This window comes from Daucus carota, chromosome 9, assembly GCF_001625215.2.
Source record: "Daucus carota subsp. sativus chromosome 9, DH1 v3.0, whole genome shotgun sequence".
Lineage (NCBI taxonomy): Eukaryota > Viridiplantae > Streptophyta > Magnoliopsida > Apiales > Apiaceae > Daucus > Daucus carota.
Genome location: NC_030389.2, coordinates 30,739,655 through 30,811,743, shown reverse-complemented (window position 1 = coordinate 30,811,743; position 72,089 = coordinate 30,739,655). Strand labels below are relative to the sequence as shown.

The window sequence follows — 72,089 nt, the reverse complement described above, 5'->3', positions numbered from 1 at the left end:
CAGAATGCGAAACAGCTATGGGATTATAAGTAGAAAATATGATCTCATCTATTCTTTTGCTTATAGGTGCCTAGGTGGCACTAAATACTTGTTTGAACAATCAAATTACATTGCAAGGTGATCAAAAAATCACCTTCCGATGTAATTTTGGACTACATAGTTGGTGATTGGAACAGTATACTATGCATGCCTGTATTCATAACCATCAGTAACTTAAAACTGAACTCTGTAATATGGTCTATTAACACCGCAAGCCTGGACCTTTTTTCTGTAATACACTAAGATATCATGTCCTATCTTGAGCAGAGAAAAAAAATTGGTATTCAACTAACCACACATTCTGTAAAAAAACAACAAAAAAAAAAACTCTAAACCCACCGTCTGACTCATTTCTCGGAATCTGAAAACCCAACTTCTTCTCCTTATTAGGTGCTTAGCAATAATTCCTTGATCATACACCCATGGCAACAATATAAGCGCTTTTCCAAACTGTATTGCCTTTACCACTGAATTAAAACTTGACGAATTCAACAATTCACTGACGGACTCATGATTTAGTATCTTAATCTGAGGCACCCAAATGGTGTAAATCATCCCACGCCAAGCTATATACCATCACCACCTGCAAGGCTGCAGCAACTTGGGAGCCCAAACTGTAGACCGAACAAACACCATCACCATGTCAAAACTTTATATATAAGAAGAAACATTGGCCTTATATCAAGTTCGGTATTTAGCACCACTGAACATGGGCAGAAAAGCAATGACACATACGCATATGCGAGTTTTTGTATCTTCTAAGCAAAATGCATACACTAACTAAAATTGTCTAAAAAAACTGAAGATCTACTTTACCAAGCTAACCGTTTATTTGAGCCGGTACTTGCTAAAAACTGATGCATGATGTCTAGCTTTTCCTCCCATTAAAAAATTGCAAATTAGAAATCAATTACTTAAAGTACCAAACGAAGACACCAATAATAATTTCAAAGTATCCTTAATCACATTGGACATCTGGGCTAGCTCTGTCTATCATAAAACTTTAGAAATTAACCGAGCACAATAAGATAAAACTTCAGTTGCGGTTCCTCTGATTCAGTTATAAAATTTTCTTACACGACTCGGTCAGAAAGAAAGCTTTCTGGGATTTCACTGCATTCTTGCGGAAGTATCTAAACTTCATTGTGGAAATATCAATGGCAAAATCTTTCTTCTTTCTTTTTTCCTTTTAAAAGGCTCTCACTTTATGGTTCTTTATAACTGATGGATGTTCAAAACCATGTCACACTTAAATTGATAAAATCTATTAGCCTATCAACTCAATAAGGCCTACAGTTAAAGAATAAAAGAAATAGCCATAAAAAGAATTAAATGTACCTGAGTGCAATCAATAGACATATACATTAACTAAGAAACAAACACGGAACTATATGCTCTACCATTCAAATCATTAGGAAGTAAGCAAATAATTTTCAAACATTCGAATGAACTTGCATAAATCATACGAAACATATCAAAATAACATACAATATTAAATATAAATGAAGACTAATATCTCAAACTCATTTAAATATAAAAAAGTAATGGAAAAGTTGTTTAAGCGCTTTCATTAAACACATGGACTGCAAAACTAAATCATAATATAACACTTTCAACAATCCAAATCAACATCGATCCAGAATTCCAGATGCTACTTAATTAGATGTCCCCGATATATTAGAATCATTTACATAATTTAGTAGCTCAGTTGAATAAATCTGCCAGGTGAATACAGTAACAGATCATAAGTCAAAGCCCAATTTATTTCCACTGTCTCCTCTCTTCTTTCATTTCTTTAAACCTCTCACATTTTCAAGTCTTTTATTTTGACAGTTACATCTTCAAAGTCCTGCTCTATCAGAAATGTATAGGAGAAAATTGTGCCAAATATAAGAAAAATACCTATGTCATTATAATTGGTTGCGGAACTATCTTCAACTGGACTCGAACTGTTAGGTCCAAAGTATCGTAGAAGGGGGGGTTGAATACGATACTCACTACAATTTAAAATTCTTTCGAATTTTGCGGATAAATAAATTGTAGTCCTGTAATGGGTTTCGTGTTCCGAATATATATCGGGTCAGTTTCTGAGGATATGAAAATATTAAACCAACACACAATATTTTCCAAGGTATATCTGTATATTGATAAATACCTCGAAGGTGCTATAAATCCAAACCCGAAGGTTGGCTGCAGAGACTACAATACACTCTACACACAAACGCCTATCAAAACAGATCTTCTATCTAAGCTCTCGTATGTGTGTAGTGTGTGCCCTTTACAAAATGTGTAATGTGGGTAGTTGTAGTTGTGTGTTCAAAATGAAACACAAAGCCTCTATTTATAGACTTGGGATTCAACACTCAGCTGGTGCTTGTTCTTGGCGCAAGGAAGGTTTCAACCAATCAGAACAAAGCTACCTCGTTCCATCCTTCCTCGTTCTTGCGCCAAAACAATTCAGAAGAATTGTTTAAATGATTTAAATGGCGCAAGGAAGAAATTGGAAACAATTTCCTTCCTCGTTCCATTCAAAACAATTCAAACGAATTGTTTAATTCTGGCGCAACCAAACCAGTGTCTTCCTTGTTCCAATTGGCGCAAGGAAGATAATTCCTTCCTTGTTCCAATTGGCGCAAGGAGGACAAATCCTTCCTTGTTCCAATTGGCGCAAGGAAGATAATTCCTTCCTTGTTCCAATTGGCGCAAGGAGGACAAATCCTTCCTTGTTCCAATTGGCGCAAGGAAGATAATTCCTTCCTTGTTCCAATTGGCGCAAGGAAGAATTGGCTGGTTAAGAGTTGGCGCAAGGAGGGAATTAAATAGTAATTTCTTCCTTGTTCCATTCTTGGCGCAAGGAGGAATTATATTTAAATTTCTTCCTTGCTCCTCTCTAGCTTGCTCCATTTCTTCCTTGTTCCTCTCTAGCTTGCTCCATTTCTTCCTTGTTCTAACTTGGAACAATCTAGCACACTTATATATATACATATATGTTACACATATATACATATAAGTGTTTACTAGTTAATTTGGAGGTCGCTTTGCCTTGACTTGATTAAGTTATTCTTGATTGAATCCTTCGAATCCAATTCACACGTACTGACGTCCTGTGCACTGGTCTGGTTCACGAACGACTAATACAGAATTGATTCTCCGTCTTCTTTTCTTGACAACGTACTTAATCAGTCACACCAGACTTGAGTATTGCTTCAATTTATTGATTATAAATAACCAACCGAGATATCCTGAAATATCTTGCTTCAGGGGTTGCACTGAAATCTTTCGAGTACTTAAACAACATCTTCATTGCTTCCACAATCTTGAATACTTCAATCTTTATTCTTCACTGAGGCATGAACATATTGATGAACTTCTTCCAGTGAACTTATTCCTTCAAGACTGTAGATGGCTTCTTCAACCTTTGTCTTCGTATCTTCCGATTTCGGTGCAGGCGTAGTGTTATTTACTTGTCCTGTTCTATTGTTGAGTTATCATCCCTATGTAACAGATAGGGTTGTCTTTACATTTAGACTTACAATCTCCCCCTATTTGTTTGTTAATCATAACAAGCAAATCCTCTGGAGGATAACTCAACTAACACTAGAAAAAGTAAAGTCCTGGACTAGTAAATAATGCTACAAAGTTTCTGGATCATATAATACATTTCCAGATTTCATGAACAGAAATAACAGATGTGCATATCACCTTTATTTCTCTGGTTCTTGCTTACCTGCTAGATAATCCTCATAGTCTGTCTTGAAGAGAATTCAAAACATTCCATTATGCAAAGAACAATCAGCAGCTTCTTTAAATTCTTCAGTGGTGATGAATAAGTTCTTGTGTACCACTTTCTGAAGAATAAATGTATCACCATGATTCCTCAAAAGTAAAGAAACAGGTCTTTGCTTATGCTTCTCCCTCTGACAAAGATAGTGGTGAACCAATACCACTACTTCCTAAAAATCATACCACGTACCACCTGAATAAGAATACAACACAGTGGTGAGGTGTACATGAGTTGTTATTACTTCTCCTCCCATTAACTTGATCAAGTACCCCTTGGTGATAAGTAGTTATCTCCCCTTAGATGAAAGATCAATCCTCCTCCTTAGTTGAAAGATGAATCTCCTCCTCCGTATTACACAGCTAAAGAGTAGTTTACTCCCCCTTAGTTGTAGACAACAGAAGAAAGCTAACTTACTTTTTCTTCCCCCTTTCATATATTCTCCCCCTAAATATATTCTCCCCTTAGTTGTGGAATCCTCCGAGGATATGTGGTATCAAATATGGTCAAGGAATGTGTACAATACTTCCTGTACCAAAAGATAATCTCCCCATAGAGAACTACACAACGCTAAAGCTGGGGTCGAAGAAAGAGTTCAGAAGAAGGGTTTACTTTGATTGGGTTGGTCCCTATGCTGAAAGAATAGGTTCCAAACGGAAAAGTAATGAGTAAAATCTGACAATCGTGTCCCTTTGGTGTTACCAAATGATAAAGCTTCCCGATATTGTTAGGTCGCAATACCAATTGTTAGATCCCTGGTAAGGTTTCGATAACATCTTCAACATGGCTCCAACGGCAGTCAGTCGAACATTTCAGTGAAAGTATCCACTTTGCCTTTAGGTATAAATTTGGTAATCAGTGGTTATCTCACTAAATGTTCTGCAGGTGTATCACTCGACACTCAATTTTCTCTCGGTTTTTGGGTAAGGGTGTCACTCACGAGTTCTGTAAGTGTATCCCTCCACACAAATACTGAGCTTCCAAAATGTTGAGTACCTGCAAGAAAATCACCTTAGCCACCCTTAAAGGGGGTCACCGGTGGTGCAATGGGAGTTCGTAATTCCCAGTCCCTGCAGACTCATCAGATAAATCTGAATCATGGTCCACAAGTTGCCAACCACTAAGTGGCTTATCCAATTAAGGATCCAGAGTTGTTTGCTCTGGGAGGTTAGACAAAGGCTTAATTATGGCAAAGGCCTAAGTCCTCCTCAATGTCTGTGAAGACACTTGATTCAAGAGAATCATCAACCATAAGTTCACACCGTGAAATGGAATGAACCGTAGTTGCTTCCGTCAATTCTTTCAACAACTTGTGAGCTTTCAATACCAATTATTATATGTACCTCACAAGTGTTTCACTCTTCTCAAAATCCTATGTGTTTGCACTCACTCATGCTCACATATTTCTCATTCTGATGTCTCACTAGTTCTTCTCAGAATCTCACCAAGTGTTTAACTCTCAGTGTTTGGCTCACAGTGTTTCTCTCAGCACTCAAAGTATGGTCTTCTGTACCTGCATGAGAAAATCACCATAGCCCCTTCAAGAGAGGTCACTGGCGGTGCAATGAGGTTTCGTAAATCCTCGATCCTCAACTGACTCATCAATAAATTGACTCATAGTCAGAGAGTTGCCGATCTCCTATAAATAGGAAATCCATTCCGATTGGATCCAGATCTGTTCTTATCTGGGGAGGGAGACGTGAATCCTGAAGATTTGGCAATTGAGATCCTCGTTTCCTCCTTACACCTGTAAAGGCATCAACCATCTTATTTACCGTAAAATGGTAAATGAAGAAGTTGCTTCTGGAGCAAAACCTTTAACCTTACTGTGCACTCTCTTGTATTGTGTCCATAAGATTTTCTGTTTAGGCTCTTCATCAGAGTGATTACTGATGATGTGCTTGACTCAATACAAGATGCTCTGGCTGACGAGCGAATTTCAATGGACTCATCCTGTTGAGAGAATGATTCCAGAGACTGTTTAATTGCCTTTTCAGCTCTATATTCTTTTGAGAAAATATAGATGAGCAACAGTTACCTCAAGTTCAAAAGCACCTTTTCTTCTTGAGAGGTAGAGCTGTGGGTACACTATCCCTCACATCCTTATTTGCTGCAACAAGTACAGTTTCTCCCTCATTGACCTCTAGTCTAATAAGTTCCTTATCACTCCGGGGGGAAAGTTGGGATGTGTTCTGAATTTGGTTTTATAGTCTGGGATAAAGATTGTTGGTTTTCAACCTTATGACTATCTAGGAAAGCCAAGAGGCTAATTAAGTTCCGAAGAACAGAATGAGATATAAATGCACTTAAGAAAATCTGTGATTTTGAATGAAAGCAATTGCATTTAATCTTTTGAGAAAAATGAATCAGTTGTGACTGTAAAATGATTTTCATAAAGAATGACAATCACAACCGATGAAAGAATCAAAATATTCCATTAAAAACTGGTTTGAGTACGAGAGTCTGAATCTATGCATAAAAGGTTTGAATGAACTTGTCTTTGAAAAAGACACAGACTCTTGTTTCTCACTACAATTTAAAAAGGAAACAAGAAGATTTATGCGCTACAGTGTATAAAGCACTCGCCACACTAATTAGTGTAAAGGCCTCATACTAGCACATCGTCAAAACAGACGCTGCAAGTGACAAAGATCACCAAGTACACAAATACAAGATAATCGATGTCTCGTCCTATGACGCTACATGTATAGATGCAAAATATGCTAAGAAATATTTATGAAATAGAGTAGTGGATACCAATTGTTGAAATCAATTGATAAGAGAATTTCTTTGAAGAAACTCACCACTCCAGAACATAAATATGAGACAGAATAAAGATTATGTTGTCTCCCTTGTACTCAGAATATTAAACACCTAAAATATATTAGCACTAGTGGTTTTAAGAAATATGCAACAATATTTCACCAGTGCCAATACATCACAATCAATTCACAAATAAAACATCAATAAAGCATCAAAAATAGATACCAATTAAATATTTCAAAAATGAATTAATTATGCTTCTATTATTCTATCAAAGTTAATCATGAAACAAATAGCATATAATTGTGGATCACAATTTAACTAAGATAAAATAATAATTACCTACGCAATATCATATAATTATCAGATCATCATATAACAACAAAAATCATGACAATCATACAAAGATATTCGCAAGCCCGAGGGAAAGTTGAGGAAAAGTTCACAAGTCCTTATACATGTAAGCATTAAGTACAAGTAAACTCACACAACTCCTCGCAGAAAATATTAACACTTAATATTAGTGATCTACATATAAGCATGCAAAAATATCACTAACACTAAAAGTATCACACCTATATGCAGTTAGATATGAAATAAAATACCAATTAATAAATCATCAAATATCTAACACAAATAGCTATGCTTCAAATATATATACTAATATAAATGGATTCAGCCTAGAGAGAATCTAAGTAACTCCACAAATACTAGTATATCATGACTAAATTCTAACTAGATTCTAACCACATACCAATTACTGATACAAGTTACAAGTCTAGAAACAAATAAGTCATGCTTCAGATTTTATACCTATAAAAATGAATTTAACCTAGAAAATAATCCTAAGTATGTTCACAAATACAGATATGTCACGACCAGATTATGACAAAGTTCTCTACTAGATACCAATTGTTAAAGAGGTATAGTTCAAGAAAAATAACATAATTAAGTCATGCTTCATGTCATCTCTAATTATTTAAATCATGAACAAATAAGTCACTTAATTGTCATGCAACACAATTTAAATAATTGAAATAACAAACACTCATGCTAAACCATATAATCACCATCTAAGCATGCAAGGCAATAAACATGGAAATCACATAGAATAGCAAAAAGCACGAGGTACTGGATTTTAAATAAATTCACAAGTCCTATGTATAGACAATTTAATACTCATGAATTCATTCAAGAAATACGATAAACATGCTCATGAAAGAAGTAATACCTTATGTCAACGAGCACTAGATCGAGCAGTAGGTCCCTAGGTTCCAATAGCAAGATCCTTAGGTTCCAGGGAGTAGAGAGTGCTTCACAGAGTTGCTGGAAATGGAGTTATTTTCTTGTTCTTGGCATCTTCTTATTATAACAAGAAATCAACCTCCTTCCACGAATGATAGCTTCATGAGAGAATAAATCCCATGTCTTTCTGACAATCTGTAAAACAATATCTATATAGTTGTACAGGTTAAGCACAGTATCTTTAGGGTACCACTCCAATAGATTAGGCAATCCCCAAAAATAACTATAAACCTCTTAACAACTAATTGGATAGGTTCTCCAAAATCCACTCAGAACCATGAACATTGACATAAAGAAAATATAACATGCGATCATTTTGCAGTTAAGTAAAGTGATGAGTTGAATACCTCTAAGACTTGACATTTCAGTTGATGTACCTTTCTTGTACTGATCAAGTTCAGTGGTTGTTGGCTTAAGTCTTGGCAGGTCTAGAATCTTCCAAAATGCGCATATTCAAAAGATCCTTGACTTCCTTTTATTGCCATCATTCTTTAGGCTAACTAGTAGACCATAAAGAATTGCAACTTTCCAACAAACTCATCATATCACTAATCTGCATTCACTTAGCAATTATCTTGCACAAGTGACGTTAGTCCACATATAATATAATCATGGTATCACAGCACAGATAGTTGTATTGTGTGTGCCTTGTATCATGAGAGGTAATAATTTGGATACCAAATATGACTCTAGCAAACAGATATTAAAATAATATGCTAGTCAGAAGTCATACCATGTCCGTGACGATCATCAGGAGTTGGATAACAACTCATAGAGAGCTGGTGAAGAATGAGAATACAAATTCCGTTGGATCTGCAACTGCAAAGTCCTTGAAATGTTGCATGAAGCTTCATCTTCTTGCTCACTGTAATATCCTGAACCCGAGTCTCGTCAATGGTGCTTTAGTTCAATCCTGAAGGTTGTTGAGTCCCCTAAGATGTAGAGTCCTGAACTTGAAGATTCTGTTTCCATCATCTTCATGACCTTCTCCTTTGAAGTAACTCTAAGCAACCAAATTTGGCTTGTCCCTCGTAACAGAGCCAAAAACATCCAATTGGAATCTAAATACCCGACAAATACTAAGTACTGAATTGTTATTAGGTCAGGGTATCAGACTCCGCATAATCTGCTTTCAAACTGACTGAGATCATCTTGCTGTGCAATCACTCAATCTGGATCCCATTAAGAGCTTTTGAATCTTCCCCAAGTTTCACTTCAGATTGAAACCCAAAGAAATAACATCCTTTCACCATAGCTCTCCTAGTCTTCACTTCACCATTAGGAACATTTAAGAACTAGAACCCGAGAATGATATTGATTTCAAACCCTTTGTCTAAGCAGATACGTTCTTGATATGTCCTGTTCATCTTCAATTTGGTGTTGAGTTTGACTAGTGGATCCACCAAATGCTCCCCCTAAGCTGTTGCTAGGATCTCCTTAATAATCCTTATCCTTGCAAAGAGATTCTGCTTGGATCTGAATCATTATTAAACCAATACTATCACCTTTAACAGCTTGGAGCAAAGTGTCGTTCAATGTCCTGTCTAGACTTACAATCACCATCTGTTGATCAATCATAATCACCCTGTAGACTGTAGACTCCATTGAGTAGCCGAGGAAAATATTCTTTGAGCTTTAGATGCAAGACTTGCAAAGAGGCATTTTCCTCCAAACACATACTATGAATTAGTGTTTGCTTCTGATTGGCCACTGACAAGAATGGTGTCTTTCTAGATTTATCAATGGTCAGGGTTCATCTTGATTAACCTTCATTTGTGACGTCTTGTCCTTCGAACACATACGAACAACACAAAAGAAACTAGAGTAGTCAACGATCATCGCAAAAAGAAATCTAGATTTGTTTGCAGACATGACATTAGCTGCTCCGTAGAAATCCATACGTATCATCTGAAGCGGCTCAGTAATGTTGATCATATCTTTGCTTCTGTGCGATGCTCCTTCGACTTCCCTATTGACATACCTCATAATCTTCATCCATAATGAATTCCAGATAAGGTAGTCCTCTCACCAATTCTCTTCTTACTAATAAAAAGAGCTCCTTGTTTTGACATACAAGTTTGAGAGCTTCAAGTGCCATAGCTAATACTCATCTGATGAAGCTTCACTATCAAAATAGCTCACTCCATCTTCAGTTGAAGTTCCATATTAGCTACGAGTAAAATTCACATCCTTCCTGATTTAAGATAAAACACTATTCCATGAACTGACATAATGTCCTTTTGTCGGAGAATCGTCTGATACTAGGAGTGTGTGTTTTGACTTCTTGCAAGAAAGATGTGCTTCCATGATGACATTCCAGGAAAACAGGCAAGTCCCGCAAGAGAATCTTTGTTGTCATATTTCAAAGATTATTGACGGAACTGCTCACATGATCACATTTGCTAACATGATACTTTTTGTGAATCATATGATTTCAGCTACTCAGCAAACAGAGTGCACCAAAAATCATATGAAACATATGTAACCTGCAATCACAAATGGAAAGAGTTCTATGGTCCCCAATCATAACTGGGTCCGGATGGATTAGAGATTTTTCTTTAACAGTGGTAACAACAGAATCAACCTTAACATGCTAATTCTTATTTAGACATTGCCCTAATGTGATTCTCAAACATGCTTTTCTAAAATCAATGCAAGTACAAAGACATGCATTCATGACATGAAAATAAGCAGACATGATGTTGAATACACATGGCAAACAATCAAGGATAAGACAAGAGCAAGATAGGCAGTTATGCAGTTCAGAAGATTCAGTACTCTCTACTTAAACCAATTAACACAAGTGCAACAGGTAGCAAGTAGAATTACATATATATTCAATAATCTTCGAAAAGCATATGGATCAGACACAAGAAATTAATAATCACATTATCATTTCATACTAATCCCAATCTGTTGTTATATGGCATTATACTATCTCTATTACCTAAGTCAGTTTTAGATCTAACATGAAGTTCTAATAGTTCTACTGACATAAGGTAGACATTCCATCATAGAACAAATAAATTCCTTAACAAACAATTCGGATAAATAAGCAAATCTAGTTGTATTAGGGAATCTGAAAGTAAGTGTTTTAACAAAGTTATACATGCTAGGATCATAACCCCTAAAACTAAGAGTCGTGTTCCAAAGGAAAGCTTCCAATCTCACCATTGCAAATAATCAAATCATAAATATTCATACACATGTTAAGAATCTGCTAAAGACACATGCACAATATTATCATCAAACCTAGTTACTAGAGAGGTCATCTAGCATACTAGTTTAACATTATCTATTGTGATGCTATCATGCTTGTGCTTGTGTGTTAAAACATTCTACTCAGAGATTTATAACATGCTTTGAATATAATGAAATAAGTATTGCAAAGTTAGAAAGAATTCGTACCTGAGATGTGCGAGTTGAGTCATCTTCAGAGAATGCTAGGGATAGCCAGATAACCATAATCATCCTTCTCATCAGCACCTGATCCATCTCACACCTTTCCTTATGTAGCATAAGAACTTGTTATGATGCTCAAAGCATCCACTTAGATTCCAGACAAACCTTATCATCCTTGTTTGTCGAGGCTTCAATATATATAGCAACCCTCCTTTGCTAAAGATACCAATCAATATTGTGTGTACTGACCAACTCAGTTTTCAAAAACAACCTCCTTGAACTGAACCCTGAAGAGTCACCACTTGAAACCAATGGATTCCATCTGAATCTGACATGACTAAACCTCTCAGACAGTGTTATGCTAATCCTTGAAGTTCTGTCCTCACATTCTTCAAAAGTGTTAACTTTCGTCGACTTGAGCTTCCTCAAATTCAGTAGTTACAAACTCTTCTGTTCAATCCTAAGGTTTTGAAATAAATGCACGAAACTGATTTGGTGCGGTAGTAACTCGATAATTATATCCTTAAACCTCCACAGTTCTCTGTCTTTGATCTCAGCTGATTCCAAATAGATTTAGCATTGGTACAATTCACTGAGTAATTGTATATCCCTGAATCACTGAGTTAGATTGAAATCCCTTGAAGATTCTTCTGCAAAAACTTCTCTTTTCCTACTACTAGTGGTGCCATTCAAAGTTGACATTCCGAGCCCTGGAAAGATGCTTCATTGAAGATGTAGCAAATTCCCATCCTGATCTGGTGATCTGATAATCAAGTCGGAGTAATTACTCAGATCAAGGCCTGAAGTATCTTCTTCAAAATCCACTGTTTGTAGTACCAAATTAGTCTTCAATATGATCTTCTTCGAATCACAATCATCTTTGTCGAACATAGAAAACTGCTTCTAATAATCCTTTGAGTAAATCAATTGGATTGGGTCATCAATGTACTTCCATTACCGGTTCTGAGAATCTGGTATTTGAAAGCCCGGTGTTTGTCTTGTAATTTGTCAGCATGATCTGTCTCAACTAAATGTCAATTGATTTGTCTTGGAGTAGAATAATTAAAAAGGTTACGGGACACTTGATTATTTAAACTAAGTTCAAATTATAAAGAAAATAAATTTAAAAATAAGTTTTAAAAGATAAAAGAAAATAAAGTATAAAATAAACTTAGTCAAATCTATAAAATAAATTTGATTATATTTAAAAAATAAATTCAAATAAATTCATAATAAACTGAATAAGTTTAGAATAAATTTATTTCAAATTCATTTAGTAAATATATTAAAATTTATTAGATAAATTTAATTTTTGAAAATATTCAAGTGTCTCGTCTCCAATTAAATCATTGTTTCCAGAACAAACTGAATTGAACCCTTGAACTTATATCCATAATCAGTTAAATCCTCTTAAATTTATATTTTATATTTTAACTTAAATTTAAATCATAAACTATACAAATTTAAATAATAAATTTATAAAAATTTATGATAAACTTGATAAAGTCTAAGAGTAAACTTTACAAGTCTAAAATAAATTTAAACAAATTTTATAATTGAATTTAGTAAAGTTTATAAAGTAAATTTAATTAAGTTTATAAGATAAATTTAATTAATTCATAATAAACTCAATTAATAAGTTTAAAATAAATTAAGTCAAATTTATAAAATAAACTTATTAAAATTTAAAGTATAAATTTATAAGTCCCGGTCCAAAGTTCAGTATCCAACAGATAATTCTTGCTTAGGCCTACGGACAAATTCAGCAACACAAACCGGAAGAACATTTCCCCTAATCAAATATCAAAAGCTAGGTTCTTGATTTTCCGTACGATAAGGATCCTGATTTGTATATCAATCAGCCTCGCTCTGATACCAATTGTTAGGTCCAAAGTATCGTAGAAGGGGGGGTTGAATACGATACTCACTACAATTTAAAATTCTTTCGAATTTTGCGGATAAATAAATTGTAGTCCTGTAATGGGTTTCGTGTTCCGAATATATATCGGGTCAGTTTCTGAGGATATGAAAATATTAAACCAACACACAATATTTTCCAAGGTATATCTGTATATTGATAAATACCTCGAAGGTGCTATAAATCCAAACCCGAAGGTTGGCTGCAGAGACTACAATACACTCTACACACAAACGCCTATCAAAACAGATCTTCTATCTAAGCTCTCGTATGTGTGTAGTGTGTGCCCTTTACAAAATGTGTAATGTGGGTAGTTGTAGTTGTGTGTTCAAAATGAAACACAAAGCCTCTATTTATAGACTTGGGATTCAACACTCAGCTGGTGCTTGTTCTTGGCGCAAGGAAGGTTTCAACCAATCAGAACAAAGCTACCTCGTTCCATCCTTCCTCGTTCTTGCGCCAAAACAATTCAGAAGAATTGTTTAAATGATTTAAATGGCGCAAGGAAGAAATTGGAAACAATTTCCTTCCTCGTTCCATTCAAAACAATTCAAACGAATTGTTTAATTCTGGCGCAACCAAACCAGTGTCTTCCTTGTTCCAATTGGCGCAAGGAAGATAATTCCTTCCTTGTTCCAATTGGCGCAAGGAGGACAAATCCTTCCTTGTTCCAATTGGCGCAAGGAAGATAATTCCTTCCTTGTTCCAATTGGCGCAAGGAGGACAAATCCTTCCTTGTTCCAATTGGCGCAAGGAAGATAATTCCTTCCTTGTTCCAATTGGCGCAAGGAAGAATTGGCTGGTTAAGAGTTGGCGCAAGGAGGGAATTAAATAGTAATTTCTTCCTTGTTCCATTCTTGGCGCAAGGAGGAATTATATTTAAATTTCTTCCTTGCTCCTCTCTAGCTTGCTCCATTTCTTCCTTGTTCCTCTCTAGCTTGCTCCATTTCTTCCTTGTTCTAACTTGGAACAATCTAGCACACTTATATATATACATATATGTTACACATATATACATATAAGTGTTTACTAGTTAATTTGGAGGTCGCTTTGCCTTGACTTGATTAAGTTATTCTTGATTGAATCCTTCGAATCCAATTCACACGTACTGACGTCCTGTGCACTGGTCTGGTTCACGAACGACTAATACAGAATTGATTCTCCGTCTTCTTTTCTTGACAACGTACTTAATCAGTCACACCAGACTTGAGTATTGCTTCAATTTGTTGATTATAAATAACCAACCGAGATATCCTGAAATATCTTGCTTCAGGGGTTGCACTGAAATCTTTCGAGTACTTAAACAACATCTTCATTGCTTCCACAATCTTGAATACTTCAATCTTTATTCTTCACTGAGGCATGAACATATTGATGAACTTCTTCCAGTGAACTTATTCCTTCAAGACTGTAGATGGCTTCTTCAACCTTTGTCTTCGTATCTTCCGATTTCGGTGCAGGCGTAGTGTTATTTACTTGTCCTGTTCTATTGTTGAGTTATCATCCCTATGTAACAGATAGGGTTGTCTTTACATTTAGACTTACACGAACTGAAATCCAGTGTTCTTCTTGGAATATTGTTCTGATTCCTAAATATAGAGGAGTCTCTAAATGGGGCATTCAGGCCTGTTGAGGGGATAGATGCCTCAGTTGTGTCAGGACAATGTAATTCATGAGCAAATGCCTTCTTCACTGCAATAACATCAGAATCAGTTCAAACATCCAATAAAACTAATGCCAAAAAAAAAAAGTAACATCAAATTTCATACCACTTTTTGAAGCAGGGACCTTTTTCTCAATAGTGCCTTCAACTGAAGGACACTTTGTGCGGCCAATATTGTTCAGGGGAGGCTTTGTATTATAAGTATGTTTTAAAGCACCCTTCTTTGTCCCAGAAGCTGTCAAAGGTGAGCATAGCTTGGTCTTATGTGATATATTAGCTATTGGACTGGAGGGGTCCGTGGAGAGAATGACATGTTCGATGGAACATGATTACTTGCCAAAACAGGAACACTGTTGTCTTATTAAAAACCTCATTTCCATTAGGAGACTCCCTTAAACCATTTGGAGACACCTCGTAAGAATATACAGAACTCCCTTGAGGCATCCCACAAGAACCTGAAAATCAACATATCAAACTGCATTTACAAAACTACAAAATTATAGCACATGCACATGAATTAAACTCTCTAGGTCAGGAATATGTACTAACAGTTGAAGTGATTGTTCAAAATTATATATTATAAAAACAATCACTTCATTTATGGTACCGAGATGGTTAACAGTTGAAGTGATTGTTCAAAATTAACCTAGGGCAAAATTCATATATCAGCTATAAGAAAGTGGAAAAAAATGTGATGTAAAAAGTACCATCGTTGCGGCGCTTGAAGACATAATGTTCTATTTGAAGACATAATGTGCCATCAAAAAAGTAAGATTGTAAAACAAAGAATAACAGATAATATTAAAACGCAGAAGTATATTCTCCATCGCGGATGACAAAATGACCTAGGGCTTTAAAATGCCATTAGCTAGCTGACGATACCTTAAACTAAAATTGACCACTCTCCCAATCTGAACAAAAAGTAAAAGCAGCAATCCATTCAAACTACTGGTGCTTATTCTGGATAATCGGAATTTCCATAAGCACAAATGATTAAATGCTAATTACTTAATAGAGAACTAATTATTCCAAGGATTAGACTGATTCAACCGGAAATAATAGTTATATCATAATCACACCTCATTTTTTGCTAAGCATAATCAAACTTTTTGATATCAACAAATCAATATTTGTCATTCCTGTTGCTCCTTAACTCCAATTTAGTCTTTTTTCTCCAGCTTCTTAATAAAACAAAAGCTTTATAGAAGAACACCCAAGATCGCATAAACTTCAAAGTAACTTAGATATGCTCTATAAATCAGCAAAAAAATAAAATTTCAATATTCTTTACATACTTTGTGCATATACAGAAATAATTTATGGTCTTTCACTACCCTAATAAAAAAGAATCTTATAGTTCACAAACTTTTTGAGGGAAAATTAAAAGTCTATTTTGTTCCCCAATTTAAATTCTTTTATGGCTGAAAAATTAAAAAGCAAATTTCACAATTCAAATCAAACAATTTTAATTGTAAAAGCATGCTATAGTTAGGCATTTTTCACATTTCACTACCATTTACCAAGTATAAAAGCAGAGAAATATTTCACAATATTGCGGATTCAACAACCTAACTAAACCATAAGTAAAATATGCATATAAATATACATGCCTGTATACGTGCCTATACTCCAGTTGCAACTGTGGAGAGTTATTCAAAGTATTTTAGCATTTCTCGTATATATAAAGAAAAAGACAATGTGCTAACAACACAATTATAACCAAAATATTAAAATATCAATAGAAAACAACAATGCAAGCTTAACTTGAAGGTCTAAAGGCAAGATCAAAAACCAAAACCAAACCAAATAATATTGGTGCGGTTTGGTTTTCTTAATTCGGTTTCGGTTTGAAATGGTTTGGTTTCGGTTTTAAAACCAAATAATAAAAGATGTTGGCAAATTAATATTTTTGTTGGAAAAAATCTTTTTTTACATCCCAAAAGAAAGCCTTCCCTGACTATGACACTGTGTCCTATGCTAGCAAATTAATCTACCACAAGTACATGCCTGTACAATCCATTTGCGGCTGTTATTCCTACTCAAGGATTTCTGGTAATCTTCTGCAGCCTGTAATAGAAGATACATCAGACCAAACTCAAATATTTTAGTTAAACAAGGTGGCAAGCAAAAAACAGATTACAGTAGTGAAGGAAATGAAGCAAAGAACATTCTGAACAAAAAGAAAATCTAACCTTCACAGTACAATCCAGAAGAGCAACAGCAATATGTTTACCATCCGGACTAACAAAGTGAACTTAACACAAATCCTGAAAAAATTGTGAAAAACAAAGTGGAAGGACGAATACAATATTTCAGGGTAAGTATTTTTTATAAGAAATCAAAACTTTCTAGTTCTTTGGTCTAATTTTAAAAGTAAACTACTCTCACACAGGATTCTCATTCATGTAGTGTCATGTAAGTCCAGAAATATCAGATAGATTCATATGCATAAAGATTAGAAAAATCACACTTCTGGGCAACTACAAGTGTAATTTGAGCTAAGATGGCATCGACAAAATCAACTTACTGGCTAATGTATGATTACGTACGTTCTACATACCTCTCCTATCCAGATCAAAATTTCCAGGTCTGAAGGCTTGGTGATGCGGCAGAATTTCTGGTAGCATTTGCTGGAATTCAAGATTCGATCCAGAACCTGCAGAAGACAAGGAAGGCTAACCTATAAACTAAAGATAAAAAAGCATCAGCATAGTCCCCAGGCTGTTAAATAGAATTTTGAATATAAGCCAAGCCAGGACAGTCAAGCACAGTGGTAGACTTGAAATCCAGGACAGTCAAGCAGTTAATAGAAATCTTCAAGATCAAAGCATATCAGTTAAATAGAAAAGAAACTGAATCAAAGTCTAGCAGTTAGATATAAATCAAACTGAAATCACAATGGCAGACTGGTATGCAAAATAGAATTCAGAATCCAATACAATACATAATACAATAACAAAAGAACCAGACATATCCTGATATGCAAACTAAACAGAACAGTCCTCAGGCAGTCAACAGTGATAAACTAAACTAATGGTAATACCTAAATATGACTACATATATAGCTGAAATATATATAGCGGTCTTCTATTATTGATGTCATATCTTAAGAGTGTAATTTCAGGTCTATGATTGTCGGAGGTGGGATTCTGAGAAAAAGGATAAGACTAGTTGAAAAAAGATGTTAAGCAAGTCTTTTCTATTGGATGGAGAAGATTGGTACCTTGGACTTCTTGTGAAGCGTAAGAAGTGAAAGGCTGACTATCAGATTTCTCTACATCTGCAGATGATCTTTTGGACCTTTTCTTCACTACAAAGAATGCAACCACGGCTCCAACAACTAAAATGGATATCACAATTCCTGCCACACCACCACCGCCTATACCTGATTTCTTGCTTCCACCACCATCTGATGAGTTTTTATTGTCATTTTGTTTTCTATTTCGGTTGCTACTTCTGGATGGAGGAGTTCCAGGTAGAGGAGGTGGTGCAGGACCGGAACTCCATGAGTTGCCCTCTCTCTTGTTAAAATAATCATGTATATACTGCTCAAAAAAAATATCCCCTACTTGATTAAGACCATTGTAAGACGATTGATGTGAGAATGTCTTACTGAATATTTATGTTTTTTAATCTTTCAGGAATCCAACCGCGGAAATGGTTATTTCCAATATTCCTGAGATTGTAGATACAATCAACTTATTAGTACAACAACTGAAAACACTTTTTAAGTAATAGACTTGTATCACTCACAAATTATGCAGGGGAAGATTAGAAAGGACCTAGGATGCTCGGACTCTTTTAGAAGGATCCGACACGGACACGGATCGGAGGATCGGGTTCTTCAAAGTCAAAATTTATAGACACGGGGATTCGTTTAATAAGGATCCGACTCGGGGATATGGACACTCCACTTTAATATTTTGACTTTTTTAAATATATATGTATATTTAAATTTAAAAAAAAATTGTGTAATTTAAAAAAAATGCAACTAAAATACAATTGTAAAATACATATCAAATTAATATATTACAGTATGTTTGAATGATATTAATGTTATCAATCAAGATCCATATTTCCAGCTAATAATAAATGTTTTAGTTGAAAATGTATGGTTACAGCTGGCCGTCCAAAGTAACAGCTTGGGATGACACAGTTAAAAGAAATGCGGTACAATATTTTAATAAATCACTTTATCGAGATCTGCGTCTGAGCATCTTCTCATCTTCTCCAACCTGCCTTCTCTTTCTTCTTCATTTGTGTTTTACTTCACAGAAAGAATCATACAAGCTCTCTCGTCTTCTCTCTTTTTCCGTGCTCTATCCTCCTTACAAACTGAAACGCTTGATTATGAATGAAACCGCGGAACTCAGATAGTCGCCGGAGTTCTCGCCGGAGTTGGCGAGTCGGCTTTGCACATAACGAATCCGATCCGGATTCCGTGTCCGTACCCGGGTCGTGTCGTGTCGACACGGGTATGGCAGGGTAAACAGGCGAGTCCGAGCATCCTAGGAAAGGACATCAATAGAGCCTGTAAACTGGTTGTTTTGCAAATACCTGCACAACAAATATCTTTGAACACAAAAAAATCTTATAAATTTAGATAATAAAACTATGACAATATACTTGCATATTGGCCATACTTGAAAGAGCGGTAAAACATTCAGGAAGATCACCTGTCATGGAATTAAAAGAGATACCCTGGTTCCAAGGAAGATTACATATGTCATTGTGTCTAGCAAAGCAAAGCAAAAATTTAACTCCTGGCAAGTGAGAAATTGAAATGTCCTTGCAATGTAGATCAACACAAAGCAAATTTCATGACAGAAAGGTGGCCAGTATGCTGCACTTTCGGTTCCCGGTATGAATGAATAAACAAAACTCAAATTTACAAAAAAGTAAATTCATCAAAAAAAATCTTAACAAAAGAACACTAACATGTATGAAACTGGACAGGAGCAATCTTACAAAGTAGAGAGAGCTGAAAGCGATCCAAACATGTCATTTAGTTGGCCCTGTAGTTGATTGCGACTAAGATATCTGCACAGGAAAATAGAAAGCTCTATTTTCAGGAAAACATGAAACACACAAGATTAGCACGATCATCTCTATCTTGTATATATTTCTAATAAATCCAACATTAAACATAGTAAAAGCGTAGAAAGTTTCTTCAACTATTAAAATCATAGTGATGATAGTAAAGTAGTATGAGGTGAAAAAAAGAAATTCAGGACATGAAAACAGGGGCGTATCAATCACCAAAAAAGCAAATTAACAAATTGCACTAAGAAATTCGAGCAAATAGATTAATAGATTATTAAAGGGGAGAGAGGGAGGAAGGAAGGGAGGGATAGAGAGAGGGAGGAATGGTGATCTAGAGGCAGTTATCAGCCAAGCCCTTCAACTTGGAGGCGGACCTAATGTGTGTGATGCATACAGCATCAATGGCTTCCCTAGACCATTGTACAATTGTTCTGCCAACGGTATATTTTTATTATTTACCTTATAAAGTTAATTAAGGGCTAAAAGAATCACTACTACTTTGCATAATATATAAGTAGTTTCCTGCTCGCGGTTATATGATGGTCTACTTGATTTTTGTTGGTGAATTCAGAAACATATAAGCTGAAGGTGAAGCCTTGGGAAACATATCTTCTTTGCATTATCAACTCTGCACTCAATGACCATCTCTTTTTCAGTATAGCTAATCACACCTTAACAGTAGTTGAAGCTGATGCAATTTACGTCAAGCCATTCCAGACTGATATCCTATTTATCACGCCAGGGCAAACGACTAATGTACTTCTGAAAATAGAGCCCCTTTCTAACAACTGCATTTCTCGAAGCATACTTCTTCGGAAAATCTAATGGTGTATACACTACTGATTTTCGTGTCGCTCCCCTCATGCCATTTAATTACACTGGCACTCCTAATAACAACATAGTGACTAATGGTACTAAGTTGGTTGTGCTGCCATATAACACTACTCTGGAGCTGGTGAGACTTGTTGCTTGGAAACAGAACTTAAACAAAATAACATTTGAAATTGAAGTAAGCAGCTAAAAACTACCTCCTGGTACTGAAATATACATTTAGGACAAAGATAACTCCTAAATTGGCCAAGTGTTTATTGTTGGGACTTTAAAGGCTTGGTCATAAGCCTGTTCATTTAATAGTATCATGATCGGGTTTCGGAGGAATACTTGATGGTGTCCCAGCGAGTTAATGTATTGTTAGATATAATTGATGATTACTAATATTCTTAAAGTCTGTTTTAGAACAGGAATCATCAGAGTTTAAACTGGAAGCTGATCAGAGTTTAGTAAAGTCTGACAGAGTTTAAATAAAGTCTGATCAGAGTTTACATAGTCAAGACTCGACAGAGTTTACACGTGGAAAGAGCTCAGAAGCGGATATACTTCAAGGAAGGATAGAAGCTGAGGAGTGATTTGCTGACTATGGAAACTAAACAGAAAACTGGAGCAATCTTTGATTGATAGAATTCATAGCAGATTTATAGGATATCAAATCAGAGATTGATTTTGTAACTGTGTCTATATAAACACAGATTAGGGTTACTCTATATGAGTTGAGTTATCGAGTACATTGTTAAGAACCCTAGCAGCTCTTAGTGATAATATATAAATCACTGAGAGAGTTTTTGTAACCTACTAAGCTTTGTGAATAAGAGTTTACTGCTTTCAATCTCTTATATTGTCCAATTGTGTTATTGATTGTGTTCACTATATCTGTTTATATAGTGAGTTTATAGGACCTAACAAGTGGTATCAGAGCCAGCTCTGTTAAGATTACTACAGTGAGATCTTAAACACAATCATGTCTGAAAAATCACAAGCTTCATCCTTTAGAGTCCCAACCCTTAAGGCATCTGAATATCCAGTCTGGAAAGAAAGAATGATCATATTCTTAGACTCTGTTGATCCAGAATACCTTGACCGGATTTATGATGGACCACATATGCCCACCAAGCTCTCTGTTGGGATTGCAGATGAACCTCAAAAGATGGTTCCAAAAGAAAAGAAAGATTATACTCCAGAGGACATCTCATCTATCAGTAAAGATGCAAAGGTGAAGCATCTGTTGCATAGTGCCCTTGATAATGCAATGTCTAATAGGGTGATTGGGTGCAAAACTGCTAAACAAATCTGGGATGCTCTGGAAACCAGATGTCAAGGAACTCAGGCCATTAAGAAAAACAGAAAAACAATCCTTACACAGGAGTATGAGCACTTTGACTCAAAATCTGGTGAGTCCCTGACAGATCTGTATGACAGATTTGTCAAACTGCTGAATGACTTATCTCTGGTGGACAAGGAATATGATCTTGAAGACTCAAACCTCAAATTCCTTCTAGCTCTTCCTGAAAAATGGGATTTGAAAGTCACTACAATAAGAGACAATCTTGATCTTGGAGAAATGTCTCTTGATGATGTTTATGGAAGACTGAAGACTCATGAACTTGAGATGGAACAGAGGAGCAAACGACATGGAGGAAAATCAAAGTCTGTTGCTCTGAAAGTTCAAGAGGAAGCTGCTAAGAGCAAGGGAAAAGCTCATGTCACAAAGTCTGACATTGAGACATCAAACTCTGATGACTCAAACTCTGATGTTCCCTCAGACTCTGAAGAAAGTGATGATGAGATGATGCAGTTAGCAGCATTGATGGTGAAGAGCTTCAAGAAGTTGGCCTACAAAAAGTTCAACAAAGGCAAAAGTTTTTCAAAGAAAGACAGAAACTCTGACAGAGTTTATGACAAGAAAAACTTTAAGAAGAATGAGGGCAAAGAAGGAAAAGCTGGAAAAGCTGACAAGTATACCTGTTTCAACTGTGGTGAAAAGGGACACTTTGCATCTGAATGCAAGAAAGCCAAGAAGGAAAAAGAAAAAGCCTTTATCACCAAGAAAGGAAACTGGACAGATACATCTGATTCAGAAGAAGAAGTCAATTATGCTCTAATGGCAAACACTGAATCTCCTGCTAAGGTACCTCACTCTACTCTTGCCTTTGATACTGAAGATATAACTGAGTTAAGATTGTTTCTTAAAACTTTACATATCAGTTTTAGAGATCAGACTTTAGAGAATGAAAGATTAAAATCTGAAACTCTGAGTGTAAAGAAAAGAAATGATTTTCTAGAAAAAGAATTAGTTCAAATGTTGGAAGTTCAAAAAGAAAGAGATGATGCTGTCATTGTCAAAGATGAATTATCAAAGAGGTATGCATCTCTTCAATCAGAACTTGCCAAGGAAAGAGAGATCATTAAAACATGGACTAATTCAGGCAAAACTACTCAGGATATCTTAGGTAGTGGAAACTGGAAGAGGGGACTAGGTTACACTGATAACTCAGAAGCTGAGTCATCAAAAACAGAGTTTGTTAAAACTCAAAAACCTAAGGTTAAACCTGTTAAATTTGTTGTTGAATCCTCTAAGCCTAAACAATGTAGACCAAAATCAGAGATTAACAACAATTTAAAATCTGAAAAGCCCAAACAGGTTAACATAGGACTGATGACTCAGAAACAGCTTAAACATAAGCTTAAAGAGGTAAAGTCTGATGACAGAAACAAGGAGCCTAGGAAAAATAGAAATGGCAAAATTGGCATAGACAAGAGTAATAACTACATGCCTGTTCCAAATGCACCTAGGAAGACATGCCATAACTGTGGTAATACTAATCATCTTGCTAATTTTTGCAGGAAGAACAAGGACATTAACTCTTTACCTACAAAGTCTGGAGTTAGAAAAAGTAGTATTAGATATAAACCACAAGATCCTTGTTTTCATTGTGGTAGTTTATGGCATTCTATTTATACTTGCAAAGAATATCATAGTTTGTATTATGATTATTATCAATTGAAACCTTCTTTAAAGGTTAATAAAAACTCTGCAAGTACAAACTCTGTTTCCAGTACAAACTCTGTTGCAAAGTCTGTTAGCTCAAACTCTGATAATAATACCGCTGCAAAAGCTAACAAACTTAATAAGGCCAAGGGATCCAAGCAAGTCTGGGTCCTTAAAACTAACAACTAGTGGTCTTTATGATTGCAGGGCAACAGGAAGAATATCCTAGTCTTGGACAGTGGATGTTCAGGACACATGACTGGAAATAAGACCCTGCTATCAGAGTTTGTGGAGAAGGCTGGCCCAAGTGTTTCTTATGGAGATGGCAACATAGGAAGGACTCTGGGATATGGCAACATCAATCTTGGAAATGTCATCATATCAAATGTAGCTCTTGTTCAAGGGCTGAAACACAATTTACTCTCTGTCAGTCAGATCTGTGACAGAGGATATCATGTTGATTTCTATGAAGAACACAGTGAGATAGTAAGCAAGTCAACAGGCAAAGTGGCAGTAACTGCTCACAGACATGGGAATATTTATGAAATCCACTTGCCTACAAACTCTGAAGAAAAAGCAATTTGCTTGTCTACAAGGATCTCTGCAGAAGAAAGCTGGAAATGGCACAAGAAGCTTTCACATCTAAATTTCAATTCCATAAATGAGCTTATAAAGAAAAAGCTTGTGAGAGGACTCCCTGAATCACTACTGACATCTGATGGATTGTGTGATTCATGTCAAAAAGCCAAGCAGAGAAAGACATCTTTCAAGAGTAAGACTGAATTCTCAATAAACAAACCATATCATCTTCTACATGTTGATCTATTTGGACCAGTCAATGTACCATCCATTGCAAGGAAGAAATATGCTCTTGTCATTGTTGATGAGTATACTAGATACACTTGGGTATATTTTCTTCACTCTAAAGATGAAACAGCCTTGCATCTGATGGATCATGTGACACAACTGGATCATGAATCTGAAGACAAAGTGAAAATCATTAGAAGTGATAATGGAACTGAGTTTAGAAATTCAACAATGGAAGAGTTCTGCAAAGAAAGAGGTGTAGTGCAACAGTTCTCTGCACCTGGTACACCACAGCAAAATGGTGTAGTTGAAAGGAAAAATAGAACTCTTATAGAAGCTGCCAGAACTATGCTTGATGAGGCTAAATTGCCCACTTATTTCTGGGCAGAAGCTGTTCAAACAGCTTGTTTCACTCAAAATGCAACCTTGATTAATAAGCTTGGCAAAACCCCATATGAGATGGTGAAGAAAAAGAAGCCAAATCTGAAGTATTTTCATATATTTGGGTGCAAATGCTTTGTATTGAAGACTCATCCAGAACAGCTTACCAAGTTTGATTTAAAAGCTGATGAAGGTATTTTTGTAGGTTATCCTCTGATAACAAAGGCCTTCAGAGTCTATAATCTGAGAACCAAGGTCATCATGGAATCCATACATGTGTCATTTGATGACAAAAGAATTATGGGCTTAGCAGATATGGATGATCATGAAGAACTGCATTTTGAAAATGAAGAAATATTCTCTGATTCAACAAACTCTGATGAACAGTCAAACTCTGACTGTGAACAAAATACAGCAAACTCTAGTAAAAATTCACAAGTTCATGATGATGAAGCAATTGCTGAGGGGGAGCATCAGAATGTTCCAGACTCTACCCAAGCCTCATCAGAGAATGCTGACTTAAACTCATCAGAGAATACTGATTCAAACTCTGATAGCACAGACTTAGGGGGAGCCACAGAGAATGATCAACAGAATCAGGAGAGCATGGATCAAGGGGGAGGATCCAATGATGAAAATGGTCAGCTTCCACATGCTAGGAAGTGGACAAAATCTCACACACCTGATTTAATAATTGGCAATCCAGAAGCAGGTGTGCAAACAAGGACAGCTACAGCAAATGAATGTTTACATCATTGCTTTCTGTCACAAACAGAACCCAAAAAGGTGGAGGAAGCTCTTCAAGATCCTGATTGGATTCAAGCAATGCAAGAAGAGTTAAATGAATTTGAAAGAAATAAAGTCTGGACCCTAGTACCAAGACCTAAAGACAGATCCATAGTTGGTGCAAAATGGGTGTTCAGAAACAAAACTGACAGTGAGGGTGTCATTACAAGGAATAAAGCAAGGCTTGTGGCAAAAGGGTATTCACAACAGGAAGGTATTGATTATGATGAGACATTTGCTCCAGTTGCAAGATTGGAGGCAATTAGAATCTTTCTGGCCTATGCTGCACACAAGAAATTCAAAGTATTTCAGATGGATGTCAAAAGTGCTTTTCTAAATGGAAAACTGGATGAAGAGGTATATGTTGAACAACCTCCAGGTTTTGTGGATCCAAAACATCCAGACTATGTCTACAGGTTGGACAAAGCACTTTATGGACTAAAGCAGGCTCCAAGGGCATGGTATGAAACTCTAGCTCAATTTCTTCTTGAAAGTGGATTTACTAGAGGTACCATAGATAAAACTCTGTTTTATTTGAATCATGGTAATGATCTGCTTTTAGTTCAAATCTATGTTGATGACATTATTTTTGGCTCCACTAATGCTAAACTCTGTCAAAGATTTGCCAAGCTCATGCAGTCTAGGTACCAAATGAGCATGATGGGGGAACTCAGTTATTTTCTGGGTTTACAAGTTGAACAGACTGAAGATGGGATTTTTATAAATCAAGCCAAGTATACCAGAAATCTTTTAAAGAAATTTGGTATGCAAGACAGTTCTGCTGCAACTACTCCTATGGCAACAGCAACAAAACTAGACAAAGATACTGGTGCATCAGTGGATATCACAAACTATAGAGGAATGATTGGATCATTGCTTTATCTGACTGCAAGTAGACCAGACATTATGTATGCCACATGTCTATGTGCAAGATTTCAGGCAGATCCAAGAGAACCTCATCTGATTGCAGTAAAGAGGATATTCAGATATCTCAAGGGAACCACATCATTGGGACTATGGTACCCTAGAGAATCAGATTTTAGTCTTATTGGATACTCTGATGCAGATTTTGCAGGTTGCAAAATTGACAGGAAAAGCACAAGTGGGAGTTGTCAATTTCTGGGTGGAAGACTAGTTTCTTGGTACAGTAAGAAGCAGAAGTCCATCTCAACATCAACAGCAGAATCAGAGTATATTGCTGCAGGCAGCTGTTGTGCTCAAATTCTTTGGATGAAGAATCAACTGTTGGACTATGGGTTATCCTTCTCTAAAATTCCTATTTATTGTGATAACCAAAGTGCTATTGCTATGACAGGAAATCCAGTTCAACATTCTCTGACAAAGCACATCAGTATAAGATATCATTTTATAAGGGAGCATGTGGAGGAAGGAACCATTGAACTTCACTTTGTTCCTACTGAACAGCAGCTAGCAGACATTTTCACCAAGCCATTAAGTGAAGCAACTTTTACTAGGCTGGTGAATGAGCTAGGAATGATATCAGGAACTGAGTAAACATATTGGTTAGATCTTTAAAATTTAACTTGTCAAATTTACCATATGTATTACTCACACATCTGCCATGATATACTCTGATTGATAAAATCTGATAACATTCTCTGATAATATACTCTGTTTGCTTTACTCTGATAACATTCTCTGATAATATTCTCTGATAATATTCTCTGATGCTTATAAAACTCTGAATCTTGATAAGTGATCTCATTTTTATCTTCTCTGAGACAAATCACCTATGAAGATACCATGAAGCATGTTCTGAATGAGTAATCATGAATCTCAGCTAAGTTCCTTAATCCTGATCTCAATTTTGTGCTACACTAGTTCACACTCTGCATGCTGATATCATTGAGACTCTACTACTTCACATATCTTAATTATAAGTGAGACTGATTAATTTAAATTTTCTCTCATCTACTAGACAGTGATTATAAACTCTGATGTTTTTTTTTACCTGAGACAAAACCCCCTGAAAAATAAGCATGGTACTCCTTTGAGATCTTAGATGTTAATATGACAGTGACTGGGAAGAACCAAACATTTGCTGGTATTAAGTAACTGCTAAGATTTTATAATCTATGGTGACCAGTCACAATCTCTGATTACTGGAGAAATACTAATGCAATAGTATATTTAAAGGTCGTGCCTCACTCACACTGAGAAGCGTCCTGAAAAAAAAAAAAAAAAAAAAAAAAAAAAAAAGGGGGTAGATTATTTTATTAATTATCTTCAGAGTATGTCCTAGTCTAAGTTTTGAGAGTTTGAATAAATTATTCAAAGCCTACCTTATAATTACGAAATTGTGAAATTTTATATTCTCTGATTTAACATGACCACACACGCATTTCACAAGCACATTATTGAGCTATGGATTTTAGAACAAACTCTGATTTATTGACGAATATTCTGAAAATTATGTCTTTATTCTGAGGTTCGCAGAAATTTATTTTCTTTGTCTTAAATCTCAGAGTTTAAAAATTTGATCTTGATTTTTTTTTCAAATATTCAGAGAATGTGAAGAGAATGTGTTTCAAACGGATGTATTATTAGTGGGTTTACATGCAAAACATTTTAATAGGAGAACGTGTAATCAGCATTTATTACTGCGCATGTTTTACTGCACTCATGATTATTACTCTCGTTTCTCCATCCCACTAACACTCATCTACCAGTTACATTTTGACAGGTGTCTGATTGAACAAAAAGCCCATGCGTGCTCAGTTCAACAAAATCTGAAGAGTTTTTCAGATCAGATTTTATTGCTTATTATTCAATTTTACACTTACTCTCTACATTCACCTTCTAAACAAAACTCTCACACTCTGTTCTCTGCAATTCAAATCTTCGTTTACACACTTCCTCAAACATCTTCTTTTCATAATCTCTGTTCTAATGGCCACTACAGCTTTTATCTTGGCAGGTGTTGAATTCGTTCCTAACAACTATGCAGCCATCCTTGACACTGCTGAAGCCCCAAGGGATTATCATCCCTTTCAGCGATTCTTGGCACAGAGTGTCATCGGTACCGCTCTCACCGCTCCTGCAAGACTTTCAGGAAGCCAAATCATCAGCTTTTGGAGGTCGGGTACATATGACAATGGTGGTGCAGATGGATCACCATCAATTGTATTTTCCTATGACGGGGAGGAGTATGCAGTTACTCCAGCAACAGTTCGTCAGGCACTCAACTTGCCAGAACATTCTGCGTACATTACCAATGGAGATGCAAATCTCAGAACAATGATGCTTGAATTGGGATACTACGAATCTCTGGATAAACTGGGTCAGTTGAAGCGTCCATGGCTCAATAAGGAGTGGAGTTTCTTCTTTGATTGCATTACCAGAGCTTTCCAGAAGAAATCTACAAACTGGGATGCTATTCCAATGGACATGCTACAGATCGGGTATTCTCTGATCTATTCTACTGCTTTTGATTTTGGTAGATTAGTTCTTAGAAATATTGGTGAAAGAATGCTTGAGAACAGGAACGTCATATATTTCTCAAGATTTTGTCAATTGTTGTTTAATGCCACTGTTGGAGAAGTGGATTTTGATGCTGCAGATGAGATCAAACCTTTTAAACTTCATAAAAGGGCTCTTAAGGATCTCATATCTAAAGATGAGAAGAGACCAGTTCTCAGGCCTCTGCAAATCCCAGCTCCATTCAGAGCAAGGCTGAACCTTCCTCAAGAACCACATCAACAGCCTCAACAACCTCAACCACAACATCCAACCTCTCCCATAGTCACCAGAAAACCAAGATCATCAACTACCAAACCATCCAAATCTACAAAGTCTGATGACCAACCCTCTACTACCAAAACCAGAACCTCTGTTGATACACAAGTTCTAAAGACAAAGTCTGATAAACCAGCAAACTCTGATGCTGCAAACTCTGATAATGTCCACAATGAAGCTGCTTCTCCTCCAAAGCAGAAGAAAAGAAGAAGACTTGTTGCAGCATATGAATATGATGATCTAGAAACTGCACAAGTTGCAAACTCTGAACCAGTTCACACAAGTCCTCAGAAGACAGCCAGATTCAAGTTACGGGCTCAAAAACCTGCAAAGGCCAAAATCCCAGAATCTGACATCACAGACTTCACTGTTGAGGAAGACCAAACACCATCTACCACATTACCAGAAACTTCCCAAGCTCTGATGGTGCTTCCTATTCAAGCTGTTCCTCTGACATCTCCCACAGTATCTCCTACAACATCTCCTAAAGCATCTCCTACAGCATCTGCAGTAGATGAAGAAATAGAGTGTGATGCACAAGCTACAACTGAAGCTGGAGCAAATTTGCCTAATTCTCAAACTCCACTATCTGATCATGGTCCAATTCCTCAATCTCCAATGAAAATTCCTGAGGATGCCATTGTTCATGATACAGCTCCAGAGAACTACAGGTCTGATATAGTTGAGGAAACTGACAAAGTAGCTGTGGAAGCTTTACAATCTCTTGCTCAGACTGGTGAAAAGCCCCTCAAGTCACAGTCTGAAGTTCAAGAAAAATCTGCTCCGGATAATGTGGAGAAAGTTGCTGATCCTGTTCATACAGATGAAAAAGTAAACTCTGATACTGAGGATGATTCCAGTTCAGATACTGCCAAGGATGAAAATGATGGAGTTCCTCTCACACAACAGAAGTGGGAGTCAACTAGCCAGTACAATGCCAGGATACAAACTCTGACCACAGACTCTGAGTCACTTCCCAGGGATCTTCAGGTTGATCCTCCAACTGAAGTATGGGATAAACTCTGGTTGAGTCACCAGCATTCCTTGGAAGCACCTAAAGCTGAAGAGTTCTTATCTATGGCAGAGAAGAAAATTACAAACTCTGATGTTATGTCAAGCCTCAAGGGCACAATTCTATATCTGAAGACATTTCATCCTGCTCATGCCCAGACATCTAAATCAATAGATGGTCTAAGAACAGAGATGGCAAAAGTCAAGGAGACAAATGAACTGGAAAAGAAAAGGACCATCAATCCTATGAAAGAGAGTGTACAGAAGCTGGTGACTGCAAATGAATCTCTGGACCAAAGGATGACCATGATTGAATCAAATCAAGAAAAGATGTCCAAACAGCTTGAAGCCATTCAAACTTCACTTTCTCTGATCACATCAATTCTGATACCTGATGAGGATGATGTCAAAAAGGGGGAGAGAGTAGCTAAAGTCAAATGCAAGTCTACTAATCAAACTCTGAAGAGAAAGAAGAAGGATGATGATGATGATGATGATGTGGATGACTTCACAAAGCACAAGAGATTTCAAGCAGGAACTGGTGGAAGAGTTTCAAACTCTGACAGTCAGAAACAATCTAAGCAAAGCACAAAGTCTGGTCCAACTCACAACATCACATCTGGATCTAAGCAAAGACCAGTGACTGGATCAGACAAACCCATGACTGATGAAGAGCTTGCTAGATTGGTTTTTGAACAAGAAAATCCAGAAGCAAATTTGGATTTGGAGTTGATTGCTGCATAGGAAGCTGAGCTGAAAAAGGAACATATTGAAGCCATAAACTCTGGAAAGATCCAAAAGCCTGCAAAGTCAACTACCAAGCCAAAAGAAAAAGGGATACTGATCAAGGAAGCTACTGTTGCTGATCAGAGTTTACCAGTCAAAAAGGTATACTCTGAAGATGAATACACCTCTAAGGGTAAAAGCAAAGTAGATGAAAATCTGGAGAAAGGCTGGGAAAAGAAGAAGCCTACAACCTCTGACAAGGATCAAGTTGTGAGGGAAAGGAAAACAGAAGCTGCAATCTCTGACAAAGCTCATGTTGCAGAACCTCAAGAAGAAAGATTGACCTCTGACACAGCTCAAGTCAATAAGGAAGCAAAGAAAGACACAGTCTCTGACAAAGCTCAAGCTGTGTTCAAACCAACAACTACTCCACTGGCTGGATTTGCAAAGCCTACTCTGATGACTGAAATAAGTTTTGAAAAAGGCTCAATTAAACCATTTTCTCATCAAAAGGTAGGAAGAGATAAAGGAGGGCTGGGATCCAAGTATGAAAAATTTGATCAGAGTATAGGATCAAGACCAGATGACCCCTCATCTCTCTGTGCTCCCAAGACTGGAGTATTGCAAGACAAAATGGAAAAACTTGATTCAGTTCAGTTGGCAAAGAATGACAGAGGAGATAATATTCTTATCTACTTCATGTCTGATGGAACAGTGTTTAGAGTACTTGAAGCAGATCTCTATGCTAAACACTGGGAGGAATTGAGATATGTATCACACATATTTCAAGTGAAAAACAAGTCAGGACAACACATCTCCAACCTGCTAAAGGATCAGATCAGAAGAAAGATGGGGATTACAGGAAACAAAAATGCTGGACCTTTCATTCCTAAATACCTCAATCATAAAGGACAGCTGGTGGAGATGAAGAAAAATTCAGCAAAGATTGAAACAATAGGTGGAATCAGAACTCTTGCATTTAATGAAGAGTCTGATAAAGCTTACAATATCAGGCTGGATAGGGACTTGAAGAAGAACAAGATTTATGATCTCAGAGCTGCAATTTATCAAACTGGAGTTTCAGATCCAGAGCTGAGAGAGATCAAGAGACAAATGATTACAGTGCTTGAAGAAGCTGAAAAAGAACTCCTCAGAGGGTATCTAAAGACAGCAAATGGTGTCTATGCAGCTAAGGAGTAAAGTATCTGTAAGTCTTAAAAGTTTTCTGTTATATAGTTAAACTCTGTTGCATTTGACTTAAATGTTTTGACATCATCAATTATCTGTTAACTTGCACATAACTTATTCATGCACAAGTTGGGGGAGATTGTTAGATATAATTGATGATTACTAATATTCTTAAAGTCTGTTTTAGAACAGGAATCATCAGAGTTTAAACTGGAAGCTGATCAGAGTTTAGTAAAGTCTGACAGAGTTTAAATAAAGTCTGATCAGAGTTTACATAGTCAAGACTCGACAGAGTTTACACGTGGAAAGAGCTCAGAAGCGGATATACTTCAAGGAAGGATAGAAGCTGAGGAGTGATTTGCTGACTATGGAAACTAAACAGAAAACTGGAGCAATCTTTGATTGATAGAATTCATAGCAGATTTATAGGATATCAAATCAGAGATTGATTTTGTAACTGTGTCTATATAAACACAGATTAGGGTTACTCTATATGAGTTGAGTTATCGAGTACATTGTTAAGAACCCTAGCAGCTCTTAGTGATAATATATAAATCACTGAGAGAGTTTTTGTAACCTACTAAGCTTTGTGAATAAGAGTTTACTGCTTTCAATCTCTTATATTGTCCAATTGTGTTATTGATTGTGTTCACTATATCTGTTTATATAGTGAGTTTATAGGACCTAACATGTATCAAACAACTTTCGGATCAAACACTTTACGTGCATCATTCATTCTTAGATTTTTCATGGTTTTGAGGCAGCTGAAACTACCAGGAACCAAAAAAGAGCACAACAGGGTTGTGCATAAATTAAGGGTCTTATCAATATACTAAGTGAATTACTTGAACATCAACACAACAAAGATGAAGTACGAACAAAACTTAGGACTACAAATTATACCCATGTTGGCTTTTTATAGTATAGTATAGATGATCACAATCGATGTTTCTTAATAAGCAAAACTCGTGAATCATGAAACTATCGAATATCAAAATATAAAATTTATTAACATCATATAACTTTTTTTTATTTAATAATAATTATTATTATAGCATTATGAAAGGCTATCTATCTATATTCACTAGGACAATTTCTTATTTAATACTAATAATTATTGTACTTCCATGAAAAGATTTTTATATTGACAAGGATTTCGTAATTTAAAGATTATTTTATGAACAGATTAAATCGCCAACAAAACTATTTGTTTTAGTTTTAAATTCAAACATTTTAATTTACGACACAATTCTATAAAATTTTCATCATATTTCAGAATTCAAATAAATAAGAAGTAAAATAAAGCATCAGAACTCGGTTATCATCATAAAATTCTTCTATTTAATAATAATAACTATTATTATACTACTGTGAAAAGATTTCTATATTGACTATAGTTTTGTAATATAAGATTATTCTAGTAAAAAAAATTACATCACTAATAAAATTAAGGCTTTTTCTAGAAATAACCAAGTAACAAAAAGAAATTTCAAAAATACTTTCAAGAGAAAAAATATTTTCAAATTAAAAATACAGTTTGCAACCATTGCAACTGATCAACCAAAATTAACTGCAAATGCAACTTTAAAATCAATATAATTGTGATAAAAAGTCACAACACGAAGTTGTCATCTTTTAACTGTTAGTGTAAAGATTACAAGTATTGTATAAGAAGTTGATATTCAATTGTCTCATATTATTGTCCTTCACAAGATTATGATAAAGAGCCACAAGTTGTTAGAAATTATCGTCATCTTTAGAATTTTATATTAATTTGTCAAACATTTTATTGAAACAACTACTGCAGCATTATTAGATCAACAAACACTCCAACTAGCGTTATACATAACAATTATCTATCAGGCGATAAAAATGTTATGAATTAGATTTTTAAAATTTGATTAAAGAGGCACTATACAAACCAACCTATATGTGTTGGTCCTAAATACTTTTTTCACTATGAAATAAGATCAAATCTTAATACATAAAAAGTTTTTACCTAAACAATAGTGGTTTAAATAGCATATTAAAATAATAATGTAATTCAATGAAAAGGCATTATGCTTCTAATAAATATTAATTAAAAAAAAATTACTTAGACCCATGCCAAGCATGGAACATAAACTAGTAAATAGGAAAATGGATATCTCCAGAAAATATTTTTAGATAAATCAACAATCTGTGTTTAGAGAAATAAGCCAACGGTGCAAAATAAATAGAATTATTAAGAATCCCAAATTTGTTTCCAGATTCATTTTCTAAAGTTCAGTTGACGAAAATTAATTAAATATGCATCTTAAAAATATAGAGACCCTCATGTGTCCCTATAAACAATACGAAGCAGATCACAGTATTTGACATTCGTGAACAAATTCGAGACTGATGAACCAATCGATTTCTACGGGTAACAACTTTGTCTTGATAAATTTCTGAAGAGCATGTAGAGTGAGACAAAGTGCAAACTTAACGGCAGCTGTATCCAAGATACCTTTCAACCCTGAGTTGCAGATGGGAATGTATTGATAATGAGTCCGTATAAAAGTTACAATTATCAAATATCCATATGTAATCCACACGAATAGGTACTAATCACTTGTCCAAGAAACAACACAATCGCACAACAGTAATTGACTGAGAATCCAATACATGACTCTAAATTCTGCCACCATTGACGATGTAGAACTTACTTGAAAGCTTGTGAACATCACAGGTGACATGCATTTTAACATTATAAATATATCATATAGAAGTATATTAATGTAGATTGTCAAACAAAAGCATGATAGAAATTCTAAAAACACTCGGAAAGACAGAAATTCTTGTCACGCCATTAAATACTCTGAGCTAACAAAAAAGTTTTATATTAAGCAATAAGATCAGATTCGCTTAAAGGAAAAATGCAACATTATTGTCAACCTTTATATACTAGACTGAATATCTTATAATTAGTAAATCAAAATATACAATTTATTTGTATAGCATGGCTTCAGGTTTCGAAAAGTTCCATAATTTCATTAATGCCTTCAACATGAAAATTCACACGCACATCTAGCATCAGAAAAATATATGGACACTAGTAGACAATTAAGAAAATTAGGAACTACAGAGATAGCTTGTTGAGATCACTACCTCCCTCCGTCCATGCACCTCTCTGGTGTGCTGCCAACATATCCCATACTTAATTTACAATTTAGACAGCTCAGCTCGTACCTTCTTGTATCTTGGAATTCTTTTTACTAAATGTACCTATAAAATCAGAGATGAAGGTCATTACATCACATTACATCTGGTTACAAAATGTTACAACTACAATATTGAAAATGTAGATCTAGTAACAAATTATGCAAGAATAATTTAGTGTCAGACATGTATCTAAATTTATATTTATAGGTCTGGATAGTGATAGGTAATAGAAGATGGCCCTATTTTATAGCCTAATTATAATTTGAAAGAGAAATAAAAAATTTACAATTCGATTACAAATTCACAAGCTTACTGTATACAGAGGAAGGCTCTTCATTCTGCTCATATAGTGCACAAGAACTGCACATAGAAAAGAAGAACAACAATGTAATAATAATAACAACAAAAAACACTAGGTAACTCAGTAGCATAAAAGACTAAAGCTTCTAGTGACTTTATGATAAACTGAAATATAAATCAATTCATAAAAGTACAACCTCCTATAAAATGAAAGCATATATTTATTCTTAAAAACTTGAATACTTTTGAAAATTAACAAAGAAATTGCTTGAAAAAATTAAATATTCATGTATCTTGTGAATAGAGCAGCTAGGTTGAAGTAGTGATGGAAGAAACTGCAGAAGAATATATGGAGGGGGAGACAAATTTTGACTTGAGAAATGGAGTGTGGAAACTCGATCTTGACTTGACATAAGTTAAATTTTTTTAAAATAAATCTATATTCAAACCGGAAATTGATAGATTTAACAACACTAATTACCTAAATTTCAAATTTGGTAAGGAATTCTAAAAACACGAGTTTACATTATAATATTCTATGATATAAAACACGCGCGCACACATGACTACTATTATTTTTTTAATGAATATTATTGTTAGTATTTATTAATCACAAGAAAAGTATTGATTAGGATGGAGAATGATCATCAACTATGATATGGTATTTTGGAACGATAGCATAAGGAAATGTTAACACAAACTGATCTAAATGGACTCTTAATTTGGTATTGATGGTCAATACAAATACGTATCTCTTATGTGCTACTCCGGTTCTTACATCACTATCAACTTCTAGTTTAAATTCTAAAATCTTTTCAAAATAATTAACTTTAAGATACTTATGTTCGTGCACCAGGAGAGAGATTGGCAAAAGCTCTTTGGATGTATGAGAATCATAGCCAAACTTCAGCTTAGCCCTGGCACTATGTAAATCCAAATTCTGCGATTTGGATTTTTGAACTTCAAAAAAACGAGTAGCATTGATATTGCTAAAGTTAAAATTATGGACATTAGCTTTGGGAACTGCTAACTTAAGACGAGGCTGAATTGGTTTGTAATAAACCAATAGAAGTGCGAACAGAAGTAATATAGTGGCAAAAGAAATGAAAAGGATAAAAATAAGTAAACGACAACGATCTTTGGATGTAACATGGGTAGCAGGGACATGAGAATCAGGCTGCACAGTGGAAAGAAGCCTGACCGGTAATTGATCAGACTCTTGAGAAATGTTCTGATCATTACTACCAACAAAGTCTTCATCGAAGATTTCTTCGATTTTGTGTGTATAAGGAAACATCCTAATTTCTTCTATGTCCTGGCTGGTGGAAGTCATTTTAAATGCAGAAAAACATACAAAAATCTTACGAGAGTCCAATTTAATACAGTATGTAAATGATATGTTCACCAGTCAAGAAAAGCCAAAGGGAGCGGAAAAAGGACAAACTAGCGGTTAGTAAGACAGTTAACACAGTTGACAAGGTAGCACATATTATGATAAAGATTGACAAGGAACCTGATAGAAAAGATGCTGGTGGGAATATACTTCCGAGTGGGGAGGTGGTTACATAACAAGAATCAGATGGGAACACTAAGAACACTTTACAGCTGGGAATTTAATTTGCATTTCATTGATTATTACTATCATTTCATTTGGGTTGTGATAAGTCCTTAATCATCCCCATATTAGTCATTTACACAGAACGAAATCAAAGACATCCCAAGCGATCCAAATTGCACCAACATCTCTGAAAATAGTAACATCGCAATTGACCATATCACATAAAAACCATTGTTAGCCCAATGTTCAGAAACACCAATCACATAAATTGAGATTAAAGAAGCGGCACCACAGCTATCTACATGTCGGACACCATTTATAGACCTGCCGAAGGCACCCCAGCTATCTACATGCCAGATACCAGCTATAGACACGCTGAAAGTGTAACCCCGTGAAGGATGAACAATCTTTGGTTGTGAAAGGTGAGCTCTTGCAATAATCACCACCATCCCAGATTCGATACAGTCTTTGCAGATCACTAAAAATATCAATAAACTCGTTCTCAACAGATCTAACACTAAATAAATCCAATCATAACTAAACAAAAATTTAACAAAACACTCCAAAAGGAGAGACAAAACGCACGCTCCAATCCAAAAGGAGAGACAAAACGCACGCTCCAAGAGGAGAGACACACAAACACCCAAAAGATTGGATTTTATTGAGAGGAAATTAATGAGAGTAGAAGATAATGAAGAGGTTGGGGCTTTCCACCGGATAAAACCAGCGGAAGCCCCTCGATTTACGGCGGCTATACGACTGTTAAATGAATTGATTTCCTTCGCTATGCGTGTACATCTATATATGTATGTCTTTGTTATTGGGCCCGGACTATTCTCGCTTCTCATAATTCATTAATAGATAAGATTGCCGCTCTTATCTTTCAGTTTTTGTATTTATTGTTTGCTAATATTTTTTGTAATTCTGTATTTAAAATATAATTTAAATATTTTAAGTTAAATATTGAAAAATGATTCAAGTTAGTATGTTATATTATAAAAAATAATAATAAGATTTGAAATAATATGAGGTTTACATTTGGAACATTTCAAGCGGGAGATGCCGTGGACTTTCTAGATGATGGAAAAATGTATACCTAACATGACCCTCCAGTGGAGGGTCCATAATTTAGATGTTATGTATAATACATGAACACGTGGATCTTTCACCTACAGACATTTAAGGTTGGAGATGCTCTCATGTTATTTAGTGTTGACTCAATCAAGTATACCTCTTTAGAGCATCTCAACGGCGGTAGTTGTTAGCTATATCAGTATAAAACAAATATCATGTAAAATTTAAAACAAATATCATGTAAAATTTGCTGAACCTCTAAACAATTGTGCTCTAGTGGTATTAACTTTAATGATTAGGTATATTTGAAAAATAATTTTTATTTTCATTTTCCTATTTCAGTGATTATATTTGAAATTACTATCTTTTACAGGAATTGTTGTGAAAGAATTATTAATAAAATATTATTAATTTTTTTTATTTAGTATTAGTGTTTAAATACGTCGAAAGTTGTAGAAATCTGTCGTGGATGTTATAGATAATAGTTACATATTCAATAAATATAAAAGATCAGATGAAAAATATCTAAATTTTTTTCTTACAGTTCTCCTGGTTGGAGGACTATTTTTTTTTAAGTAACATCTATACATATATAGTACCATGTAGACATTATAGCTAGCTAAGAGGTGAGGTGGGTTGGAGATGCTCTTAGGTGGCTCCGCGATTTCTTATGGGCACAGGCATCCCAAGTAATTCAATCTTATGGTTCTTCATTATCGGCATATGGGCGTAAACTGAGATGAGATTTTCTTCGGTTAAGCTTTAGTTCCCAGCACTGGAGCGCAGAGCAGAACATTTCAGGTAAAGAACTAAGAATATCACTCGTCCCCTGCCAATTCAAATGTACGGTGGACTCTATGTGCCCATTTGTACGAGTTTATGACTCATGACTTAATGTAATTTATGTGATAAACTGGAAGTTTACAGAAGTGTATTCAATTGGAATTTTAATGGATTATTTTTAGTCTATGGATTTTAATGGACTCTATGTAATTTTGATTTTGTGCGGATTCTTGTTAAAATGTGGTAGAATTGATATAGATTCATTAGGATTTAGGCATGATGCTTAAAATATCATGAATTTTGGTGGGATTTCAAAAAACTTAAAATACACTTGAAGAATCCCACAAAATCCATCATTTGATGAAATCCAAAAAAATCTATCAAAATTTGAAAACATCAGATTTTAATGGATTTTAAACAATCCCACTTAATTACCATCGGATTTTAAATCATAATTTAAAGTCGTAATTGAATATCACCAGATTTTGTAGCATTATTTAAAACCCCAATTGAATACCTCAAGATTTTAATGGATTTCAAACAATCCCAATCGAATATCCTCGAATTTTATGAATGGAAAAAAATGCTTTAAAATCACAAACGAATACACCTCCCTTAAAATGTCTGTTTGGTAATTTTGACTTATTAATGACTTTTGGGTATTAAAAATATAATAATAAAAATTAAAATGATTTATCGATAACAAATGACTAATGGGTTATTTTTATTAAAAAAAGTTCAAAAATATTAAGTCGCCGAAGAAAATATCTCAAACTAACTTCTGGCTTTAAGTGAGTTTATGGCTTATTTTTTTACTTTAAGCTGGATTCTGACTTATTACACGAACAATATTTTTCAGCTTAAATTAAGAAATGACTTAAAGCCCAATCTTTAAACCCATGCAAATAGGCTCTATGTGTCACGGTCAATGTCACGGTTAATTTAATACTTTTTTGTGCATATTAATATTTTTATAAAATAAAATTTTAAAATTTCTTTTCTTAGATAAATAATTAAATATAAAATTTTTATGTAGAAAAAAATATTGCAAAACTATATTTTACGGAAACATTAATATGTGTGCCCCTGGCCTTCAATGTGTATTTCTCAAACTAGATGTATAATTTAAAGATTTTAAAATCATATTCAATCGTGTCTCTTATGCAATCTTATTTATTGTTAGTGACAGAGAATAAAAAATTTCTTATCAATAATATGGATATCCAATATCGTTTTCAAAATAAATGAGATAAATGCAGATAGAGAATAATATATTTTTGTTATAAGAGATAAGAAAATTCAATGATGTTATCAAATTAATTACTAAAAATGGAGATAATATTATGCATGCTATTAATGTAGATAGAGAATAATATCTTTTTGTTATAAAAGATAGGCGTCTCCTTTCAAATGAATATAATAAATACAAAAAGCTTATTACATATATATGATATATAATTTTGCACATCACATTGCAACTATATAAGAAGTCGAAATAAAACATTTTTAGTCTCCCGAGATTTTGTCATTCTCGTAATAAGAAGACAAGATGATGAACAAGTATTTTATCAGTATCGCAATTGTTATAATGATGGTCAGCGTTGCTTTTTCGGATTATCCTGCATGTAAAAAAGGATGTAAGTATTTCCTATATCTACTCAACTTGTTATAAAGATAGAGCCGTTGCTTGTAAAGTCCATGCATGTCAAAAAATAAGAGATATGGATATGCACTTTTGGTTCATATTCGACAAATTTTTATCGGTATAGTTAATCAAATTAAAGATCAAAGTTTTCTTTTGAGATTATAATTTATAAACTTATTTCAAAGTATAACCATCTTTTTAAATTTTTGAATCATGATTTAATCTAAATCATGATACAAAGTAATTTTTTTATGAAATAGGGGATGAGATTTTGGATGTGAATTAATGTTTTTGCTTCGTTAACTGTTGTGGTCCCGATCTCTAAACCAAAACCTGATACTAATTTTAAACATAACTTGGCAATGTAATTCATATTAAAGTATAACATGTATTTATCTGATGTTTCGAACTTTTGCAAAAACACAAATCTCTTTTTTGTGTTGCTTTTCCTCTTACACAGTGCATCCTCTGGCTAGTGGTCCACACCCGACCTGTAAATGCTTGAGCAAACTTGATGTAGAATGTTCAGACGTGTTGTGTGATTCAGTGTGTGAAGATGATTATGGAGACAATTTGATAGATGTGTATTGTTACAACAGTTCCACATGTATCTGTGTATATGACTGCTAAAAAGATAAGGAATTCAACAAAGATATTTTATTTTTGTTAATTTTTTGTAATTTGCTATCTTTGAAGATATTTGCGAAAATATTGTCAGCAATTAAATTCGCAATTTTTTGGTATAATTTGTAACAAGATATATTCCAAAATAACTTTTTTTCTTGAAAAAATAAAAATTATTTTCGATTGAATTTAATGTTGATTTTAATTGTATCTAGTTTCATTTAGTTGCGTCATCATATATTTTGAAAAAAAAAACTAGTGTTTTTATAAAAATTTAAATAAAATTGCAAGAAAATGAAAATAAATATATTTTTAAAAGAACCCGAAATTTCTCTCATTTTACAATATATCACTCGTGAATCTATGAATGAAACATCATAACAAATGTTGTTGATATATATGTGTATCATAGTTTATGTATTTATTTAATAATGTTTTGTTTTTCCAAATTAATACAATCTTTTTCGAATCGCTAAGTTGATCATTAAGATTTTTTTCAATTTTTTTTATTTAATGTGTTGGTTGAAGGTGGGCTATTAAAGAAAAAAATATTTTAAATATTTTTAATTATAAAATGTATTGAATTGATTATTTAAAATTGCAAAAATAATTTTTATAGAAAATTTTAATAAACTCTTAACATATGGTGATAAAATATGCATATCACCTTTTAAACTATCAACAATATATGATTACAAAACTTTTATTAAAGATTTGATAAAATAATTATTTCAAATAATTTCCTGAATACTAAGATTCGTCAAAACATTTAATAAAATATTTAATATTGGTATTGTATTGTATTTATTTAATTATTTATAATTGGAATAATATTAGCTATTACATAATTTAATGTAAACTAACAATTTATCGATCAAAACAAAAATATTGAGATAATTTTAAATTTTCACAAAATTTAATTTTATGATAATTTGATTTTTTTTAAACTATTGTCCGTAAATATATATTTAATTCTTATTTTTATAAAGGTTATATATAATATCTAGATTCTCTAGAAATTTGAAATTTTTATTAATTATAATTACTAATTTATACTAAAAATTTTATTAGCTATAATAACTAATTTATACTCGTATATTGAATAGATAATAGTTTTTCCAATCACCATTACAAGTTTGAATAACATATTATATATTATTATTATAGATGAAAAACAAGTGGTGAGTTTCATACTTTTTGCCTGCTTTCGCATATCGAGACTTATGTGATCGTTACGAGATGTCTACATACGTTTATGTCGGTAAAGTATCTTTCGCGTATCGGAACTCACACGATCATTAGGATATATCTAAATGCCTTTACGTCGGTAAAAGATGTCAAATAAAGTAGTTCTAGTTTGAGAGGGAAGTAGATTTTAGAGTTCATATTGAAGTCAAACAATCCTTTAACCATTATTTGTAGCTGTTCGTGTTTATCTACCAAATCTAATAATGGTTTAATGCTGTTTGTGTTTCATCACTTTACTAGATCAAAATTTTCGGTTGGCCTACTGAGTAAAAAAAAGTTTTTATTTAAATAACGAAGTATATCTAAAAGGTTTTAATAATGACATCAAGCATAAAAAATATTTCAACGTCACTTTAATGGATAATGTTAAAGTTAACAGGATGACATGTTTTTGCATCCCTCTACGACTCTACTGCATTATATGTTTCAACCCCAGCAGGGACACCAAGCAGTTCATTTGCTCGATAGATCTAGTAGTAGACCTCACCCAGAATTGGCCCAGTGGTTTTGGCCTCACTCGATAGATCTAATAGTATGTGCTACTATAAGAAAGGCTTTCGAAATCATGGCCTCCGCTTCTTGGCCGAATCTGCATGTCATTTTGCCAGATCACCATATCTTGGACTTCCGATTCGGCTCCGCATCTGCGGTAATGTGTGTTAATATTCCTTCTTTTCACAACTGAGTCCGCCCAAGTTTGTGAGTCTTCATTCAGGAACTTTGCCTAAAAAAATTACACTAAAGCTCGTGGCCTGTGTGAACAAAACTGAATGATAATCATATGTATTTCAAAAAAGGATGGAAACCGTTTGCTAAACATCACTCTTGACAATATGGCGACATGCTTGTTTTTTATTATGTTCAAGATTCAGAGTTTTATGTGGCATACTACCTGGTTAGTTCATTTGCTTTCATACTACCTGGTTAGTTCATTTGCTTATATACTACTCCCTCCGTCCCTCTGGGATCTATACATTTGTATTGGGCAGGTAAAGTGATGGGACCATTAATATTTAAGTGATAGATTTGGAAAATTAGATGAAGTTAGTGGGTGGGTGGGATTTTTATATTATAAAAATTTATTATTTGGAGAAAGTTTTGAAATGTATAGAATTGAATGGGACATCCCGAAAAGGAAAGTGTATAGAATTCAAAGGGAAGAAGGGAGTATAATTATATGAGAATATATATGCATATATACCCACATAAAAATTATATGTGTTTGAATTTAAGCAACAGGGTATGCATTTTACTTCTTCTGCCGGGGAAAGAAAGGAAATGGTGATGGATCTAATGGCTCATTCGACGAAAAGTCTGGAGGTGTAGAGAAAAAAGTTGAAGTTGTTGTACTGGAACCCAGGGAGAGGCTCGGTAGGGTAATTGAAAATTTTGATCGAAAACAATGATGAAATAGAACATTAATACGTTAAGTTTTTAATGGTGAGTAATGAAATGACCTTTCTACAAAATTTTAAATGATACAATTAGTTGACTCAAAGTTTTTTTTTCACTCGATATAGTATTTTGATTGGTGTAGTTGTTATATATGCAAGAAGGTCCATTATTATCAAGAAACAACAATTAATCAAAATGTGTCAAATTTATGAGTTTTATAAATCAAATAAGTACACACATAACTATACGGATCATACAGGGCTGTTAACGAAACAAATATTTAATGAAATATTCGGTATTCGAATTCGTTTAGTATTATTCGTGTTCGTTTATTAACAAATATAAATACGAATTCAAATCTTAAAAAATATTCGGTTTGTTAACAAATACAAATTCGAATAGATAATTATTTGTATTCGCTATTCGCTTAATTATTCGGAAATTAAATATTATATATATATATATATTATTTTATATTATATAGAAAAATATGATATAAAGTAATACATCACTTGTCATAATATTTTTTCTAGGAGGATGAAGAGCTAGGGGAGGTTATGTTGCATGATCTTGGATTTAATTAAGGAATATTAAATTTTTACATTTTGATTGTAATTTGAATTTTATTTTTTTTGAGTTGGATGATTGTAGTATCAGTACTTTATAAATTGCTTGAATTGGTGAAGTATGGGAGTTCACAACTTTTGTCAAGGGCCAGCATTTTAGTTATTTAGTTTCATTTTCTTTTAAATGAGTAGTTTAAACGAATATGAATAGTTCGTGAATTTAACCGAATCCAAATACAAAAACATATAATTATTCGGATAATAAACAAATACAAATATGAATATATATACTTAAAACGAATATAAATATGAAAATTAAAGTATTCATTTTGAATTTGTTTCGTTACACAGTTACCAAGAACAGTATATTGGGCAATGGTAGCCAAACAGTGGCATCGAAGTCATTATTCCCAAATTTGGGCCTGCCTCTGCCTCCTCTCTCACACACCCCTTTGACACAGATTCAAAATTTACGATTTGTTTGGACCAATGGGAATCATTATAATATTACCGATGCGAGAACCTGATCTCGAATATCCGACATAAAGAAAAAGTAGTTGCCCGAACTTAAATGGGTACCAGAAAAAATAATGATTTTAGATAAATAAGTTAAAAATAAATATAATATAAAAATATCAAAATTGTAAATGATAATATTGAAGGTAAATCTATCAAAAGAACTAGAAAATTAATTAAAGTTTAAAAAATAATCACATCAAAATCATAAAACATATATTTGAATATATATATATATATATATATATATATATATATATATATATTAGAAATATTTGTATACTAGATATATTATAAATTAATCATATCTATATCAAATTATTAAAATCGACATATTAAAATTCGATCGGTCAATTAGATAATCGATTCGGTATCTGGCATACGAACCTTGTTAACGACAAATCATGTTCTAAATCGATATTTGAGTTATGGACCTCTTTAATGTATAAAATGTTATAATATATAATTTTCATTAAAACATATCTACTGAATTTTCATTAAAACATATCTACTTTTAGTTGGTTTTTGAGTAGTTTAATATAATATACAACTTGTTTTATATATCTAATAAATTACTTATTAATTTTCATAAATATATATTAACCCAAACACATTTATTAGTTATTTAAAAATCTATTTTAACTAAAAATATATATATTATTCTAATATAACTATATTTTTATAATTGAATTATATATTAAAATAACAAATATTATATAAAAGTAGATGATAAAAAGCAGACATAATTGCAGTTTTCATACATAGAACTATTTTGCTTTTGCATCAAAATGGTTAAAAAAATTCATGCCAATGTGATAGCTATTTTTTCCTGTTTTAGCCAATGCTCCATCCAAATTCCGTGCCCTGACCTAGGCAGTGGAAGGAAAATTCTGATATCAGCTCCTCAGGCAGCAACTCGATGTCACCATGTAACAGGAAAATTTGTAAAGCAAAATACTTCGAAACTAAAGTAGTTTATAAAATTTTTAAAGTAGCACAACAGATCATCTTATATGTTTATGATTTATACTCATGAATTTTTGTTTCGTTTCATATTAGTTGACTGATGGTTTTCATTTCTCAAACTAGGTATCGTTTATAAAGATTTTAAGATCTTATTTATTGTTTTTGATGGAGAATAACAATTTTCTTGTAAATAGTATGGAAATCCAATATCATTTTCAAATTAAATGCTATAAATGCAGATTGAGAATAATATATATTTGTTATAAGAGATAAAAAAATTTTAATGATGCTATAAAATTAATTGCTGGAAATGAAGATAATATTATCTCTAAATGCTATAAATGTAGATAGAGAATAATACATTTTTGTTGCAAGAGATAAGGAAATTCAATAACATTATAAACTCAATTGCTGACAATGAATATAATATGTGCAATGCTAGAGACCCCAAATTTTTTCCCCAAAATTTGTTACCAAATGACGGCTAACAAGTGGCGAAATTTGATTGGGTGATTGATGAATCTGCAGGGTGTGCTTATTATTATGGGAATGAATGCAACCAATGAGATTTCGCCACGTCATTTGGGAAAAAATTTTGGGATAAATATTTGGGGTCCCTAGCATTTCCATATAATATTATCTCTTGAATGCACATTAATTACTATAAATGCAATCAAATCAAACATATTTATAAATTGGATACGTCCAAATTATTTATCATATTGTAGCATATCTTATAATATATAAAATTTTACATATCTCACAAAATCTAAAAACGTCTCTTGTTATTCATAAAAAAAACGTGTCTTTTTAAGTAGATACAATAATCTTATTACACACACGCATATATATATTTCATTTTGCACCGTCACACTATAAACTACATAAGAACTTGAAATAAAATATATTTAGTATCACGAGATTGAAGACAAGATGAGGAACAAGTATTTTATCAGTATCGCAATTGTCGTAATGATGGTTAGCGTTGCTTTTTCGGATTATCCTTCATGTCAGAACAAATGTAAGTATTTCTTGTACTCTCTTGCTCTTAGTATTTCTTGTTACAAACATGCATATAAATACATGTAAAGTCCATATACAATTGAATTTCAAAAAATATGGATATGTATTGTTTGGTTCATATTCGACAATTTTTTTCAAGAACACAAGTCTCTTATTTGTGTTGTTTTTCCTCTTACAGTGTATCCTGTCGCTGGTGGTCCACACCGAATCTGTAAATGCTTGAGCAAACTTGATGTAGAATGTTCAGACGTGTTGTGTGATTCGGTTTGTGCAGATGATTATGGAGAAAAATTGATAGATGTGTACTGTTACAACAGTTCAACATGTATATGTGTATATAAATGTTAAAACGATAAGGAAATTATTTTAAATATTATATTTTTGTTAATTTTTTGCAGTTTTACTAGATTTTAAAAATATTTGCGAAAACATTGTAAGCAATTAAAATCATAACTTTATTTATATAATTTGTAACTAAATACAATCCAAAATAACTTTTTTTCTCAAAAAATGGGAATTATTTTTTATTGCATTAGATGTAACTTTAAGCGTATTGCATTTGAGCAATTTTTATTCTAAAATGATACCAATTATGATATTTTGATGCTTGACCGGCGAAATTCCAATAGTAATCTTGTGCCATGTCTCATGGTCCCATTTCTAACCCGTAGCATATTTTTGGGACATGGTTGGACAAATTTTAAATTTTTTATAAAATATAATTTTATAATTATTTTATTATATTTATGAATAAAAAGTTAAAGTTAAAAATTTTAGTCGAGAAAAAGTTTAAAAATAAGCTACAAATTATACTCCCTCGTCCCAATCAATTGTATATATTTAGGGGGTGGTATTGTATCATGACTTTAATGACAAATTTTGGGAGGATGACTTTAATGAATTTTATAGACTTTTAATGGCTCTTGTTGACTTCTTAAGATTTAAAAAAAAAAAAAAAAACATGACTCCTAAGACAATGACTTTTAAAATTTTTAACAGACTCTTTGTTACAAATTCGTGACTTTCAAATACTTTAATACACAATGTTTCAGGGTCATATTGATTGTTTCAAAAGTAGATGCACTTAGAAGCTCCTCAGCTGCACGATCCCCGCAGGTGGTCTGAGTTTGTTCCTTTTGTGAAAAAACTGGTTGCACTGGCATTTCGGAAAACCTCCTCTTACTGCTCCCAGCAGCTACAGGTGGAGTATAAGAACCTACACCTACCGAAGCAGGCAAAGATGTTGAAGTAATGCCATCAATTAGCAAAGCCTACAATTTAATCAATATCTTAATCAAGACAAGACAATTTAAGTCCACCATTATCCTACAATTAGCAAAGCCTCAATTGCTGCTCACACTAAAAGAAGTCCCAAAACATTTCATAAATTTTTAAGTTAAAGTAGTTCAAGTACATCCTCTGTTGTCTCAGAGCAAACATCCTCTTTTGTATTTGGATTTTAAAGGTGCGCTCTATCTCTCGCTTTCTCAGTCTCGACAAGAGCATTTCTCTCAGTAATACAGCGGCCTCCATAACAGAAAATTCTTTCATCCATTTGGCCACCCTTTCGCCAAATTTGTCTGCCCAATATATTTCGGATCAACGGCCATAAAAATCTTTTCGCAACTCCTAAACCATTTTCGAAGGCCTCTTATTTTTTGTTTCTCAACAGCTCAATTGTTGGCCCTAAACAATTTATTACGATTACGAACTAACAATATATAAGCAGACAAACTTAGGCACATCGTCACAGAATGAACAACAAAGTTATACAACTTTGTTTTTTTGACAAATATGGCTTATAACCTTACAAATGAGTATCTGTTCTACGAAACTCTCGGGGTGAGCCAAGGTCGAACCCGGACCTGGGACGACAGAGGATAAGCTCTTAACCACAGAGCTATCCAACCGTGCTCACAAAGTTATACAATTATTTTTTATTTTTATTTTGACAAAATCCGCACTTGCATTAAATCAAATCAAAAGTGATTACATCCGATAAGAAGTTGGGAACAACTTCCTCCCACTCTTGTAAGCCTAACATAGACCGAGACACTCTTGCTAGCAAATGAGCGACTTCATTCGCAGACCTATGCACAAAACACACTAGCACACTTTCAAAGTGCTCAACTAACTCAACACAATCATTGACGATAGAATGAAAATAAGACCTTCCTGGAGTACCATTACATGCATCTGCCAATAGCTTGGAGTCCGTCTCAATAACACAACGTGCAAAACCGAAACTTTTTGCCCATGATAGTACTTCCTTGAGACTTAAAGCCTCTGCCTCCCTGGGAGTCCATGTTCCTGACATTTGTTTACACATTGCTCTTAGAAAACTCCCGTGTTCATCCCGAATTACGCCTCCAACTCCGATAGTTTTTGTATCTCCAAAAATTGCCGCATCAACATTTATTTTCACCCAGGTCTGCATTGGAACCTGCCATCTTCTTGTACTTCCGTTTGTTGTTGCTGAGGCTCTGGTGCATGCCATTTGAGCTGCCTTCCTGTCCGTCAATAAGTTCACAGCTGCACTTGTCGTACCAAAAACAGATGTCTCAACTCGGTTCCACACCCACTGGTTACGCCGGTTCCATATGCTCCAGCAGAACAGCGCCAGTGAAGCACATTGTTCTTTCGTGCCAGTTGCAAACAATCTTTTAAAGTGCTCCATAATCGACTCCCCTTGTAATGTTTGAACCCAGTTTGCCAGGCCTGCTGCTGTCCATACATTCCGTGCAAAAGAACAATCAAAGAGGGCGTGCTTCGCATCTTCCTGCTCCACCCGACACCAAGAACATCTCTTATCAATATCCACTCATTTTTCAAACAACGCCATAGCCGTAGGTAAGCACTGAAGAATCGAACCTTTCCAGGTAACTCCAAATGCCATAGTTTTTTCCAAAATGTTGCATCAGGAGTACTACATTCTCCAACCAGCTGCCTATAACAACTCTTACTCACCTTTTGTATCAAATAGCCACATCCATGTATCCCGTCTATCTGTTGATGCCAGAGGTATTTGTTTGATCAATCGAATATCTCTTTCATTGAACAGATTATTCAGAATATTTTCATCCCAGCTGTTGTCTCGAGCATTCACTAAGTCGCACACCTTTATATTTGGAAAATCATTGGGAATTTAAAAACATCAGTTGGGAAAATCAGTATAAAGAGGTAGAGACTTGGTGGCCTCAGATAAAGCACGTTGTGATTTAGGCACGGTTCTGATTTAGCAAGGCATGAACACACAAGTCCCCTTAAAATAAGTAAAAAAGAATAATCAAATATCAGAATGAACTTTTGAATTGAAGGTGTTATACTTTCAGGTGACGACGGCTCTTGGGCTTAGGTTGGTGAACTGCTGCTGAAAAGCAGTCACTTAGAACAGTCTCCACTGGCGTTGGAGGTTTGTTTTTGAGCATACAGCTGGATGCCTGGATTTTCCTTACCCTTCCTTGCCTCTGTCAGCATATAATGTGCATAATTAAAATCCATAGCCGGCCTATTCAGTATAAATCTATCCAACTGCAAATTCCAACCAATAACAAAACCATCAGAATAACCATCCACAAGTGCATATAACAAACATTATACAGAAGTCTAAGACCTTATCCTAATCATCACCAATTAAAAAATTAAAAAATCGAAATCCACGATAAATTGAGCATCAAAACCCTAATGAAACACAGACACCAGTTCAAATACACATAGAAATTGATAAAGGCAACGAACTGCACATACATAAAAATCTGCTGCTATGCTCTCCAGATAAATCAGAAGGAGATAACTGCCCAGGCACAGAGACTTCAGTTACGGAGCGGGTAACTGAAGTGCCTGTCCAAGTCCCAGGCTGAACATAACCGCTAGGCAAGCTGAGAGGGAATATAAAAGAAATAGTCAAGAGTGCAGAGAGCAGAGATTTTGATTCAAGAGCGTAAGAAAGCGCCATGTAAGCCGCCTGAGATTTTACTATATATAGGTATATAGATAGTAATCAAAATCATTAACTAAAGAAGCTACTAGTTCATACTTTAAGGAAAAGCTTAAATTAAAATGGGGTACTAATTACACTTTTAGTTTCAGGAGGGCTATACAAAGCAGACCTGTTTCTTGGTCTATTTTCTTCCAACTGTTCAAGATAACTACCACTTCTTGCTTTCCCGGGTTTTTTCCTAACAAAATCTCTAATAGTAAGATCCCAAAAACATAAACATCAGTTCTAGAATTGCATTTCTTCATCCTCTGTAGTTCAGGTGCCTTGCAACCTTCAGCTTTGGAAAGTGCAACAATTTCATCAGCTTGTCAAGTCCAAACTCAGTGAGCCTCGCCACAAAGAAGTCATCAACAAGAATATTTTTTGACCTCACATTACCATGAGTAATCGGTGTTATCACACGGGCGGATAAGACATTGTTTCTAACTCCATGCACTTTCACATTTCAACTTTAACGGCACAAGTAGCTTTAATACACAATTAACACGAGAATAGAAATTTCAGGTACATAATATTAATGATCAATGGCTTTGCGGTTGGTTGAATCATCCTGTTTGTTTGTTGCTTATGACATTTAATAGCTGTGCCTATCATAGTTGGAAATGATATGTTCTTCTGAATAGCAAAACTAAGCTGAACGAACAACAATAATGAAATAAAACATTAATACATTAAGTTTAAAACAGATGGAATTTCTTAAGTGTTCCATAGCTGGAACTGCATATGGCGTCTCTTCTAGTGATGTAGAAGTTGTGGCATCAAAACAGATGGCAATGGACCTTGACAAGCAGGATCATGATTTAGCGAAAAATTATTTGCACATAATGACACAGGTTTTGAAATTGGGTTTGGTTTTCATCCATCAGTAATTGAACTTGAAAATATTGTTCATTCTAAGGTTGAAAACCTTCACAAACCTATAGTCAAAGGGTTTAACTTTGGGGACAGCCGCATCATGAATGGTAATTGTTCAAAGGAATCCCATGCAGAGATACTTCTGTTGTTCCTGAGGACACTTGTGATTTGCCACACAGCAATCCCTGAGCTAATTGAGGAGACTGACAGCTTTAATTATCAAGCAGAGTCATCAGATGAAGGAGCTTTCCTTGTTGCAGCAAGAGAACTTGGATTCCAGTTCTGTAAAGGGACTCAATCAAGCATTTCTGTGCGTGAAAGACATCCTTTCTCTACAGGATACATTGAAAGGTCAGAAAGTATATCTTTATTATTGTTGTCCAGCCTTGGATTAGTTGATTGACACATGACACATTTTCTGACAAGATTCAGGGAGTTTAAACTTCTCAATCTGCTGGATTTTACAAGCAAAAGGAAGAAAATGTCTGTAATTGTAAGTATATTAACTCAAAAAATTCAGAAAGGGTACAAAAGATGTGGCTGTGGTTGATTTGTAAGCTTTGTATGTGATTTTATGTGTACAGTAAGGGGATTCTGGAAGTTTATATGTTACATTAGGCTGGTTTGTGAACTAGAGGCTTGATTTGTTTTCCTTTTTTTGATGTTTGGTTTATATATGTTATTATTGTTGTGGTTTATGTTGTTTTAATTGATTTGTTTGTGGTTTGGTGTTAGACTTGGTGAATAATTTGGGAACCATTGCGCGATCTGGAACAAAGGAATTTATGGAAGCGTTGCAGGCAGGGCTTGATGTGAGCATGATTGGTCAGTTTGGTGTGGGATTTTACTCTGCTTATCTTGTTGCGGAGAAGGTTATTGTGACTACTAAACATAATGATGATGAGCAGTATGTTTGGGAGTCACAAGCTGGTGGATCATTCACGGTTAATAGAGACACGGAAGGAGAGCAGCTTGGGAGAGGGACTAAGATCACTCTCTTCCTTAAGGAGGATCAGGTATAACAACCTGTCCATTCTTATACGTAGTGAATTTTATTAAGTTTTGTTAGTGATATTAATGACCTCTTTTTCGTCTGTGCAGTTGGGAGTATTTGGAAGAGAGGAGGATTAAGGATCTTATAAAGAAGCATTCTGAATTTATTAGTTATCCTATCTATCTCTGGACTGTTAAAACCACTGAGAAAGAGATAAGCGATGATGAAGATGAGGAAGTCATGAAAGAGGATGAAGGTGATGTGGAGGAAATCGACGAGGAAGTCATGAAAGAGTTTCTTGGTTTTGTAAAGGGAGTTGTTGATTTTGATGACCTTCCTCTCAAGTCAACATTTCTCGTGGAATGCTTCAACAGATCAAGATCCTGAAGGTGATAGAAAGAATCTTGTGAAGAAGTGCATCGAAATGTTTAATGAGATTGCATATGACAAAGAGGATTACAACAAGTTCTAAGAAGCATTCTCGAAGAACTTGAAGTTGGGAATTCATGAGGATAGCCAGAACAGGACAAAATTGGCTGTTCTGCTCAGATATCACTCGACTAAGACTGGTGATGAGCTTACTAGCTTGAAGGACTATGTTACAAGAATGAAGGAAGGTCAAAAGGATATCTTTTACATTACTGGTGAAAGCAAGAAGGCGGTTGAGGACTCCCCATTCCTAGAGAGGCTTAAGAAGAAAGGCTATGAGGTTCTTTTTATGGTAGATGCAATCGATGAATATGCTGTCGGTCAGTTGAAGGAATACGATGGGAAGAAGCTGGTTTCTGCGACGAAGGAGGGCTTGAAGCTTGATGACAAAACTGAGGAGGAAAAGAAGAAAAGGGAGGAGAAAAAGAAGTCCTTTGAAAATCTCTGCAAGAACATCAAGGACATTCTTGGTGACAAGGTGGAAAAGGTGGTCATGTCCGATCATATTGTAGACTCCCCCTGTGTGACTTGATGATCTCAGTGTTTGCTATAACTGTCAGCGTCTTTGTGTTGCTTAATCGTCTGACTTATACTCTGTGTCCGTCTAGAACTACAATTTCCTTCATGTAAGTGCGAACTTTTCTATTAATGTAGTTTTGTGTATTGCAAATGGCTTTCATACGCTATAAGCTGAGGGTTAATGGCCAGAAGCAATCTGAATGTAGGCAATAGTTGAATGATCTGAGCAAGTTCTAAATCATAAGTTTCCGAGGATGAACTAATTGGCTCGGATGATAATATTTGCTCAAAACAAGTCTGAAGTTGAACTCAGTAGCATCAATAAAGGTGTTGAGATCACCCATGATACACCAATGATCGGAATCAGCAAGCAAGTTTTCCTCAAAGTATCTCAGGTCAGACCAAAGATTCCTCCTTTCTCCAATTGTGTTGGCAGCATAAATTATAGAGATAATACAAAAACAGGAGCTGTCAGATCTCATAACCTTACAAGTTAAGTGCTTGATCAGATGCTTGAAGAAAGGTGACATTCCAGAGATTTTTATCCCAACCAATCCAGATTCTACCATTGTAGTGATAATCATAATTATAGAGCCAATTAAATCTTGGAGCAATTGCCTTTGAATAAAATAAAGCTTCTTCCTTTTCGACATGAGTTTCTAAGAGGGCTACGAAACTTAAGCTGGTACTGCTTAAGAAATCCTTTACAAAAGGCACTTTATTGTGAAGCCCTCGGATATTGTAGGAACAAAAATCTAACAGCATAGAAATTAAGAGGCTGTAGAAGGGGAACTCCTCCCCAAGCAAAACTTAAGCTTTTTTATTTGATGCTTTGACAATTTAAAAGAAAGAGCATCCTTCAGAGAATCAGAATTCTTCAGAAATCAGAACTTTGTTTTTTCTCCACTTCATCAACATTTTTTAAACTCTGAAAGTTTTCAAAGGAGTAGGGGAATCTTCATCTTGAACAAGAACAGCGGAAGATCTGTTTTTTCGTTTAACTTCAGTCCAAGGGTGATCTGTTTCAGTAGTACCAGCAACAGTATTTGTCCAAATTGACATATCTTTTACATTACTCTGATCAGGGGCCTTTCCCCAAGGGGACACAAGCATAGGTTTCCTTTCAAATTTATTTTCAAGTCCACTATTTATTATGCGAGGAACAATCATACTTTCACACTTTCAACTTTAACGGCAGAAGTATAAAACACACAATTAACAAGAGAATAGAAATTTCTGGTACATAATATAAATAACTGATAATTCAGGTACATAGAATGTATAAAACTGAAATACAGAAAATGCTTTTATTTATTCAATTACATGAAGAGTATTGAACAGAACCCGGAGGAGAATGGCCATCGACTATGATGAGGCATTTCAGAGTGACAGCATAAGGAAAAGTTAACGAAATCTGATCCAACTGGACTCTCAATTTCGTACTGATGGTCAAAAAGAAGATGTATCTCTTATGCGCTACTCCGGTTCTTGCATCACTATTAACTTCTGGTAAAAATTCTGAAGTCTTTTCAAAAAAATTGACTTCAAGATACTTATGCTGGTGCGCCTGGAGAGAGATTGGCAGAAGCTCTTTGGATGTCTGAAAATTATGGCCAAACTTCAGCTTAGCTCTGGCACTGTGTAAATCCAAATGAATTCTGTGATTTGGATTTTTGAACTTCAGAAAAAGAGTGGCATTGATATTGTTGAAGTTGAAATTATGGACATAGGCTTTGGGAACTGCTAACTTAAGACGAGGCGGAAATGGTCTGTAATAAACCAACAGAATTGCGAAGACGAGAAATATAGTGGCAAAAGGAATGGAGAGGGTGAAAGTAAGAAAACGGCGATCTCTATATGAAACAGAGGTAGCAGAGGCAGGGGTATAAGAATCAGGCTGCAGAGTGGAAATAAGATTGACTGGTAATTGATCAGACTCTTGAGAAATGTTCTGATCATTACCAGCACCGAAGTCTTCATCGAAGATTTCTTCGATTTCGTGTGTAGAAGGAAACATCTCGAGTTCTTCTATGTCCTGAGTGGAAGTCATTTTAACTGACAATGGGGTTCGGGTGCAAAAGCAGAGAGATACGGAAGCAGAGAGACTGAGAGAGGGAGACTGAGGAGAGACTGAGAGATGGAGAGGGAGAGGAGAGATATTGGTAAAGAGGGAGAGGAGATACTGAAGCAGAGAGACTGAGAGAGGGAGAGGAGAGACTGAGAGAGATACGGAAGCAGAGAGACTGAGAGAGGGAGATGCTGCTACATGCCTACATCTTATATCTTATATTTATATAGAGGAGGTTCTTCACAAGGTTAAGTGGCATGTCTCAGGAGTCTTCAATCAAATTTTCTATTTTTCTAGAGTTTTGCATTTTATTCTGTCTTAAATACAGTATATAAGATGTTCACAGAAGCAAAAGAAGAAGTCATTTAGAACCTGTGAAAACATGCAAAAATGTAATTGATCTCTAATCATAAGCAACAAGTGGTGTAAATACGGCAGAAGAGAAGTCTCTACGGAAAGAACTCTTCCCGTCTTTGCTTAGCAAATCGCATACAGCTCTAACGAGTCCATTTAGAGCCTGTTACTTCACCGACTAGTCCATTTCCTTATGCAACACCATTTACTCATTCAGGCTTTATGCAACTTTACGGGGAGTTGTCTATATGGGACTTGTGGAGTTATGGTGCAGTGAGATGGCAAGCAAATGATTTCCCCGATATCACCTCCCTCGCATAAGCAACGTGAATAATCACTCTTTTCGCTAGGAATTACGTAGTACACTTCTACCTTATTATTATCATTAAATAATATTTTTGAATTACACACCACGTTTAATGATTGTTGACGGTGTATTAGAGTAGGTGAGACTCGGTCTCATATGATTTACAGAAATTTTGAATGTTATGATGTTATGCTTTTAGAAAAAAGTTCAGATCATTTACCGATAGAATACATGGCAAAAGATTGTTAATGTTAAAGTTATTATTATTTTTACTATCAAGCAAGCAACTTGAATTGTAAGAAATGTGATAGAATAAATGCATGTGATTGCCGTCTGGTGTCTCGGTTTTATCATAAAATAAGTGCACTCCAAATTTTCTTAAAGGTAGGGATATTATTTATATTTGATCAATTCATTAATTGAAAACTAGCTTTATAACCCGTGCAAGGCACGGGCAAGCTCTAAATTAATTGAAAACTAGCTTTATAACCCGTACGACGATACTGTTAAGATGATGCACAGTCATTAGGCTTCTATGTTCTACAAATATGTAAAATCAGCAAATCTCAGCTGACAGATATGTTGTTACACAGGATATTTACAATATTTTACGAAGTAATGGTGTTCGTGTTAGAAAATGGTGTTTTAAGTTCATAATTTTATTATGTTCTTGTTGTTAATTCCATAATCTAATGATTGGAAGTTGTTTCTAGATATTAGAACTTAAACTTTCATGTATGGGTTTAAGAATTTTCTTAAGGAAATCCATAAGAGAAATGAAGTTGAAGTTAGTGGCTTGAAAGAGCTTGAAAGAGAATGTTGTTTGTCCCACATTGAAAGAAATAAAGGGGGGTGTTGGCTTTATATAGTATAACACACATGGGTAGTGCATAACTACTAAGGTGTGTTATGGTGCGTGGTGTTCTCACGAGCCCACGCGCGCGCCGCCGCTGCCGCCCCGCCCCGCCACGCCTCGGCTCGGCTCGGCACGTCACGTCACGGGACGGGACGGGTCGGGTCGAAGGGCGATTTGGGCGAATGTCTCGGCGTCTCGCGTACGCGAGGCGACCTGGGCGGGGAATTTTATTTCGTATTGGTTTAATATAATATTTTAATTAGAATTTATTTATCAGTTGGGCTGGGTTGTGTCTGTTGGGCTCAATTGGACTGGGTCGGATTATACAATTGTGGGCTAAGTCAGATACAATGAACCTGGACTTGTAACTGATGATATATTCAGAAATTAAAATATATATATATAAAACGGCTGGTTTAATGTGTGGATTAATATATATCAGCTGTTACATTATAATAAATCAGCTGTTACGATTTATTTTTAATGTGCAGCTTAAATTCTTATATTAAATTTGGGTGGTCAGTTACACTTAGCCTCTAGTATAAATAGAGGACTAAGTTGCTGAGTTTTACACACCACACCTACATTCTCTTCTTCCTCTCTACTTTCTCTCCCAAACACAGTCAGTTCAGAAGTTGGTTTTCTGGCGAGTGAGGAGTTAGTCGTTGTTGAGCTTCGAAGGTGCTGTAGTTCAAAGCTCTGAGCTGTTTTATCCTGGAGGAGGTGTTGCAAGCATCCCCAGTGCAGCAGGTGGGGGCAATATTCTCTTCAAGAGCAGTCAGGTCTTCGTATAAGGCCTGACGACTCAGCTGTTCTTGTCATTTTCGTGTTGTACATGTCGTTGCCTCAGGCTATGGCTACTGGTACAATTTCTCTCCTTCCTCTTGTCTTACAGTCACTGATATGCATGTGTTTTACCTTCGCGTTTTGTTTAAACTTGCTTGGCCTTGGCTTGTTTAATATGATATATAACTGCCTCTATGTTGTTATAATAATCAGAATTTCCAACATTCTTGAAGAGAATATTTGTTATATATTATTTAGCATAATGTCGAGTGAAACTGAGGTTCCCGTTGTTGGTGGTGGTAGTGGTTCTGGTGCATCTGTGGTGGCCATTGATTGGACCACTTACAGTTTTCCACAAGCCGTTGAATTAACTGGCTTGCCAGAGAAGTTCAATGGTGGTGTAGGCTTTTCTCGCTGGCAGAAAAGAATGAAATTGTGGTTGACTGTAAAGGGTCTGTGGCCTGTTGTGGAGTATGAGAAACCAGTGGTGGATCAAGAGAAAGCTGAAACTGTAAAGGGCTTTGCGAAGTGGGCTGAGAAGGATGGTGTGGCCAGGGCGGCCATTCTGGCTGCTCTCACTAACACATTGTTTGATGTGTATTCCTCTGATGCCTATTCTGCAAAACTCTTATGGGAGAAGCTGGACCAGACACATAATACTGACTCTCAGGGTCTTGAGAAGTATTCTGTGGCTAAGTTCCTTGAATTCAAGCTGGTGGACAACAAGTCCATGACTGAGCAAGTGCATGAATTCGAGATGATAGTGCATGCTTTGAAGGAGTCCGGAATGGACCTCCCTGAAAAGTTCAAGGTTATGAGTGTGATTGAAAAGCTTCCGAAGTCTTGGGAGGAGTTCTCTCTCTCCCTGAAAAGACAGAAAGGAGAGATCACCTGGACCAACCTTATGCTGGACATCTCGGTTCAAGAACAACACAAGTCCAAACAAGGACATGTGATGCCAACTGAGGCCGGGAGCTCGAAGGTAAATGTAGCTACTGTAGGACAGAAAAGGAAGGGTGTGGCTAAGAAAGTTAGCGCTAATAAACCTAAGAGTGACAAGGACAAGGCCAAGAAACCCAAGGCAAACAAACCGTGTTGGTCTTGTGGGCAGGTTGGGCACTGGAGTAAGGACTGCCCTACAAAGAAGGCGAAGAAGGCTGAGGTGGTAGCACAAGCGAATGCTGTGCTTGCAACTACAAGTGGGCCTGTAGTGAACATGGTTGTTGGTGAGGCCACGGCTTCTGAAACCAACGCAGACCGGTATGTTTCCTACAACCCTGTATTATTTTCTACCTATCTGTCAAATGAATGGTTGATAGATACTGGAGCTAATGTGCATATTTGTGCTGATATTAGTTTATTTGTATCTTATCAACAGAGTCATAGCTTGACAGTGACGATGGGGAATGCTAGTGCTGCTCAAGTACATGGAATAGGAAACGTGGATCTGAAGTTCCCTTCTGGACGTATTCTATCCCTAACTAGAGTGCATTATGTTCCCGACATGCGTAGAAATATAATAAGTGGAAGCTGTTTAGTTTCCAATGGCTTTGAAATTTCCTTCAAATGTAATAAAGTAGTTCTTATTCACACTGGTACATTTTTTGGCAAGGGTTACTTGTCAAATGGTTTATTTGTAATTAATGCTGAACCCGTTTTGGGTACATTAAATAATGTTATTCTTCCTTCTGTGAATTGTGTTGAATCCTCAAGTTTATGGCATGCTAGACTAGGTCACTTAAACTTTGGTGCTCTTAAGAATATGATGAACTTAGAGTTGATTCCAAAACATACCATAGAAAAGAATTCTAAATGTCAAGTATGTGTGTCAGCTAAACAAATAAGGAAACCTTTTCATAACATTGTTAGGGATTCAGACTTGTTAGATTTAGTACACACTGATATTTGTGAATTTGGTGGTGTGTTGACTAAGGACCAGTTTAGATACTTCATTACCTTTATAGATGATAGTAGTAGATATTGTTATGTTTATTTACTTAAACATAAGGATGAAGCACTTAGTAAATTCATTATATATAAAACTGAAGTAGAAAAACAAACTAGTAAGGTACTTAAACGTTTGAGATCTGACAGAGGTGGTGAGTATACAAGTAACTCCTTTAATGAATTTTGTGAAAACAATGGTATAGTTCATGAAGTTACTCCACCATACACACCTGAGTCTAATGGGGTCGCTGAGCGAAAGAACAGAACATTTAAAGATATGATTAATAGTATGCTAATTAACTCTGGGTTGCCTAAATACATGTGGGGAGAGGCTCTAAATACGGCTTGCCATATTTTGAATAGAGTTCCTCTGAAACACATGGATAAGACACCTTTAGAGTTATGGAAAGGCAGGATGACTAGTCTTAAGTATCTTCGTGTGTGGGGGTGCCTTGCTAAGGTACTTGTCCCTGAACACAAGAGAAAGAAACTAGGACCAAAGACTGTTGATTGTATCTTTCTGGGCTATCCTGAGACCACTACAGCTATGAGATTTTTAGTAATAAAATCTGACATAGATGGTATAGTGGCTAACACGATAGTTGAATTTCGTGATGCTACATTCTTTGAGGATGTCTACCCTATGAAGACTGGTATACCTCAAGAGACCTATGATAAGGATCCCACTCACACATCAAGTTCTATTCCCGATCATGTGGAAAAGATGACAAATGTGGGGGCGGAACCTGGTAGTAGTTCTACTCCTAATGAAGTAGAGGAACCAAGGAGAAGTAAGCGTGCAAAGGTAGTTAAGGATTTTGGAAGTGATTTTATCACTTACAATGTCGAGGACGAACCTTTAACTTTCCGACAGGCTATGGACTCTTCGGAGTCTAGACATTGGAAGGGTGCTGTAAAGAGTGAAATTGACTCTATTGTTTCTAATGGAACATGGGAGTTGGTTGATCTCCCTCCTGGGTGCTCTACTATTGGGTGCAAGTGGGTCTTCAAGAGGAAGTTAAACCCTGACGGCTCAATAGATAAGTACAAAGCTAGACTGGTGGCAAAAGGGTTTAAGCAAAAGGAAGGAATTGATTACTTTGACACATACTCTCCGGTTGCTAGGATGGTAACAATCCGTATGCTTATAGCATTGGCTTCGGTCCATGGTCTTATCATCCATCAGATGGATGTAAAGACGGCTTTTCTTCATGGTGATCTTGAAGAGGAGATTTATATGGATCAGCCTGAGGGATTTGTTGCATCTGGCAATGAAAGGAAAGTATGTAAGTTAATCAAGTCCATCTATGGCTTGAAACAAGCTCCCAGGGATTGGCATAAAAAGTTTGATGATACTGTATTGCCATTCAGTTTTAAAGTTAATGAAAGCGATAAGTGTGTCTACATCAAAGTTAAAGGCAGTGAGTATGTCATCTTATGCCTATATGTGGATGACATCTTATTGTTTGGAACCAATATTGAGATTATTAACGAGACAAAAGCATTCTTAAAAAGGCACTTTGAAATGAAGGATATGGGGGAGGCTAGTGTGATTCTTGGAATCAAACTGATTCAGTCAACTGAAGGAATAACCTTGACTCAATCTCATTATATAGAGAAATCTATACTTGAGAAATATGGTTATTCACAGTGTAGAATCGCTAGTACACCCTATGATCCTAAAGTTGCCCTTGTCAAGAATACTTCTGGAGTTCCTGTGTCTCAGTTAAGATATTCTCAGATTATTGGGAGCTTGCAGTATCTTGCTAACTGTACTAGACCAGATATCTCATATTCTGTGTCTAAGTTGGCTAGATATACAAGCTGTCCAAACAGAACTCATTGGGATGCTCTTGATAGAGTACTTAGATATCTGAAAGGCACAATGTACCTTAGTTTACACTACAGGAGGTTTCCTGGTGTACTTGAAGGGTACAGTGATGCAAGTTGGATAGCTAAGAAGTCTGGTTCCAATGGAGTGACTGGATATGTGTTTACCCTTGCGGGTGGAGCAGTATCCTGGAAGTCGACTAGACAGACTATTGTGACTCGGTCGACGTTTGAGGCTGAGTTGTGTGCACTTGATGCCACTGGGACGGAGGCTGAATGGCTACATGGGCTTATGTCCACGTTACCAGTAGTAAGCAGACCGCTTCCTGCGATTGCTATTCATTGTGATAGTCGAACAACTATTGACAAGATTAGCAGTAAAAAGCATAATGCTAAAACAAAGAGACACATCCAAGTTAGACTTAAGTCTATAAGGGGGTTAGTGTCTGACAGGATTATAGCTATAGAGTTCATAGGAACTCAGAATAATATAGCTGATCCTTTGACTAAAGGACTGGAACCTGCAGTAGTCCTTAAGTCAAGGTTGGGGATGGGACTGTCAACCCATCATAATTCATCAACAGTGGGAACCCAATACACATGAGAGGAGATCCCTCGAAGTGTATTCAATGTGGTAATAACAAGCTGTAAGGGTGAATTGGTAGTACCTTTGCTACATAGATGATACTTATGTATCTGAGTCTATCCCCTGTAAACCTAGAAGGTACTGTGACTGCTAAGATAGTAAGAGTGTTACAAACTCTGAATGGGATCAAGTCGTTAGACGAGATATTAGCAGTATATCTCTAGAGATGCCCAGCTAAGCGAATGTAATTGTGTGGTCGCAATTAGAGGAAAGGGTTATTCCTTGAAGCATTCGACGAACAGGATCGAGACATGACCATTAATGTCTCAAAGCCGTAGATTGGCTCCATAGCCGTTGATTTGTCGTTGTCTATGGAAAGTGGTTACACCCAACGGATTAAGATTCAAGGTGAAACATTCCATCTGAATCCGGTAGCCATTGAAGTAGAGAACTTAGGAGGGTTCAAACCCGGAAGGGTACCGACTCTGAAAAACAAGTCATGATAAGAAACCTGAAACGCATTTCTGTATGGATTTGTGGGGGATTGTTAGAAAATGGTGTTTTAAGTTCATAATTTTATTATGTTCTTGTTGTTAATTCCATAATCTAATGATTGGAAGTTGTTTCTAGATATTAGAACTTAAACTTTCATGTATGGGTTTAAGAATTTTCTTAAGGAAATCCATAAGAGAAATGAAGTTGAAGTTAGTGGCTTGAAAGAGCTTGAAAGAGAATGTTGTTTGTCCCACATTGAAAGAAATAAAGGGGGGTGTTGGCTTTATATAGTATAACACACATGGGTAGTGCATAACTACTAAGGTGTGTTATGGTGCGTGGTGTTCTCACGAGCCCACGCGCGCGCCGCCGCTGCCGCCCCGCCCCGCCACGCCTCGGCTCGGCTCGGCACGTCACGTCACGGGACGGGACGGGTCGGGTCGAAGGGCGATTTGGGCGAATGTCTCGGCGTCTCGCGTACGCGAGGCGACCTGGGCGGGGAATTTTATTTCGTATTGGTTTAATATAATATTTTAATTAGAATTTATTTATCAGTTGGGCTGGGTTGTGTCTGTTGGGCTCAATTGGACTGGGTCGGATTATACAATTGTGGGCTAAGTCAGATACAATGAACCTGGACTTGTAACTGATGATATATTCAGAAATTAAAATATATATATATAAAACGGCTGGTTTAATGTGTGGATTAATATATATCAGCTGTTACATTATAATAAATCAGCTGTTACGATTTATTTTTAATGTGCAGCTTAAATTCTTATATTAAATTTGGGTGGTCAGTTACACTTAGCCTCTAGTATAAATAGAGGACTAAGTTGCTGAGTTTTACACACCACACCTACATTCTCTTCTTCCTCTCTACTTTCTCTCCCAAACACAGTCAGTTCAGAAGTTGGTTTTCTGGCGAGTGAGGAGTTAGTCGTTGTTGAGCTTCGAAGGTGCTGTAGTTCAAAGCTCTGAGCTGTTTTATCCTGGAGGAGGTGTTGCAAGCATCCCCAGTGCAGCAGGTGGGGGCAATATTCTCTTCAAGAGCAGTCAGGTCTTCGTATAAGGCCTGACGACTCAGCTGTTCTTGTCATTTTCGTGTTGTACATGTCGTTGCCTCAGGCTATGGCTACTGGTACAATTTCTCTCCTTCCTCTTGTCTTACAGTCACTGATATGCATGTGTTTTACCTTCGCGTTTTGTTTAAACTTGCTTGGCCTTGGCTTGTTTAATATGATATATAACTGCCTCTATGTTGTTATAATAATCAGAATTTCCAACAGTTCGAGCCGAGTCGAGTATTCGAGGTTGACTCAAGTTTTTAGTTGAGCCCAAAAACCTGTTCAAGCTCTTGCCCGCTAACAATTTCAAGATTAGTTCGAGTCAAGATCAGGAAAGCTTGGCAGACATTACAACTCTGTTGCCTTTGAAAATTTTTCTACTACTATGAAGATTTATTGCTTACAACTTTGTTGTTCTGCCTATAAGTTTGTGTTAATTATGTTTTATTTTTATCAGTATGTTATGGATCATGAAAAATTCCTCAAAAATATTTACAAATTGTATATAATAAGTTTTAATTAGTGGAGTTCATCCGAGGTCTATTTTATTCACAAAGAAGTTACCAATAACAACACGACATCTAATGATTTGAGAAGTTTTTTGAATGTTCTAGCATTTCTCTAATTTTTTTTAAGTCCATTAGTAATTCACAAGACAAGTGTATGAAAATTTCGAGTCGAGCATACTCATTTCTGGGACGCATTCTGGGTCCTCGACCAAAAGATACAAAAGTTATATAGGTTGGTTCAATTAAAAATTGGAACAAGAGTGCTGGTCATTGTTTTCTGCTGCTTCTTTTGGCAGAATGTAGATTTTTTCAGGTATGAACATTGTTTTCTGAAGCACAGATATTAGTTTACACATTCCTCGGGTTCTTGAATGAGCAGAATGTATAAAATAAGTGAACTTCATTCCCTTTGAAATGGTGAAACCAGCGAAGTTGAAATCGGTTAAAGCCTCTCGAAAAGCACCTGGACCAGTTGTAAGCAGCCTTAGAGTTTCACAAGCCACATTCCAAGAGCATTTCATCTTCCAAGCAACCGGGACAGCAGGTCTTGAACTATTACAGATTTCTCATTATTCTCCATTAGCATTGCCTTTCTCCTCTCTGTGGTGATCTCTATAAGTTTCTCTGGAACAACATTCATTAGAAATGTACATCCCAAATTGAAAGTGTGTATTATCTTTGACTCTGGAAGCACCTCTTCGACCTCCTTAGCAGCACATTTTGACATAACGAGCTCTTGTGCAATGGAATCCATCACTGGCATGCACTTTTTTATAACCTCCGGCTTTAGAGTATCATGTATGAAAGTCAACAACACAGCTGCAATTTCATCTGTAGAATCGTCCAAAAACTCAGAGGAATATAAGGCCTTTCTCACGGACAGAGGCCACCAGGACCTGACTAGTCTTCTCTCATTCGTGAAGACAAGCTTGTTCCCCTCTGCTCCAGACAGCCATTCTCCATATAGCGTGCTATTGAATACCTCTGTTCTTTTGTTAATAGATTTTTAAGGACATGATACATCATACTGGATGGATTCTCTAACCGGTGTCCTTCCCTTGATCCCGGGGAAAACTTTACATTCTAGCATTTGTTCTTTGGTTTTGCAGAATAAAGAAAATGAAAATGAGTGGTATGGTAATTAGTAATGGAATTATGGAAGTATATACAATTCATGATGATCTCTGTTGCATCCATAGCTGGATACATAATTTTCTTGATTTATCAACTGAAATATGCACTAGGATTCAGCTAAGCAAATGGAGATATTAAAGCTGATGCAACTAACAACTAAATGAGGTGAACAGAAATGTAAAGGTGTTTTATTACATATCTTATAAGAATACATTTTACAGAGATCAGAACTCGATCTGCATGAGAACCTGCATCGTAAAATAAATACAAATATCAAATTACAGGGAACCACTACATAATAAGTTTGTCAAAGTATAGGGCTAGTTATGTTTGGTGAGGAATGAGGCGAACTGGCAGACCTTCCATCGGGACAGGGGAGGCGTGGAAGACTATCTTTTCTTGGGGATTTAGTTTCTCCAATTTGAATCTGGTTACAACGTTGTACATAAACACTAGTATTTCAAGTCGAGCATACTCTTTCCCGGGACACATTCTAGGTCCTCCCCCGAAAGGTACAAAAGTGTATGGAGCAGGTCCGCTCCCTTGAAATCTTGAAGGATCAAATGTTTCGGGATCCGCAAAGTATTTTGGATTCTTGTGTGTTGTATGCACCATCCAAAATGTCTACAAACAAGACATAGTATTAGATTAAATCTGATTCACAAAATTTGGTAGTCGAGTTAGGAGTCTTTTATAAGCTCAGATGTAATTATATACCTTCCATCCTTTGGGAATGGTAAAACCAGCAAAGGTGAAATCAGTGACTGCCTCTCTGAATGCACCTTGGCCAGGTGGTGCCAACCTTAAGGACTCGCACGCCACATTCCATGAGTATTTCATTTTCTGAACATCTTCCCACATCAACAGCTCCCCGGCTGCTTTTGTTTTTGCTATCTCCATTTGTTCTGCACGTTTATTTCAGCCACAAGACGCTGATTAATCACAATGCTTATTGGACATAGCAGAACCAAATTACGTATAATAATTTAAAAAATATACCTTCGTAAACCTTATTATAAATATGTGGAAGCTCAGCAAGGTACTTCAGAACGAACGTTACAGCAGTGCTTGTGGTCTCATAGCTTGCAACTAGTAAACCAATAATGTTGTTTGAAATCTCCATTTCACTCATGCATTCTCCATTTTCATCTGTCACCAGCAGCATTCGAGACAATAAATCACGGGCTTTTGCTCCAGATTCATTTTCCTGCATTTCCCTTTTCCTCTCCGTGATGATCTTCATAAGCTCCTTACGAACTAACCTTCCTCCCTTAATAGCACCATTATAAGCCGTACCAGGCAAATCAATTGGGACAGAGAACATTCCAGACGTAACAAGAGTAAAATGCCTGGCTAGCCTTGTAACATGCTCAGCATCAACAATACTCATAAATAATCTGCACGCTAAATCAAACGTGTATTTCTTTGACATTGGAAACACCTTGACTACTTCATTACCAGCCCATTCAGAATCCACATGCTCCCGTGCCATTGAATCCATGACTGGTATGTACTGCTTTAGTGCCTCTGGCTTTAGAATGTCATGCATAAAACTACGCTTGAGAGCTGAAACTTCCTTCAAAGAAGCCTCCACAAACTCAGGGAAAAGCAAGGCCTTTTTCATGGACTGTGGCCACCAGGAAGTAAGTAACTTACTTTCATTTGTGAAGAGGAACTTGTTTCCTTGAGCTCCGCAGAACACAGCCATTTTTTCCCCTAGTAGCGACGTCTGAAACACATCCGGAGAGTACTTCTTTGTTCTTTCTTTGATGAATTCTTGAGGACCTGCTAATGCAAACTTGATGCTTTCTCCAACTAATGGCCATCCACTTGATCCTGGCGGAACATTTAAATTTGAGCCCTCAGCATTCGGTTTTCGCAGAATCAAGAAAAGAGACAGTGATATAGGAATGATGAGTAATGACAGCATATATGGGAATGAGCTGATAACTAGTGTTTCCATAGCTAAATATTTCAGTTTCCTGATTTGTATAAAGCTCTGTACTTCTATGCTAAATCATATAAATGCATTTTGTTTATATAGAAAAGCTCACTGAAAAAAACAAAATAAGGTATTATTGTATAGAATCTTTATTCTGATTTTCAGCATATGAGCATGCTTAATTAAGACAAGATAAAGAATATATTAAATCATTTCTTTTTGCAGAAGTATTTGACTCCTCTCTTTGGAACAGATGATTGTAGTGTTGTGTTCTTCAAATTACCGTTTAAATTCTCATGCTTAGCTTATTGTATAGTATATAAAATTACAATTTATTTTATGAAAACGTGAAAAAGGATGAACTTTGAGACCATCACATACATACACATACACTCAACAAATTAATAATTAAAATATATTACGGAACTAATCTGACCGAACTGGGTCTATATGACACTTTCAGATCCTTATTTTTAGAACTTCTTTTCTTTTTTTGAAATCTTTTTAGAACTTCTTTATATATATTAATATCATATTAAGAATGTTTAATCAAAAAAATCATATTAAGAATGTAATTTAAGATTTTATATTAAAATTTTGAATTTTTATATATGAGAAATTTTATGATAATATATTAAAATTTGAGTAAATATTATTAACAAATTGAATATATTTTATTTTAGAGATTTAATTTATATAATATTATATTAATATATATTGTAAATAATTTCGCTTTTTTGTCTCATCTTTGGTATGAAGACTGGGCATGTTAATTTTTTCTATGTTTGTTTGACTCGATCATTCTTGTAGATGCCGTATGGCTATTATTTATCGAATTATTTTTTTTTCTTAAAAAAAAGTATTCTGTTATGAAATAATATATGTAGAAAGATAATTGAGAGAGCTAGATAAGAGAGAAAGGAGTAGATTTCATTGTATTGTCATATGGCTAATACAAATGGCCTTTATATAAGATTACAAGTGTCTGTTACAAGTAAACTCAAAGGTCTAACTAGTGAAAAACCAAAAGTCTAACTACTGAAAAGCCAAAGGACATCCACATAAATATATTATTTATAACACTCCCCCTTGGATTTCTGTAAAATGAAATAATGTTTTGTTATAGCCTTCTTGGAAAAACTTTTTGGGGAAAAAACCAAGAGAAGGAACAAAAACATTTATTTCATAATGTGCACGTGATGATGTCTCATTAAAAAGGAAAAACCATGGATAAGGGAAAAAGAGTGCAGCGTGCATTTGCTCCCCCTCATGATTATATCAAATAAGATCTCTGAGTTGATGAGCTCCTTTGTTCCAGAACTTCTCAAATATAAATGTTAAAAGTGCATTCATTGAGTTGTGTAGCTATCATCATAAGCAGTCAATGGAGCTTTCAGATTTATAGTTGATGGAGTTCCCAACCTTGTAAAATATCATAATCTTGTCATTCTGCACTGTTTTTCGAGCTTTGGTCATCTTAGATTGCACAAGTCAAAATAGTGTGATAAGAAGTTCCTGCAACAACTTATTTTACCAAAAGAAAAACTCTAATATAATTTCTTCATAATTGATCCACCATTGAAATGGGGACTTTGCTCCTGCAAAATAAACTTAAAAACCTTATGAGATAGATTTGTGGATATTGAATAAACTTTCAGGATTCATACGCTTTTTGAGCGAGCAATTACTTAGCAATGAATACTATTCAAAAGCGGAAAATCAGCTTTTAATAAATTTATAATTATGTCAAATCATGTTCAATAAAACATGTTTTACTTATGTACAGTACTCTAGGACCGAGAATTTCTTTCTTGCAACTGTCCACAAAGTTCAGTGTACAATATTTATAATCCTTCTGGGATTCACATATAACAAAATATCACTCATTGAGAGGTATTTTTCTTTCAATATATACATCACGAAATATTTTATCATAAAAGTAACATAGATCTATTTTAATTATGAGGTGCAACTCATTTCAATGTCAACTAGAAACACATTCTAGTTTTCATTTTGCTCTGGCCAGAGACTTTATGAGTTGTCACCTATAATATGATGTACAATGATAACATGTATTTTGTGTTGGACTGCTGGTCCAAATCCATTATTCATTCTGAGGAGGGTAATATTCTCGAGAGCTTGTTATACTGCTTCTGGCAGTTAAGTTTCTTGTAGGACAATCATGGTCAAGTGGGCATATAAGACTTAAATTAAATCATCATATATAATGAGATTGTTTGCAATCAAATAATCGTATCCACCACAAGATACTTTTTTCTCTTCATGACCAATACTAGGTCATCATACAATTATCTGAGTTTTACATTCATAATTTCTGAAACTTCATTTTGTTTTCACACAAATGATCATTCATATCCCACTGACTTGACACCTTTAGGTGTGTTAACTGTTGTTTCAAATATTTCTCTATTTTTAAGAGATAATGATTCGTAGGGCGCACTATTTTCACAACTTCAGGTGTGAAAGGACTACTGGTCCAAATAATTTTTCTTTATAATTGCCTCAATTATATCCTTTATTCTTTGGCCAATTATATCAATATTTTCTAACAGATTCTGCTTCATGATCCTCATTATCAATAACCTCAAGTTCTATAAATATCATCGACGTCGATTCGATTTATGGTTCCATTTCATTTGGACAAGACATAATATATCTAGATTTCAATATTTTTCATTACTTTTATTTTCTCAAAATTTTCATGTATATAATCTCTTCCAGAGATCCTTCAATGTCATGTCTATAATCTCTTCCGGAGATCCTTCAAAAATTATTGATTTCTCAATCTAACCATCATCAATTATTGCTCCCTTTCACCTTTTGTATAAGATATATATGGAACCAACTTGTCTAGCACGCTTCAGGCGTTCTTTAGACATAGTAGTATCTTGAGGTTGTCATTCTACGACATTAATATTATAGGAGCATATGCAGCTGGTGTTTGTATCATAGTCACTATTTTTGGTCATCAAAATGAATTATCTTATGAACTTCTGGTTCATATTCTTTATTTAATTGAGGATCAAGACGAGGCAATGATAATTCATTCTTATATTTCTACTTTCACCGGCTATTTATTTTCTTCCCCTGATTTTGGGAAAACAAACTCATTAAATCAAGTCATAACAAATATATATTGATGATTCCAAATGCACTCGTATGTAATATATGAATCGGTCTTACTAACGTGGTGGAAAATCTGTGATGACCAAATTTTTTTTTTTGTGATGGGGAGAGATTAAGAACAATTGTTTATATGATGCGAATCGATAAATATGTGATACAAAATACTCAACAATTATTATGGACAAGATAATACTCATTGTGAGATTTACCAGCATTATAAGCATATATTCCAAATAACGAATCTTGCATACTTCAGGATGCAAGTTGGTAAAAACTTTGTATATTTTTCACATCTCTCACTATTCAATAATGTGATATTTATAACTCAGGTCATATCTTCATCTATTCATTCTCAAAGATGAAAAATCATAACTATATCTTTGCTGGTGATCAATTTTGCCTTATAAGCAAATAATACATGTATCACTGAGAAGAAGAATCTACATGTTCTTCAACAAAAGTCCATATAAAATATCAATTACTATTCGCATCTTTATTATTGAGATGGCTTAGCTAGTCAGGCCAAACTATAAACTTATAAGTAAACTTCTGGTTTACTTCAAAATCAATTTCAATTATGCTTATTATAAATTAGTGGAGAATCTTTCCCCAAATTACTTTCAGTGCAAGGAATTAGACTCAATATTTAACGGCACTTGATATCTCAATGTGATAATCATATCAAATTTCATTCTTCAATTTTCTCGGGAGAGTATAATTGCATAAATACTATACATGCTCTTCTGGAGTAAAATTTACTTGAGAGAGTAGATAAAATATATATGCCCTTCGAGAGCCTTGTGCATGCTCTTCAGGAGCCTAATATATGCTCTTCCGGAGCTTTATACTTTCTCTTCCTGAGTCTTATATTTAGAAAAACTATAATGAGGCATCCTATATAATCCTCCCCTTTGGATGACTCATTTTAGATATGAAGTATTGATACTAGTCATCTTTATATCAATCGAGAGAAATATTTCTTATACACATA

The 72,089-nt window shown here is 35.2% G+C and overlaps 1 protein-coding gene, 1 long non-coding RNA gene and 1 pseudogene across 2 annotated transcripts; 1 reads left to right on the top strand and 2 right to left on the bottom strand.

Annotated features, from left to right (window-relative positions):
• Positions 1–18,087: 18,087 nt before the first annotated feature.
• On the bottom strand, positions 18,088–20,117 carry LOC108192564 (uncharacterized). Its single transcript, XR_010287436.1, has 3 exons — positions 19,392–20,117; positions 18,625–18,653; positions 18,088–18,547 (listed from the first exon to the last, which is right to left on the bottom strand). It is a non-coding gene; the product is annotated as an uncharacterized LOC108192564 (long non-coding RNA).
• Positions 20,118–51,959: 31,842 nt separating this feature from the next.
• On the top strand, positions 51,960–54,098 carry LOC108201396 (heat shock protein 83-like; annotated as a pseudogene).
• Positions 54,099–66,178: 12,080 nt separating this feature from the next.
• LOC108202338 (beta-amyrin 6-beta-monooxygenase-like) lies at positions 66,179–68,005 on the bottom strand. Its single transcript, XM_064084766.1, has 3 exons — positions 67,009–68,005; positions 66,727–66,914; positions 66,179–66,633 (listed from the first exon to the last, which is right to left on the bottom strand). Exons 1-3 carry the CDS (start codon positions 67,970–67,972, stop codon positions 66,334–66,336), a joined length of 1,452 nt encoding a protein of 483 aa, XP_063940836.1. The 5' UTR covers positions 67,973–68,005; the 3' UTR covers positions 66,179–66,333.
• Between the last annotated feature and the right edge of the window lie 4,084 nt (positions 68,006–72,089).

What these genes read in the sequence shown, in the direction of transcription:
- LOC108202338 (XM_064084766.1), bottom strand. Translation starts at nt 67,972, where the DNA reads ATGGAAACACTAGTTATCAGCTCATTCCCATATATGCTGTCATTACTC. An exon ending in TTATAATAAGGTTTACGAAG is followed by an intron (nt 66,915 to 67,008) that starts GTATATTTTTTA and finishes ATAAACGTGCAG; the next exon opens with AACAAATGGAGATAGCAAAA. An exon ending in CCATTCCCAAAGGATGGAAG is followed by an intron (nt 66,634 to 66,726) that starts GTATATAATTAC and finishes TCTTGTTTGTAG; the next exon opens with ACATTTTGGATGGTGCATAC.